The sequence below is a fragment of the Rana temporaria genome, chromosome 7, assembly GCF_905171775.1.
Source record: "Rana temporaria chromosome 7, aRanTem1.1, whole genome shotgun sequence".
Lineage (NCBI taxonomy): Eukaryota > Metazoa > Chordata > Amphibia > Anura > Ranidae > Rana > Rana temporaria.
Genome location: NC_053495.1, coordinates 210,042,320 through 210,106,963, shown reverse-complemented (window position 1 = coordinate 210,106,963; position 64,644 = coordinate 210,042,320). Strand labels below are relative to the sequence as shown.

General features: G+C 52.2%; 1 protein-coding gene across 2 annotated transcripts; it reads left to right on the top strand.

The window, feature by feature from the left end:
* The first annotated feature begins 10,274 nt into the window (after nt 1-10,274).
* Nucleotides 10,275-46,951, top strand: POMGNT1 (protein O-linked mannose N-acetylglucosaminyltransferase 1 (beta 1,2-)). 2 transcript variants are annotated; one of them, XM_040360944.1, is made up of 22 exons: nt 10,275-10,378; nt 12,903-13,110; nt 13,535-13,637; nt 13,737-13,852; nt 17,925-17,990; nt 18,070-18,183; nt 20,494-20,611; nt 20,695-20,793; nt 21,686-21,813; nt 22,686-22,756; nt 23,430-23,505; nt 23,967-24,050; nt 27,806-27,847; nt 30,855-30,913; nt 31,644-31,716; nt 34,260-34,388; nt 34,478-34,603; nt 36,544-36,608; nt 40,947-40,991; nt 41,103-41,238; nt 43,036-43,145; nt 46,142-46,951. In XM_040360944.1, exons 2-22 carry the CDS (start codon nt 12,937-12,939, stop codon nt 46,227-46,229), a joined length of 2,022 nt encoding a protein of 673 aa, XP_040216878.1. In that variant the 5' UTR covers nt 10,275-10,378; nt 12,903-12,936; the 3' UTR covers nt 46,230-46,951. The 2 variants fall into 2 exon arrangements, with proteins under 2 accessions (XP_040216878.1, XP_040216879.1); XM_040360945.1 differs by having other exon boundaries at nt 10,282-10,354.
* The last annotated feature ends 17,693 nt before the right edge of the window (nt 46,952-64,644 follow it).

The window sequence follows — 64,644 nt, the reverse complement described above, 5'->3', positions numbered from 1 at the left end:
GTCGTAGCGGCGGAATGCGTCGGCGGGGGAGGGAGTATTCTATTTTGGTATCGGGGGTATTTGCGGGAGTACGAGTACTCCCGCAAATACTCGGTATCGGTCCCGATACCAGTATCGGGACAACCCTAGTCGAGACGCATGAGCCCGAGTGTACTCAGCACAATGAACCTCAACACCCCGCTAATGTGTGTCACCACGCGTTGCGTCGCGGTGATGCGTCAGTGGGAATTGGGCCCTAAATATTTCAGCGCGTCTCTAGTCGCAGAGTCGCTAAATTCCTTTTCGATCCTCAATAACCAGAAACGTTTTCCGTAGGCGGGTCCATTCAGAGACTCGGGGGGCTCAGTTCGGTGATGTGAAGTCACAGCGGGTTCGGGGTCTTTCCCGCTGTGCGGTCAGCCCTGGCATGTCCGGGGAGAATTAGAGTGACTTTTGTGGCTGCACACTTGGAGGTAGCAGTGTGCGGGGAATGCCAGGCTGAGCGGCGCGCACAGCGCCAGGCAGACAGGAATAGCCCCCTCTGGGGGCAGCAATGACCTTTAAGGCTCGGTGATGCGAGAGAATTGCAGAGGATGATTTGCATTGCAGATTTCCCTTTCGATGCTCGGAGCCGACACCAGAAGTAGGTCAGCATTCCTCCTGCCCAGCCATTTATAAAACGCAGCGCAGGGCGGCATCGCTGCCATCTTGTCTGGATCAGAGCGACACAATGAGGCTGCTTGTCACTGGAAATAGAAATTCTCCCACAACATTCATTCCTACACACGGCTCCGCGTCACCCACCGCCCCACATACGGGTGCCAAGCGTCACACATTTGTCCCGTGTCTTCTCCTCTGTCCCGTATCTTCTCTCTGTCCCGTATCCTCTCCTCTGTCCCGTATCTTCTCTCTGTCCCGTGTCTTCTCCTCTATCCCGTATCTTCTCCTCTCTCCCGTGTCTTCTCCTCTCTCCCGTGTCTTCTCTCTGTCCCGTGTCTTCTCCTCTGTCCCGTGTCTTCTCCTCTGTCCCGTATCTTCTCCTCTGTCCAGTATCTTCTCCTCTGTCCTGTATCTTCTCCTCTGTCCCGTATCTTCTCCTCTATCCCGTATCTTCTCCTCTGTCCCGTGTCTTCTCCTCTCTCCCGTGTCTTCTCCTCTCTCCCGTGTCTTCTCCTCTGTCCCGTATCTTCTCCTCTATCCCGTGTCTTCTCCTCTATCCCGTGTCTTCTCCTCTATCCCGTATCCTCTCCTCTCTCCCGTGTCTTCTCCTCCGTCCCGTATCTTCTCCTCCGTCCCGTATCTTCTCCTCTATCCCGTGTCTTCTCCTCTCTCCCGTATCTTCTCCTCTCTCCCGTATCTTCTCCTCTCTCCCGTATCGTCTCCTCTCTCCCGTATCTTCTCCTCTGTCCCGTATCTTCTCCTCTGTCCCGTATATTCTCCTCTGTCCCGTATATTCTCCTCTATCCCGTATCTTCTCCTCTGTCCCGTATCTTCTCCTCTGTCCCGTATCTTCTCCTCTCTCCCGTGTCTTCTCCTCTCTCCCGTGTCTTCTCCTCTGTCCCGTATCTTCTCCTCTATCCCGTGTCTTCTCCTCTATCCCGTATCCTCTCCTCTCTCCCGTGTCTTCTCCTCCGTCCCGTATCTTCTCCTCCGTCCCGTATCTTCTCCTCTATCCCGTGTCTTCTCCTCTGTCCCGTATCTTCTCCTCTATCCCGTGTCTTCTCCTCTGTCCCGTATCTTCTCCTCTGTCCCGTGTCTTCTCCTCTGTCCCGTATCTTCTCCTCTGTCCCGTATCTTCTCCTCTCTCCCGTGTCTTCTCCTCTGTCCCGTATCTTCTCCTCTGTCCCGTATCTTCTCCTCTGTCCCGTATCTTCTCCTCTGTCCCGTATCTTCTCCTCTCTCCCATATCTTCTCCTCTGTCCCGTATCTCCTCCTCTGTCCCGTATCTTCTCCTCTCCCCTGTATCTCCTCCCCTGTTCCGTATCTTCTCCTCTCTCCCGTATCTTCTCCTCTCTCCCGTATCTTCTCCTCTGTCCCGTGTCTTCTCCTCTCTCCCGTATCTTCTCCTCTATCCCGTGTCTTCTCCTCTATCCCGTATCCTCTCCTCTCTCCCGTGTCTTCTCCTCCGTCCCGTATCTTCTCCTCCGTCCCGTATCTTCTCCTCTATCCCGTGTCTTCTCCTCTGTCCCGTATCTTCTCCTCTATCCCGTATTTCTTCTCCTCTGTCCCGTATCTTCTCCTCTATCCCGTGTCTTCTCCTCTATCCCGTGTCTTCTCCTCTGTCCCGTATCTTCTCCTCTGTCCCGTGTCTTCTCCTCTGTCCCGTATCTTCTCCTCTGTCCCGTATCTTCTCCTCTGTCCCGTATCTTCTCCTCTGTCCCGTATCTTCTCCTCTCTCCGGTATCTTCTCCTCTCTCCCGTATCTTCTCCTCTGTCCCGTATCTTCTCCTCTGTCCCGTATCTTCTCCTCTCTCCCGTATCTTCTCCTCTGTCCCGTATCTTCTCCTCTGTCCCGTATCTTCTCCTCTCAACTGTATCTTCTCCTCTCTCCCGTATCTTCTCCTCTGTCCCGTATCTCCTCCTCTGTCCCGTATCTTCTCCTCTCCCCTGTATCTCCTCCCCTGTTCCGTATCTTCTCCTCTCTCCCGTATCTTCTCCTCTCTCCCGTATCTTCTCCTCTGTCCCGTGTCTTCTCCTCTCTCCCGTATCTTCTCCTCTGTCCCGTATCTTCTCCTCTGTCCCGTATCTTCTCCTCTCTCCTGTATCTTCTCCTTTGTCCCGTGTCTTCTCCTCTGTCCCGTATCTTCTTCTCTCTCCCATATCTTCTCCTCTCTCCCGTATCTTCTCCTCTGTCCCGTGTCTTCTCCTCTGTCCCGTGTCTTCTCCTCTGTCCCGTATCTTCTCCTCTGTCCCGTGTCTTCTCCTCTGTCCCGTATCTTCTCCTCTGTCCCGTGTCTTCTCCTCTCTCCCATATCCTCTCCTCTCTCCCGTATCTTCTCCTCTCTCCTGTATCTTCTCCTCTCTCCCGTATCTTCTCCTCTGTCCCGTATCTTCTCCTCTCTCCTGTATCTTCTCCTCTGTCCCGTGTCTTCTCCTCTGTCCCGTATCTTCTCCTCTGTCCCGTGTCTTCTCCTCTCTCCCGTATCTTCTCCTCTCTCCCGTATCTTCTCCTCTCTCCCGTGTCTTCTCCTTTGTCCCGTATTCTCCTCTGTCCCGTATCTTCTCCTCTATCCCGTATCTTCCCCTCTGTCCCGTATCTTCCCCTCTGTCCCGTATCTTCTCCTCTGTCCCGTATCTTCCCCTCCGTCCCGTATCTTCCCCTCTGTCCCGTATCTTCTCCTCTGTCCCGTATCTTCTCCTCTATCCCGTGTCTTCCCCTCTCTCCCGTATCTTCTCCTCTCTCCCGTATCTTCTTCTCTCTCCCGTATCTTCTCCTCTCCCCCGTATCTTCTCCTCTGTCCCGTATCTTCTCCTCTGTCCCGTATCTTCTCCTCTGTCCCGTATCTTCTCCTCTGTCCCATATCTTCTCCTCTCTCCCGTGTCTTCTCCTCTGTCCCGTGTCTTCTCCTCTGTCCCGTATCTTCTCCTCTGTCCCGTATCTTCTCCTCTGTCCCGTGTCTTCTCCTCTGTCCCGTGTCTTCTCCTCTGTCTCGTGTCTTCTCCTCTCTCCCGTATCTTCTCCTCTGTCCCGTATCTTCTCCTCTGTCCCGTATCTTCTCCTCTGTCCCGTGTCTTCTCCTCTGTCCCGTGTCTTCTCCTCTCTCCCGTATCTTCTCCTCTGTCCCGTATCTTCTCCTCTGTCCCGTATCTTCCCCTCTGTCCCGTATCTTCTCCTCTCTCCCGTATCTTCTCTTCTGTCCCGTGTCTTCTCCTCTGTCCCGTATCTTCTCCTCTGTCCCGTATCTTCTCCTCTGTCCCGTGTCTTCTCCTCTCTCACGTGTCTTCTCTTCTGTCCCGTGTCTTCTCCTCTGTCCCGTATCTTCTCCTCTTCTCCTCTGTCCCGTGTCTTCCCCTCTGTCCCGTATCTTCTCCTCTGTCCCGTATCTTCTCCTCTGTCCCGTATCTTCTCCTCTCTCCCGTATCTTCTCCTCTGTCCCGTATCTTCTCCTCTGTCCCGTGTCTTCTCCTCTGTCCCGTATCTTCTGCTGTCCCGTGTCTTCTCCTCTGTCCCGTATCTTCTCCTCTCTCCCGTATCTTCTCCTGTGTCCCGTGTCTTCTCCTCTCTCCCGTATCTTCTCCTCTCCCCCGTATCTTCTCCTCTGTCCCGTATCTTCTCCTCTCTCCTGTATGTTCCCCTCTGTCCCGTGTCTTCTCCTCTGTCCCGTATCTTCTCCCCTCTGTCCTGTATCTTCTCCTCCGTCCCGTATCTTCTCCTCTGTCCCGTATCTTCTCCTCTGTCCCGTATCTTCTCCTCTGTCCCGTATCCTCTCCTCTGTCCCGTATCTTCTCCTCTCTCCCGTATCTTCTCCTCTCTCCCGTATCTTCTCCTCTGTCCCGTATCTTCTCCTCTCTTCTCCTCTGTCCCGTGTCTTCTCCTCTCTCCCGTATCTTCTCCTCTGTCCCGTATCTTCTCCTCTGTCCTGTGTCTTCTCCTCTGTCCCGGATCTTCTCCTCTCTCCCGTGTCTTCTCCTCTGTCCCGTATCTTCTCCTCTGTCCCGTATCTTCTCCTCTCTCCCGTATCTTCTCCTCTGTCCCGTGTCTTCTCCTCTGTCCCGTGTCTTCTCCTCTCTCCCGTATCTTCTCCTCTGTCCCGTATCTTCTCCTCTGTCCTGTATCTTCCCCTCTCTCCCGTATCTTCTCCTCTGTCCTGTATCTTGCCCTCTGTCCCGTATCTTCTCCTCTGTCCCGTATCTTCTCCTCTCTCCCGTATCTTCTCCTCTGTCCCGTATCTTCTCCTCTCTCCCGTATCTTCCCCTCTCTCCCGTATCTTCTCCTCTGTCCTGTATCTTGCCCTCTGTCCCGTATCTTCTCCTCTGTCCCGTATCTTCTCCTCTCTCCTGTATCTTCTCCTCTGTCCCGTGTCTTCTCCTCTATCCCGTGTCTTCTCCTCTGTCCCGTGTCTTCTCCTCTGTCCCGTATCTTCTCCTCTGTCCCGTGTCTTCTCCTCTGTCCCGTATTTTCTCCTCTGTCTCGTATCTTCTCCTCTGTCTCGTATCTTCTCCTCTCTCCCGTATCTTCTCCTCTGTCCCGTGTCTTCTCCTCTCTCCCGTGTCTTCTCCCCTGTCCCGTATCTTCTCCTCTCTCCCGTATCTTCTCCTCTGTCCCGTATCTTCTCCTCTCTCCCGTATCTTCTCCTCTCTCCCGTGTCTTCTCCTCTGTCCCGTATCTTCTCCTCTATCCCGTATCTTCTCCTCTGTCCCGTATCTTCTCCTCTGTCCCGTATCTTCTCCTCTGTCCCGTATCTTCTTCTCCTCTGTCCCGTGTCTTCTCCTCTCTCCCGTATCTTCTCCTCTGTCCCGTATCTTCTCCTCTCTCCCGTATCTTCTCCTCTGTCCCGTATCTTCTCCTCTGTCCCGTATCTTCTCCTCTGTCCCGTATCTTCTCCTCTGTCCCGTATCTTCTCCTCTCTCCCGTATCTTCTCCTCTGTCCCGTATCTTCTCCTCTGTCCCGTATCTTCTTCTCCTCTGTCCCGTGTCTTCTCCTCTCTCCCGTATCTTCTCCTCTGTCCCGTATCTTCTCCTCTGTCCCGTATCTTCTTCTCCTCTGTCCCGTGTCTTCTCCTCTCTCCCGTATCTTCTCCTCTGTCCCGTATCTTCTCCTCTCTCCCGTATCTTCTCCTCTGTCCCGTATCTTCTCCTCTGTCCCGTATCTTCTCCTCTGTCCCGTATCTTCTCCTCTCTCCCGTATCTTCCCCTCTCTCCCGTATCTTCTCCTCTATCCCGTGTCTTCTCCTCTCTCCCGTATCTTCTTCTCCTCTGTCCCGTGTCTTCTCCTCTCTCCCGTATCTTCTCCTCTGTCCCGTATCTTCTCCTCTCTCCCGTATCTTCTCCTCTGTCCCGTATCTTCTCCTCTGTCCCGTATCTTCTCCTCTGTCCCGTATCTTCTCCTCTCTCCCGTATCTTCTCCTCTGTCCCGTATCTTCTCCTCTGTCCCGTATCTTCTCCTCTGTCCCGTATCTTCCCCTCTCTCCCGTATCTTCCCCTCTCTCCCGTATCTTCTCCTCTGTCCCGTATCTTCCCCTCTCTCCCGTATCTTCCCCTCTCTCCCGTATCTTCTCCTCTATCCCGTGTCTTCTCCTCTGTCCCGTGTCTTCTCCTCTCTCCCGTATCTTCTTCTCCTCTGTCCCGTGTCTTCTCCTCTCTCCCGTATCTTCTCCTCTGTCCCGTATCTTCTCCTCTCTCCCGTATCTTCTCCTCTGTCCCGTATCTTCTCCTCTGTCCCGTATCTTCTCCTCTGTCCCGTATCTTCTCCTCTGTCCCGTATCTTCTCCTCTCTCCCGTATCTTCTCCTCTGTCCCGTATCTTCTCCTCTGTCCCGTATCTTCTCCTCTGTCCCGTATCTTCTCCTCTGTCCCGTATCTTCTCCTCTCTCCCGTATCTTCTCCTCTCTCCCGTATCTTCTCCTCTGTCCCGTATCTTCTCCTCTCTCTGTATCTTCTCCTCTCTCCCGTATCTTCTCCTCTCTCCCGTATCTTCTCCTCTCTCCCGTATCTTCTCCTCTCTCCCGTATCTTCTCCTCTGTCCCGTATCTTCTCCTCTGTCCCGTATCTTCTCCTCTCTCCCGTATCTTCTCCTCTCTCCCGTATCTTCTCCTCTGTCCCGTGTCTTCTCCTCTGTCCCGTATCTTCTCCTCTGTCCCGTGTCTTCTCCTCTGTCCCGTATCTTCTCCTCTGTCCCGTATCTTCTCCTCTGTCCCGTATCTTCTCCTCTGTCCCGTATCTTCTCCTCTGTCCCGTATCTTCTCCTCTGTCCCGTATCTTCTCCTCTGTCCCGTATCTTCTCCTCTGTCCCGTGTCTTCTCCTCCGTCCCGTGTCTTCTCCTCTGTCCCGTATCTTCCCCTCTGTCCCGTATCTTCTCCTCTGTCCCGTGTCTTCTCCTCTCTCCCGTATCTTCTTCTCCTCTGTCCCGTGTCTTCTCCTCTCTCCCGTATCTTCTCCTCTGTCCCGTATCTTCTCCTCTCTCCCGTATCTTCTCCTCTGTCCCGTATCTTCTCCTCTGTCCCGTATCTTCTCCTCTGTCCCGTATCTTCTCCTCTGTCCCGTATCTTCTCCTCTGTCCCGTATCTTCTCCTCTCTCCCGTATCTTCCCCTCTCTCCCGTATCTTCTCCTCTATCCCGTATCTTCTCCTCTGTCCCGTATCTTCTCCTCTCTCCCGTATCTTCTCCTCTCTCCCGTATCTTCTCCTCTGTCCCGTATCTTCTCCTCTGTCCCGTATCTTCTCCTCTGTCCCGTATCTTCTCCTCTGTCCCGTATCTTCTCCTCTCTCCCGTATCTTCCCCTCTCTCCCAGATCTTCTCCTCTATCCCGTGTCTTCTCCTCTGTCCCGTATCTTCTCCTCTGTCCCGTATCTTCTCCTCTGTCCCGTATCTTCTCCTCTGTCCCGTATCTTCTCCTCTCTCCCGTATCTTCCCCTCTCTCCCGTATCTTCTCCTCTATCCCGTGTCTTCTCCTCTGTCCCGTGTCTTCTCCTCTCTCCCGTATCTTCTTCTCCTCTGTCCCGTGTCTTCTCCTCTCTCCCGTATCTTCTCCTCTGTCCCGTATCTTCTCCTCTCTCCCGTATCTTCCCCTCTCTCCCGTATCTTCCCCTCTCTCCCGTGTCTTCTCCTCTGTCCCGTGTCTTCTCCTCTCTCCCGTATCTTCTTCTCCTCTGTCCCGTATCTTCTCCTCTGTCCCGTATCTTCTCCTCTCTCCCGTATCTTCCCCTCTCTCCCAGATCTTCTCCTCTATCCCGTATCTTCTCCTCTGTCCCGTATCTTCTCCTCTATCCCGTGTCTTCTCCTCTCTCCCGTATCTTCTCCTCTGTCCCGTATCTTCTCCTCTGTCCCGTATCTTCTCCTCTGTCCCGTATCTTCTCCTCTCTCCCGTATCTTCTCCTCTCTCCCGTATCTTCTCCTCTGTCCCGTATCTTCTCCTCTCTCCCGTATCTTCTCCTCTCTCCCGTATCTTCTCCTCTGTCCCGTATCTTCTCCTCTGTCCCGTGTCTTCTCCTCTCTCCCGTATCTTCTCCTCTGTCCCGTATCTTCTCCTCTCTCCCGTATCTTCTCCTCTGTCCCGTATCTTCTCCTCTCTCCCGTATCTTCTCCTCTGTCCATATCACAGGACAGGATGTGAGGAATTTGGGGGTCACAGGAAAGGAAGAGAGGGAGAATTGGGGGTACCAGGACAGGAGGTGAGGGGCATATGGGGGTCAAGGGACAGAGGCAAGGAAATGAAGGTGGCAAGACAGGAAATAAGGAACTATTGGGGGTCACAGGACTGGAAATTGGGGGTTACAGGAAGTGGAGGGGAATTAGAGCCACAGGAAAGGAGGCAAAGGGGAATTGATGGGCCACAAGACAGGAAGTGAAGAGGAATTGGAGGTCATAGGTCAGGAAGTGAAGTGGAATTGGAGGTCATAGGTCAGGAAGTGAAGAGGAATTGGAGGTCATAGGTCAGGAAGTGAAGGGGAATTGGAGGTCATAGGTCAGGAAGTGAAGAGGAATTGGGGCCACAAGACAGGGGTTAGGGGGATCTGGGGGTCTTAAGACACGAGGCGAGGAATTGGGGTCAAAGCACAAGAAGTGAATCATTTTTATTTCACAGGACAGGAAGTGATGGGGAATTGGGGTCACAGGACAGGAAGTTAAGGAGAATTGGGTCACAGGACAGGAAGTTAAGGAGAATTGGGGTCACAGGACAGGAAGTGAAGGGGAATTGTGTACATGGGACAGGAAGTGAGGGGGAATTGTGGTCACAGGACAGGAAGTGAGGGGGAATTGGGGTCACAGGACAGGAAGTGAAGGGGAATTGTGTACATGGGACAGGAAGTGAGGGGGAATTGTGGTCACAGGACAGGAAGTGAGGGGGAATTGTGGTCACAGGACAGGAAGTGAAGGGGAATTGTGGTCATGGGACAGGAAGTGAGGGGAATTGTGGTCACGGGATAGGAAGTGAGGGGGAATTGTGGTCACAGGACAGGAAGTGAGGGGGAATTGGGGTCACAGGACAGGAAGTGAAGGGGAATTGTGTACATGGGACAGGAAGTGAGGGGAATTGTGGTCATGGGATAGGAAGTGAGGGGGAATTGTGGTCACAGGACAGGAAGTGAGGGGGAATTGGGGTCACAGGACAGGAAGTGAAGGGGAATTGTGTACATGGGACAGGAAGTGAGGGGGAATTGTGGTCACAGGACAGGAAGTGAGGGGGAATTGTGGTGATGGGACAGGAAGTGAGGGGGAATTGTGGTCACAGGACAGGAAGTGAAGGGGAATTGTGGTCATGGGACAGGAAGTGAGGGGAATTGTGGTCACGGGATAGGAAGTGAGGGGGAATTGTGGTCACAGGACAGGAAGTGAGGGGGAATTGGGGTCACAGGACAGGAAGTGAAGGGGAATTGTGGTCACGGGACAGGAAGTGAGGAGGAATTGGGGTCACAGGACAGGAAGTGAAGGGGAATTGTGGTCACGGGACAGGAAGTGAGGGGAATTGTGGTCACGGGATAGGAAGTGAGGGGGAATTGTGGTCACAGGACAGGAAGTGAGGGGGAATTGTGGTGATGGGACAGGAAGTGAGGGGGAATTGTGGTCACAGGACAGGAAGTGAAGGGGAATTGTGTACATGGGACAGGAAGTGAGGGGGAATTGGGGTCACAGGACAGGAAGTGAAGGGGAATTGTGGTCACAGGACAGGAAGTGAAGGGGAATTGTGGTCACAGGACAGGAAGTGAAGGGGAATTGTGTACATGGGACAGGAAGTGAGGGGGAATTGGGGTCACAAGACAGGAAGTGAAGGGGAATTGGGGTCACAGGACAGGAAGTGAAGGGGAATTGTGGTCACGGGACAGGAAGTGAAGGGGAATTGTGGTCACAGGACAGGAAGTGAGGGGGAATTGTGGTCACGGGACAGGAAGTGAAGGGGAATTGGGGTCATGGGACAGGAAGTGAAGGGGAGTTGGGGTCACCGGAAATGAGTTGTAATGTTCTCGGTCGGGTCACATATAGAATAGCCACTCCCCTCCCCCATCACACACACGGAGAGATTGACCGGTCGGGTGGGCGGAGCTCGGATCTGATCCCGGAGAGTGGCCACGCCCTGCAGAGTATTCCCCTCGCCGGGGGCGGGGCTTCATTCCGCTCTTACTACGCCGTGCGTGCGGGTGCTCGAGGCGGATCACGCGTCTGCGTGCGCGCTCCCGCTTCCCTCATCCATCCGGGAAGAGATGAGGAGATCGGTCGGTGTGTGTCCGACAGTCCGAGCGGGTGAGACACCCGAGACACCCCTCCCCCATCACCCTCCATAACAACCCCTCCCCCCCGTCCCTGCCTTATATCACCCCTCCCCCTCTGTACTCATCACCGGGGGGAGGGGACAGTCAGGTGTGACATCACTGGGGGAGGGACATTCAGGTGTGACATCACCGGGGGAGGGACAGTCAGGTGTGACATCACTGGGGGAGGGACATTCAGGTGTGACATCACCGGGGGGGAGGGACAGTCAGGTGTGACATCACCGGGGGGAGGGGACAGTCAGGTGTGACATCACCGGGGGGAGGGGACAGTCAGGTGTGACATCACCGGGGGGAGGGACAGTCAGGTGTGACATCACCGGGGGAGGGACAGTCAGGTGTGACATCACCGGGGGAGGGGACAGTCGGGTGTGACATCACTGGGGGGAGGGGACAGTCAGGTGTGACATCACTGGGGGGAGGGGACAGTCAGGTGTGACATCACTGGGGGGAGGGACAGTCAGGTGTGACATCACCGGGGGAGGGGACAGTCAGGTGTGACATCACTGGGGGAGGGACAGTCAGGTGTGACATCACCGGGGGAGGGGACCGTAGGGTGTGACATCACCGGGGGAGGGACAGTCAGGTGTGACATCACTGGGGGAGGGACAGTCAGGTGTGACATCACCGGGGGAGGGGACAGTCAGGTGTGACATCACTGGGGGGAGGGACAGTCAGGTGTGACATCACTGGGGGGAGGGGACAGTCAGGTGTGACATCACTGGGGGAGGGGACAGTCAGGTGTGACATCACCGGGGGAGGGGACAGTCAGGTGTGACATCACTGGGGGGAGGGACAGTCAGGTGTGACATCACTGGGGGGAGGGGACAGTCAGGTGTGACATCACCGGGGGAGGGGACAGTCAGGTGTGACATCACCGGGGGAGGGGACAGTCAGGTGTGACATCACTGGGGGAGGGGACAGTCAGGTGTGACATCACCGGGGGAGGGGACAGTCAGGTGTGACATCACCGGGGGAGGGGACAGTCAGGTGTGACATCACCGGGGGAGGGGACAGTCAGGTGTGACATCACCGGGGGAGGGGACAGTCAGGTGTGACATCACTGGGGGAGGGGACAGTCAGGTGTGACATCACCGGGGGAGGGGACAGTCAGGTGTGACATCACTGGGGGAGGGACAGTCAGGTGTGACATCACTGGGGGAGGGACAGTCAGGTGTGACATCACCGGGGGAGGGGACAGTCAGGTGTGACATCACCGGGGGAGGGACAGTCAGGTGTGACATCACTGGGGGAGGGACAGTCAGGTGTGACATCACCGGGGGAGGGACAGTCAGGTGTGACATCACTGGGGGAGGGACAGTCAGGTGTGACATCACCGGGGGAGGGACAGTCAGGTGTGACATCACTGGGGGAGGGACAGTCAGGTGTGACATCACCGGGGAGGGGACAGTCAGGTGTGACATCACTGGGGGAGGGACAGTCAGGTGTGACATCACCGGGGGAGGGACAGTCAGGTGTGACATCACTGGGGGAGGGACAGTCAGGTGTGACATCACCGGGGGAGGGGACAGTCAGGTGTGACATCACCGGGGGAGGGACAGTCAGGTGTGACATCACCGGGGGAGGGGACAGTCAGGTGTGACATCACCGGGGGAGGGACAGTCAGGTGTGACATCACCGGGGGAGGGACAGTCAGGTGTGACATCACTGGGGGGAGGGACAGTCAGGTGTGACATCACCGGGGGAGGGGACCGTAGGGTGTGACATCACCGGGGGAGGGACAGTCAGGTGTGAGATCACCGGGGGGAGGGGACAGTCAGGTGTGACATCACCGGGGGAGGGGACAGTCAGGTGTGACATCACCGGGGGGAGGGGAAAGTCAGGTGTGACATCACCGGGGGAGGGGACAGTCGGGTGTGACATCACCGGGGGAGGGACAGTCGGGTGTGACATCACTGGGGGGAGGGGACAGTCAGGTGTGACATCACCGGGGGAGGGACAGTCAGGTGTGACATCACCGGGTGGAGGGACAGTCAGGTGTGACATCACCGGGGGAGGGACAGTCGGGTGTGACATCACTGGGGGGAGGGGAAAGTCAGGTGTGACATCACTGGGGGAGGGGACAGTCAGGTGTGACATCACCGGGGGGAGGGGACAGTCAGGTGTGACATCCCCGGAGGAGGGGACAGTCAGGTGTGACATCACTGGGGGAGGGGACAGTCAGGTGTGACATCACTGGGGGAGGGGACAGTCAGGTGTGACATCACCGGGGGGAGGGACAGTCGGGTGTGACATCACCGGGGGGAGGGACAGTCAGGTGTGACATCACCGGGGGGAGGGACAGTCGGGTGTGACATCACCGGGGGGAAGGAACAGTTGGGTGTGACATCATCGGGGGAGGGGACAGTCAGGTGTGACATCATCGGGGGAGGGGATAGTCGGGTGTGACATCACCGGGGGGAGGGACAGTCGGGTGTGACATCACCGGGGGGGGAGGGAATATGATGACTGATGATATATTTTGCCCCTCCCCCCAGTGTGGATCTCCCTCCGGAGGGCGGGGCTCTGCGGATGACCAGAGGACACAGACAGATGGTCCCCAGTCCTCAGGGGCCCCGGCCCGGCCCAGAAGACATGGAGCACTGGGACCCCGGGAAGCCGCCCCTCCCCCAGAAGAAGCGGAGTTGGTACCTGGCCTGGAAATACAAGCTGACCAATCAGAGGGCGGTGCGGAGGATGTGCCAGGTAACTGTGGAGACCGGGGGAGGGGAGAGGGGAGGGGCGACCGTGGGGAGGAGTCTGAATATCAGGGCGCCCCATAGAATGTGACCCCGAGGAGAGTCCGGAACCTTCTACTGATAATCTTCACAGCGGACACGTATCGGGGCCCCAACCTCCTTCATCAGAGGAAAGGAGGAGTCCGGGATCAGCAGAGGGGCGCAGTCCTCCATCTGGAGCTCCGCATCCCCTTGCTTGCCCCTCCCACCAGCCACGATCTGCCTACATTGCATAGAGAAGCGCAGAGACCCGGTGATGACATCACACGTACATTTAATTGGTTTTATTTAATAACGTTATTGGGATGTTGATGGGGGAGGGGATTAGACCTCCATATTTCTCTGGAAGTGTTGGGTGGTCTGTGTGATGATGGTGTTGTCTCCTCCCACAGACAGGGGCCGTCCTCTTCCTCCTCGTCACCGTCATCGTCAACATCAAGCTGATCCTGGACACCCGGAGAGCCGCCAACGAGGAGGAGATCGACCAGGACTACGGTGAGTGTGAACGGCAGGGGGGCGGAGCTTATAACATCCCGCAGCTTCTCATTGGATGAATATCTCCGATAATCGCTCTCCGGGGTTCTCTCTCCTCAGAGGAAAACGTCCAGAATGTGGAATTTCCCCGACGAGCCGCCGGGGGGAAGAAGGTTCTGGATGTGGAGATTTATTCCAGCCGATCGAAGGTCTACATTGCCGTGGACGGGACGGCGGTGAGTGCCGGGGGGCAGTGCGGTCACAGTCCTCTCTGTGTGTCAGAGGTCCTCCCCCATCACATCAGAGGTCCACCCCTATGACATGAGAGGTCCTCCCCCCCCAATAACAGAGGTCCTCCCCCATGACATGAGAGGTCCTCCCCCATGACATGAGAGGTCCTCCCCCATGACATGAGAGGTCCTCCCCCATGACATGAGAGGTCCTCCCCCATGACATCTGAGGTCCACCCCTATGACATGAGAGGTCCTCCCCCATCACATCAGAGGTCCACCCCTATGACATGAGAGGTCCTCCCCCATGACATGAGAGGTCCTCCCCCATGACATGAGAGGTCCTCCCCCATGACATGAGAGGTCCTCCCCCATGACATGAGAGGTCCTCCCCCATGACATGAGAGGTCCACCCCTATGACATGAGAGGTCCTCCCCCATCACATCAGAGGTCCACCCCTATGACATGAGAGGTCCTCCCCCATGACATGAGAGGTCCTCCCCCATGACATGAGAGGTCCTCCCCCATGACATGAGAGGTCCTCCCCCATGACATGAGAGGTCCACCCCTATGACATGAGAGGTCCTCCCCCATGACAACAGAGGTCCTCCCCCATGACAACAGAGGTCCTCCCCTATGACATCAGATGTCCCCCCCCCATGACATCAGAGGTCCCCCCCCATGACATCAGAGGTCCTCCCCTATGACATCAGATGTCCCCCCCCATGACATCAGAGGTCCCCCCCATGACATCGGAGGTCCTCCCCCCCCCCCCCCATGACATCGGAGGTCCTCCCCCCATGACTTTAGAGGTCCCCCCCACCCATCACATCAGAGGTTCCCCTCATCTCCAGAGTCAGAGGTCCTCCATCACATCAGAGGTCCTCCATCACATCAGAGGTCCTCCATCACATCAGAGGTCCTCCATCACATCAGAGGTCCTCCATCACATCAGAGGTCCTCCATCACATTAGAGGTCCTCCATTACATCAGAGGTTCCCCTCATCTCCAGAGTCAGAGGTCCTCCATCACATCAGAGGTCCTCCATCACATCAGAGGTGCTCCGACACATCAGAGGTCCTCCATTACATCAGAGGTTCCCCTCATCTCCAGAGTCAGAGGTCCTCCATCACATCAGAGGTCCTCCATCACATCAGAGGTCCTCCATCACATCAGAGGTCCTCCATCACATCAGAGGTCCCCATTACATCAGAGGTTCCCCTCATCTCCAGAGTTAGAGGTCCTCCATCACATCAGAGGTCCTCCATCACATCAGAGGTTCCCCTCATCTCCAGAGTCAGAGGTCCTCCATCACATCAGAGGTCCTCCATCACATCAGAGGTCCTCCATCACATCAGAGGTTCCCCTCATCTCCAGAGTCAGAGGTCCCCCTATCACATCAGAGGTTCCCCTCATCTCCAGAGTCAGAGGTCCTCCATCACATCAGAGGTCCTCCATCACATCAGAGGTCCTCCATTACATCAGAGGTTCCCCTCATCTCCAGAGTCAGAGGTCCTCCATCACATCAGAGGTCCTCCATCACATCAGAGGTCCTCCATCACATCAGAGGTCCTCCATCACATCAGAGGTCCTCCATCACATCAGAGGTCCTCTCATCACATCAGAGGTTCCCCTCATCTCCAGAGTCAGAGGTCCCCCTATCACATCAGAGGTTCCCCTCATCTCCAGAGTCAGAGGTCCCCTATCACATTAGACTCCCCCAATCTCCACAGGATCCACCCCTAATCACAGAGTCTCTCATCCATCTCTGATCCGGGGAAAACTGGGTCTCATGTTTACAGCACCCCAGGGGGACCCAAAGGGCCCCCCAGCCTGCCATGTCCCCGTTGTTGAGGAACACTTAACTCTACTCCACAGAGGGAGCCGCTTGAGAGTCCCCAGGAAGGAATCACCATATAAACTTTCTGGCGGGACCAACAAGTGTTTTATTTGTTTTTACACTTGGAGGAGATTTCAGCAGAATGTAATCAGAAAAGATCATTGTTGGGTGTTTATACACTTTTTACATCTTTATCGAACCTTCAGTTTAAAAAAGCAAAATACATTTCAGATGCGTCAAAGCAAAAGCTGAGGAAAGCCCCACAGTCTGTTTTCCTGTCCTCTGCCAGCATGCTGCAGAGGAGGACCCTTGCTCCTGTGTGTGGAAGCAGCAGTCTCTCTACAGAGGTCCAACACGCCCCCCTGCTAAGTCAGAGCCAAAGCTCTCCAGTCACCAGGGAAAGTGGACTTTGCAAATGGCAAAGCTTTAAGTCTGACTCAACAGGTGGCATTGCAGACCTCTGCAGAGAGACTACTGCTTCCACGTGGAGAAATTCTGTAGCCCTGGGAAAAATACCAGGAAATTAACTCCTTCTCCTTTCTGCATATTTCCTTCTGAATAAAATATATATACATAAAAGAGAAGTGAGTAAACAAAATCCTGGCCTATCCTGAAAAATGCGTAAGAACAGACTATAGAAACAAATTGGGTATAAATAATAAGTAAGTTGTAGAATAATAAGATAGAAAGGTGGTATTGTCACATCTGAGTCATGTCCGACATCAAGACAGTGTGCCGGCGATAGAAGGACTTGTCCATAGAGGGACCTCCTGTGGTCTTCATGTCCTCTCCATAGAGGGACGTCCTGTGGTCTTCATGTCCTCTCCATAGAGGGATGTCCTGTGGTCTTGATGTGCTTGTCCATAGAGGGACCTCCTGTGGTCTTGATGTGCTTGTCCATAGAGGGATGTCCTGTGGTCTTGATGTGCTTGTCCATAGAGGGACCTCCTGTGGTCTTGATGTGCTTGTCCATAGAGGGATGTCCTGTGGTCTTGATGTGCTTGTCCATAGAGGGACCTTCTGTGGTCTTGATGTGTTGTCCATAGAGGGATGTCCTGTGGTCTTGATGTATTGTTCATAGAGAGATGTCCCGTGGCCGAGGGTTGTCCTGTGGTCTTCATGTGCTTGTCCATAGAGGGTTGTCCTGTGGTCTTCATGTGCTTGTCTATAGAGGGACCTTCTGTGGTCTTCATGTGCTCTTGATAAAGGGTTGTCCTGTGGTCTTAATGTATTGTTTATAGAGAGATGTCACGTGGCCTTCATGTTCTGCCGATAGAGGGTTGTCCTGTGGTCTTCTTGTGCTCTCCATAGAGGGATGTCCTGTGGTCTTGATGTGTCATCCATAGAGGGATGTTCTGTGGTCTTGATGTGTTGTCCATAGAGGGACCTCCTGCGGTCTTCATGTGCTCTCTATAGAGGGACCTTCTGTGGTCTTCATGTGCTCTCCATAGAGGGACCTTCTGTGGTCTTCATGTGCTCTCCATAGAGGGATGTTCTGTGGTCTTGATGTGTTGTCCATAGAGGGACCTCCTGCGGTCTTCATGTGCTCTCCATAGAGGGATGTCCTGTGGTCTTGATGTGCTCTCCATAAAAGGAAGTCCTTTGGTCTTGATGTATTGTTCATAGTGAGATGTCCCGTGGCCTTGATGTTCTGCCGATAGAGGGAAGTCCTGTGGTCTTGATATGCCGTCTATAAAGGGTTGTCCTGTGGTCTTGATGTGTCTGTCATCCATAGAGGGTTGTCCTGTGGTCTTGATGTGTTGTCTATAAAGGGTTCTCCTGTGGTCTTCATGTGCTCTCCATAGAGGAATGTCCTGTGGTCTTGATGTATTGTTCATAGAGAGATGTCCTGTGGCCTTCATGTTCTGCCAATAGAGGGTTGTCCTGTGGTCTTCATGTGCTCTCCATAGATGGATGGTCTGTGGTCTTAATGTGCTTGTCTATAGAGGGACCTCCTGTTGTTGTCTTGATGTGCTCTCTATAGAGGGACCTCCTGTGGTCTTGATGTGCTCTCTATAGAGGGTTGTCTTGTGGTCTTCATGCTGCTTGTCCATAGAGGGGCCTCCTGTGGTCTTGATGTGCTCTCCATTGTTTTGTGATCTTGATCTGCTGTTCATAGAGGGACATCTTGTGTTCCTGATGTTCTGGCCACAAGGGGAAGTCTTGCAGCGTTGATGTGCTGTTCTGCATTCTCAGTGCGGATAAGCTGTGTCTTTACATTTCCGTGTGTTTTTCAGGTGTTGGAGGACGAGGCCCGGGAACAGGGAAGAGGAATTCACGTCATCGTACTGAACCAGGCCTCGGTATGTTGCAGTCACGTGGTACCTCCACCAGTTTGATCATATTGTGACTTTCCCAAGTGATGTGACTTTTTTCCTGCAGGGTCATGTGATGGCGAAGAGAGTTTTTGACACATATTCCCCACATGAAGATGAAGCGATGGTTCTGTTCTTGAACATGGTGGCCCGTGGTCGTATCCTCATCTTTACTGTCAAGGTCAGTTCTGGGTGGGGGGCTTCCTTATTGAGAGAATGGAAACCGCTACTTATGGGGGCATCCTATTTTGGAGACTGTTAACCATTGCTTGTGGGGGTTTCCTTATTGGGGTACTGGAAACCAGTAGCTTCCTTTTTCATGAGACTGTAAACCAGTGCTTGGGGGGATTTTTTTACTGGGATCCTACAAATCTGTTTTTGAAAAGTGCTGTCTTATTGAGGAGTGCTTCTTATTGGGGGGGGGGGGGGGTGGAAACCTTCACTTGGGGGGGATACCTTACAAACCATTGCTTGAAGGGTGCTTTCTTATTGAGAGACTGGAAATCATTGCTTGGGGTGGGCTTCCTTATTGGGGACTGCAAACCATTGCTTGTGGATCTTCCTTATTGGGGGGACTGGAAACCATTACTTGGCGCTTCCGTATTGGGAGGACTGGAAACCATTACTTGGGTAGGCTTCCTTATTAGGAGGACTGGAAATCTTTCCTTGGGGGACATCCTTATTGGGAGGACTGAAAACCATTACTTGGGTAGGCTTCCTTATTAGGGATACTGAAAACCATTACTTGGGGGCTTCCTTATTGGAAGGACTGGAAGCCATTAATTGGGTCTTCCTTATGGGGAGAATGGAAACCATTACTTGGGGTCTTCCTCATTGGTAGGACTGGAAACCCTTACTTTGGTAGGCTTCATATTGGGGGGAATGGAAACCATTACTTGGGTAGGTTTCCTTATGGGGCAGACTGAAAACCATTGCTTGGGGGCTTTTTTATTGGGAATACTAGAAATCTTTGCTTGGGGGGGCTTTCTTATTGTGAGGACTGAAAACCATTACTTGGGTAGACTTTCTTATTGGTGAGACTGAAAACCATCACTTGGTGGCTTCCTTATGGGGATATTGGAAACCATTACTTGGGGAATTCCTTATTGGGAGGACTGGAAACCATTACTTGGGGTCTTCCTCATTGGGAGGACTGGAAACCATTACTTGGGGGCTTCCGTATTGGTGAAACTGGAAACCCTTAATTGAGTAGACTTCTTTATTGGGAGGACTGGAAACCATTACTTGGTTAGGCTTCCTTATGGGGCAGACTGAAAACCATTGCTTGGGGGCTTCCTTATTGGGGAGACTGGAAACCATTACTTGGGGGCTTCCTTATTGGGAGGACTGGAAATCATTACTTGGGGGCTTCCTTATTGGGAGGACTGGAAATCATTACTTCAGTATTGGTGAAACTGGAAACCCTTATGCCGCATACACACGGTCGTTTTTTTTGTGATGAAATAAAACAACGTTTTTAAAAACGTCATTTAAAATGATCGTGTGTGGGCTTCACATCGTTTTTTGTCTTCTAAAAAACGACAAAAAAAAATTCGAACATGCTTCAATTTTTTTATGTCGTTTTTCAAAATGTCGTTTTTTGTCATAAAAAATGACCGTGTGTGGGCTAAAACGACGTTTTAAACCCGCGCATGCTCAGAAGCAAGTTATGAGATGGGAGCTTGAATGGAACAGAGTGCCGTCGTACGTGTTTTACGTAACCGCGCTTTGCTAGAGCATTTTCAGAAAACGATGGTGTGTGGGCAACGTCGTTTTTTATGATGAAGTTCATGATGAAAAACGTTGCTTTATTTCATCACAAAAAACAACCGTGTGTACGCGGCATTACTTGAGTAGGCTTCCTTATTGGGAGGACTGGAAACCATTACTTGGGGTCTTCCTCATTGGGAGGACTGGAAACCATTACTTGGGGTCTTCCTCATTGGGAGGACTGGAAACCATTACTTGGGGTCTTCCTCATTGGGAGGACTGGAAACCATTACTTGGGGTCGTCCTCATTGTGAGGACTGGAAACCATTACTTGAGGTCTTCCTCATTGGGAGGACTGGAAACCATTACTTGGGGGCTTCCGTATTGGTGAAACTGGAAACCCTTACTTGAGTAGGCTTCCTTTTTGGGAGGACTGGAAACAATTCCTTGGTTAGGCTTCCTTATGGGGGAGACTGAAAACCATTGCTTGGGGTCTTCTTTATTGGGAGGACTGGAAACCATTACTTGAGTAGGCTGTCTTAGTGGGGAGACTGGAAACCATTGTATGGGGGGAATTCCTTCTTGGTAGACTGCAAGCCATCGCTTGAAAGATGCTTCCTTAGTGGGGAGACTGGAAATCATCGCTTGTGGGGGGGTTATTTCTTAGAAGACTGGATGGAAGCCCCTGATTGGTACATGGGACAACCATCGGGTGCATAGAAAAGAACTGATGTGGGATTTGGTGGTTTTCTTTGCGTCACGTATTTTTTCCGTGTTGCAGGACGAAGGATCCTTCCATCTTAAAGACACAGCGAAGAACCTGCTGAAGAGTCTGGGCAGTCAGGTGGCTCTGACATTGGGCTGGAGGGACATGTGGACATTCGTGGTGAAGAAAGGAGGTGAATTGTTTGTGTGTCCCGCACTCCATGTCATAGCGCCTGCAGTGTCCTGTGTGTTGTACAATTTATCTTCATTCCTTCAGGGCAAATCTATGGAGAAAAACACTCAAAGTCACCGGCATTGTCCACCTGGGGAGATCCGGTTCTGCTGAAGACCGACATTCAACTTGTTCCCCCAGAAGGTGAGCTGTGTGTGGTATGCCCCTCCCCCAGAGAGTAAGCTGTGTGCGGGTTGCCCCTCCCCCGGGGAGTGAGCTGTGTGCCCCTCCCCCGGGGAGTGAGCTGTGTGTGGTGTGCCCCTCCCTCAGGGAGTGAGCTGTGTGTGGTGTGCCCCTCCCCCAGAGAGTAAGCTGTGTGCTGGTTGCCCCTCCCCCAGGGAGTGAGCTGAGTGCCCCTCCCATGGGGAGTGAGCTGTCTGTGGTGTGCCCCTCCCCCAGGGAGTGAGCTGTGTGCCCCTCCCCCCGAGCGTGAGCTGTGTGGGGTGTGCCCCTCCCCCAGAGAGTGAGCTGTGTGCGGGATGCCCCTCCCCCGGGGAGTGAGCTGTGTGCCCCTCCCCCAGGGAGTGGGGTGTGTTTGCCCCTCCCCACAGAGAGTGAGCTGTGTGCCCCTCCCCCAGGGAGTGGGGTGTGCCCATCCCCAGGGAGTGAGCTGCGTGGGGTGTGCCCCTCCCCCAGGGAGTGAGCTGCGTGGGGTGTGCCCCTCCCCCCAGAGAATGAGCTGCGTGGGGTGTGCCCCTCCCCCCAGGGAGTGAGCTGTGTGTGGTGTGCCCCTCCCCCCAGGGAGTGAGCTGTGTGTGGTGTGCCCCTCCCCCAGGGAGTGAGCTGTGTGTGGTGTGCCCCTCCCCCAGAGAATGAAGTGGGTGGAGTCTTCCCCTCCTCCAGATGGTGAGCGGTGTGTGAATCTTGTGATTGGTGATCATGTGCTTCTTGGTGTCTGGTCCTCCCCAGAGCTTCCATCATGGAAGAACCCAATCAGCAGCCTGGGAGGGACAATCTCACAGTAATCCTATAGAAGGATCTCTGTGCTCCACCTATAACCGGCTCTGAACGTGTGAAATGTCTCCGCCCTCTACAGACGCTGAATGTCATTGGCCGGACACCGAGCTGAACAGACGGAGGAAACACTTCTGCAGCAAAGTGGAGGGGTACGGCAGTGTGTGCAGCTGCAAGGACCCCACCCCCATCGAGTTCAACCATGTCCCTGTGAGTATGGAAGGCGGCCATTTTTCTGAAGACCAAATTCTCTGCTCTAGATTTCGCACTCTCCAGTTATTAGTAAACACCCCCCCCCTCCCCCATACTGTCGGGTTATGCTGCCCGTATACAGGAGGATCGGACACTAGCAAACAAAATCCCCTCTAGGCCAGCCCCACTATAACCCCGCCTCTACTAGGGTTGCCACCTTCTCTTTAAGCCAAACGGGACCACTTAAGTGGTGCAAATTTTTTTTTTTTTTTAGGGGTAATGCTGTGGACTCTGGTGTAATGAGGAAATCTGATGTGGGGGGGTTTCTGCTCACCAAGGCCCCCACTTACATCAGAGTTCCCAGCATTCCCCTTTAAATCAGGGTTCCCAATGCCCCCCTTGGGTCTGAGTCTGCAGGGCCCCCCCTTGGGTCTGAGTCTGCAGTGGCCCCCCTTGGGTCTGAGTCTGCAGTGGCCCCCCCTTGGGTCTGAGTCTGCAGTGGCCCCCCCTTGGGTCTGAGTCTGCAGTGGCCCCCCTTGGGTCTGAGTCTGCAGTGGCCCCCCTTGGGTCTTAATCCGGAAGGCCCCCCCTCAGATCGAGTCTGCAGGGCCCCCCCCTTACATCAGAGTCTGCAGGCCCCCCCCCCCCTTACATCAGAGTCTGCAGAGCCCCCCTGGTACCGGGGGGAAGGAGGTTATCCTAGGCTGGCCTGCAAGGTTTTTGTTTGTTCTTGTCCAGTCCTCTTGTAGGCAGCAATATAACCCAAAGGTGAAAGACTTCCTGTGTCCTCTGAGTTTTCTGCAGGTAACCCTGAAATGTGACCTAAAAGTGAAGGTAGTCGGTATAAGACCACAGAAAATCGCTTACTCTGTGCTTTTCCTTTACAACAGCTAAAAGACAACAAGGTGTGGAACGTTCCGGTGGCAGTGATTGCGGGGAACAGACCGAATTACTTGTACAGGTGAGCTGTATGTGGAAGGGGGGTGTTACCTGTACAGGTGAGCTGTATGTGGGGGATGTTATTGCCTGTAGAGGTGAGCTGTATATAGGGGGGTGTTATTACTGTATAGGTGAGCTGTATATGAGGGGTGTTATTACCAGTACAGGTGAGCTGTATGTAGAGGGGCGTTATTACCTGTACAGGTGAGCTGTATGTGGAGCGGCGTTATTACCTGTACAGGTGAGCTGTTTATGGGGGATGTTATTGTCTGTATAGGTGAGCTGTATATGGGGGGTGTTATTACCTGTACAGGTAAGCTGTATGTAGAGGGGTGTTATTACCTGTACAGGTGAGCTGTATGTGGAGGGGGGTGTTACCTGTACAGGTAAGCTGTATATGGGGGGGGTGTTATTACCTGTACAGGTGAGCTGTATATGGGGGATGTTATTACCAGTACAGGTGAGCTGTATGTAGAGGGGTGTTATTACCTGTACAGGTGAGCCGTATATGGGGGGTGTTATTACCTGTACAGGTGAGCTTTATGTGGAGGGGGGGTGTTACCTGTATAGGTGAGCCGTATATGGGGAGGTGTTATTACCAGTACAGGTGAGCTGTATGTAGGGGGGGGGGTTGTTATTAGCATTACATGATTTCATGCTGTGAATGTTCTGTGACCTCTCTGTCTGTCTCTCAGGATGCTGCGCTCTCTGCTCTCCGCTCAGGGTGTGAACCCCCAGATGATCACCGTCTTTATCGATGGATATTATGAGGTAATGCCAGTGTACCCCGACACCTTCACTTATACTTTATTGTGGGAATTCAACGTGTGACCAGAGCGACGGGGGGGGGTCAGATCTGTAATATTTTAGTCTCCCTGCAATCTGCCCCGTGTAATCCCCTCCCTGAACTTTTAGTTTTTGATGGAGTCGGGAAAAGATAAAACCCGTCATTGGGGGGGGGGGGGGGGGGGGGACTTTCCTTCACTTCAAGGAAACATAAATTGATAGAACTCAGGGGAAGTTGTTTCTTATACAGTTGTCACCAGAAGACGTGTCACCATTGGTAGATTCCTCCTCTCTTCCTGGTCTGGTGACAACTGAAACATTTTAGATTCCTCATCACTTCCTGTTTTAGTGGCGCCATGAGACACAGACAGCCGTATAATTCAGGGGTCCATTGAAACCCAACAAAGATAATAAATTCTTCCTCCGGTGTTTCCCGTGTGTGTCAGGAGCCAATGGATGTGGTGGAATTGTACGGCCTGAAGGGCATCCAGCACACGCCAATCAGCATCAAGAACGCCCGCGTGGCCCAGGTAATGTGGTGACCCTTCCCATCATCCTCCTCTCCCCACCCTTCCCATCATCCTTCTCTCCGCACCTCTCCCATCATCCTCCTCTCTGCACCTCTCCCGTCATCCTCCTCTCTGCACCTCTCCCGTCATCCTCCTCTCTGCACCCTTCCCGTCATCCTCCTCTCTGCACCCTTCCCATCATCCTCCTCCTCCCCACCCTTCCCATCATCCTCCTCTCTGCACCCTTCCCATCATCCTCCTCTCTGCACCCTTCCCATCATCCTCCTCTCTGCACCCTTCCCATCATCCTCCTCTCTGCACCCTTCCCATCATCCTCCTCTCTGCACCCTTCCCATCATCCTCCTCTCTGCACCCTTCCCATCATCCTCCTCTCCCCACCCTTCCCATCATCCTTCTCTCCGCACCTCTCCCATCATCCTCCTCTCTGCACCTCTCCCGTCATCCTCCTCTCTGCACCTCTCCCGTCATCCTCCTCTCTGCACCCTTCCCGTCATCCTCCTCTCTGCACCCTTCCCATCATCCTCCTCCTCCCCACCCTTCCCATCATCCTCCTCTCTGCACCCTTCCCATCATCCTCCTCTCTGCACCCTTCCCATCATCCTCCTCTCTGCACCCTTCCCATCATCCTCCTCTCTGCACCCTTCCCATCATCCTCCTCTCTGCACCCTTCCCATCATCCTCCTCTCTGCACCTCTCCCGTCATCCTCCTCTCCCCACCCTTCCCATCATCCTCCTCTCCCCACCCTTCCCATCATCCTCCTCTCTGCACCCTTCCCATCATCCTCCTCCTCCCCACCCTTCCCATCATCCTCCTCTCTGCACCCTTCCCATCATCCTCCTCTCCGCACCCTTCCCGTCATCCTCCTCTCTGCACCCTTCCCATCATCCTCCTCTCTGCACCCTTCCCGTCATCCTCCTCTCTGCACCCTTCCTGTCATCCTCCTCTCTCCACCCTTTCCGTCATCCTCCTCTCTGCACCCTTCCCGTCATCCTCCTCTCTGCACCCTTCCCATCGTCCTCCTCTCCACCCTTCCCATCATCCTCCTCTCTACACCCTTCCCATCATCCTTCTCTATACACTATTCCCATCATCCTCCTCTCCCCACCCTTCCCGTCATCCTCCTCTCTGCACCTTTCCCATCATCCTCCTCTCTGCACCTCTCCCGTCATCCTCCTCTCTGCACCCTTCCCATCATCCTCCTCTCTGCACCTTTCCCATCATCCTCCTCTCTGCACCTCTCCCGTCATCCTCCTCTCTGCACCTCTCCCGTCATCCTCCTCTCTGCACCTCTCCCGTCATCCTCCTCTCTGCACCCTTCCCATCATCCTCCTCTCCGCACCCTTCCCGTCATCCTCCTCTCTGCACCCTTCCCATCATCCTCCTCTCCGCACCCTTCCCGTCATCCTCCTCTCTGCACCCTTCCTGTCATCCTCCTCTCTGCACCCTTCCCGTCATCCTCCTCTCTGCACCCTTCCCATCGTCCTCCTCTCCACCCTTCCCATCATCCTCCTCTCTGCACCCTTCCCATCATCCTTCTCTATACACTATTCCCATCATCCTCCTCTCCCCACCCTTCCCGTCATCCTCCTCTCTGCACCTTTCCCATCATCCTCCTCTCTGCACCTCTCCCGTCATCCTCCTCTCTGCACCCTTCCCATCATCCTCCTCTCCCCACCCTTCCCGTCATCCTCCTCTCCCCACCCTTCCCGTCATCCTCCTCTCTGCACCCTTCCCATCATCCTCCTCTCCGCACCCTTCCCATCATCCTCCTCCTCCCCACCCTTCCCATCATCCTCCTCTCTGCACCTCTCCCGTCATCCTCCTCTCTGCACCCTTCCCATCATCATCCTCTCTGCACCCTTCCCATCATCCTCCTCTCTGCACCTCTCCCGTCATCCTCCTCTCCCCACCCTTCCCATCATCCTCCTCTCTGCACCTCTCCCGTCATCCTCCTCTCTGCACCCTTCCCGTCATCCTCCTCTCTGCACCCTTCCCATCATCCTCCTCTGCACCCTTCCCATCATCCTCCTCTCTGCACCCTTCCCATCATCCTCCTCTCTGCACCCTTCCCATCATCCTCCTCTCTGCACCCTTCCTGTCATCCTCCTCTCTGCACCCTTCCTGTCATCCTCCTCTCTGCACCCTTCCCGTCATCCTCCTCTCTGCACCCTTCCCATCGTCCTCCTCTCCACCCTTCCCATCATCCTCCTCTCTACACCCTTCCCATCATCCTTCTCTATACACTATTCCCATCATCCTCCTCTCCCCACCCTTCCCGTCATCCTCCTCTCTGCACCTTTCCCATCATCCTCCTCTCTGCACCTCTCCCGTCATCCTCCTCTCTGCACCCTTCCCATCATCCTCCTCTCTGCACCTTTCCCATCATCCTCCTCTCTGCACCTCTCCCGTCATCCTCCTCTCTGCACCTCTCCCGTCATCCTCCTCTCTGCACCTCTCCCGTCATCCTCCTCTCTGCACCCTTCCCATCATCCTCCTCTCCGCATCCTTCCCGTCATCCTCCTCTCTGCACCCTTCCCGTCATCCTCCTCTCTGCACCCTTCCCGTCATCCTCCTCTCTGCACCCTTCCCATCATCCTCCTCTCTGCACCCTTCCTGTCATCCTCCTCTCTGCACCTCTCCCGTCATCCTCCTCTCTGCACCCTTCCCATCATCCTCCTCTCTGCACCCTTCCCATCATCCTCCTCTCTGCACCCTTCCTGTCATCCTCCTCTCCCCACCCTTCCCGTCATCCTCCTCTTCCCACCCTTCCCATAATCCTCCTCTCTGCACCCTTCCCATAATCCTCCTCTCTGCACCCTTCCCGTCATCCTCCTCTCTGCACCCTTCCCGTCATCCTCCTCTCTGCACCCTTCCCGTCATCCTCCTCTCTGCACCCTTCCCGTCATCCTCCTCTCTGCACCCTTCCCGTCATCCTCCTCTCTGCACCTCTCTCGTCATCCTCCTCTCTGCACCCTTCCCATCATCCTCCTCTCTGCACCCTTCCCATCATCCTCCTCTCTGCACCCTTCCCATCATCCTCCTCTCTCCACCCTTTCCGTCATCCTCCTCTCTGCACCCTTCCCGTCATCCTCCTCTCTGCACCCTTCCCGTCATCCTCCTCTCTGCACCCTTCCCGTCATCCTCCTCTCCGCACCCTTCCCGTCATCCTCCTCTCTGCCCCTCTCCCGTCATCCTCCTCTCTGCACCCTTCCCATCATCCTCCTCTCTGCACCCTTCCCATCATCCTCCTCTTCCCACCCTTCCCGTCATCCTCCTCTCTGCACCTCTCCTGTCATCCTCCCCTCCGCACCCTTCCCATCATCCTCCTCTCCCCACTATTCCCATCCTCCTCCTCTCCCCACCCTTCCCGTCATCCTCCTCTCTGCACCTCTCCCGTCATCCTCCTCTCTGCACCCTTCCCGTCATCCTCCTCTCCCCACCCTTCCCGTCATCCTCCTCTCCGCACCCTTCCCGTCATCCTCCTCTCTGCACCCTTCCCGTCATCCTCCTCTCCCCACCCTTCCCGTCATCCTCCTCTCCGCACCCTTCCCGTCATCCTCCTCTCCCCACCCTTCCCGTCATCCTCCTCTCCCCACCCTTCCCGTCATCCTCCTCTCCGCACCCTTCCCGTCATCCTCCTCTCCCCACCCTTCCCGTCATCCTCCTCTCCCCACCCTTCCCATCATCCTCCCCTCTGCACCATTCCCATCATGGGAAGGCTGTAGAGCTGACATTGTCCGTTCTTCTTTCCCAGCACTACAAAGCCAGCCTGACAGCCTCCTTCAACCTCCATCCGGTGAGAATTGTTTTTTGTAGTTATTCTAATCAAGAAGTGATGGTTAGAAGGGCAGCTGGGAGAAAGGCGGGGATGGAGGAGGACGGGTGGGAGGTATGCGGCTGGGAGAAGGGCGGGAGGGAGAAGGGAGGGAGAAGGGCGGGTGGGAGAAGGGAGGGAGAAGGGCGGGTGGGAGAAGGGAGGGAGAAGGGCGGGTGGGAGAAGGGAGAAGGGCGGGTGGGAGAAGGGTGGGAGAAGGGCGGGTGGGAGAAGGGAGGGAGAAGGGCGGGTGGGAGAAGGGAGGGAGAAGGGCGGGTGGGAGAAGGGAGGGAGAAGGGCGGGTGGGAGAAGGGCGGGAGGGAGAAGGGAGGGAGAAGGGCGGGTGGGAGAAGGGAGGGAGAAGGGCGGGTGGGAGAAGGGAGGGAGAAGGGCGGGTGGGAGAAGGGAGAAGGGCGGGTGGGAGAAGGGTGGGAGAAGGGCGGGTGGGAGAAGGGAGGGAGAAGGGCGGGTGGGAGAAGGGAGGGAGAAGGGCGGGTGGGAGAAGGGAGAAGGGCGGGTGGGAGAAGGGAGGGAGAAGGGCGGGTGGGAGAAGGGCGGGTGGGAGAAGGGCGGGTGGGAGGAAGGCGGGAGGGAGAAGGGCGGGTGGGAGAAGGGAGAAGGGCGGGTGGGAGAAGGGTGGGAGGAAGGCGGGAGGGAGAAGGGCGGGTGGGAGGTGTGCGGCTGGGAGAAGGGCGGGAAGGAGGAAGGCGGGAGGGAGAAGGGCGGGTGGAAGAAAGGCGGGAGGGAGAAGGGCCGGTGGGAGAAGGGAGGGAGGGAGAAGGGCGGGTGGGAGGAAGGCGGGAGGGAGAAGGGCGGGTGGAAGAAAGGCGGGAGGGAGAAGGGCCGGTGGGAGAAGGGAGGGAGAAGGGCGGGTGGGAGGACGGCGGGAGGGAGAAGGGCGAGAGGAAGACAAGAGGGAGAAGGGCAGGTGGGAGGTATGCGGCTGGGTGGGAGGAAGGCAGGTGGGAGAAAGGGAGGGAGAAGGGCGGGAGGGAGGAAAGCCGGTGGGAGAAGGGAGGGAGAAGGGCGGGTGGGAGGAAGGGCGAGGGAAAAGGGCGGGAGGAAGACAAGAGGGAGAAAGGGAGAAGAGCGGGTGGGAGGTATGCGGCTGGGAGAAGGGCGGGAGGGAGAAGGGCGGGAGGGAGAAGGGCAGGCAGGAGGGAGACAAGAGGGAGAAGGGCAGGCAGGAGGGAGACAAGAGGGAGAAGGGCGGGTGGGAGAAAGGGAGGGAGAAGGGCGGATGGGAGGGAGAAGGGCGGATGGGAGGAAGGCAGGAGGGAGAAGGGTGGAAGGGAGATGAGAGGGAGAAGGGCCGGTGGGAGGTATGCGGCTGGGAGAAGGGCGGGAGGGAGAAGGGCGGGAGGGAGAAGGGCAGGCAGGAGGGAGACAAGAGGGAGAAGGGCAGGCAGGAGGGAGACAAGAGGGAGAAGGGCGGGTGGGAGAAAGGGAGGGAGAAGGGCGGATGGGAGGGAGAAGGGCGGATGGGAGGAAGGCAGGAGGGAGAAGGGTGGGAGGGAGATGAGAGGGAGAAGGGCCGGTGGGAGGTATGCGGCTGGGAGAAGGGCGGTCGGGAGGGAGAAGGGCGAGTGGGAGAAGGGCGGGCGGGAGAAAGACGGGAGGGAGAAGGGCGGGTGGGATGTAAGGCGGGAGGGAGAAGGGCGGGTGGGAGAAGGGAGGGAGAAGGGTGGGAGAAGGGCGGGTGGGAGAAGGGAGGGAGAAGGGTGGGAGAAGGGCGGGTGGGAGAAGGGAGAAGGGCGGGTGGGAGAAGGGAGGGAGAAGGGTGGGAGAAGGGCGGGTGGGAGGAAGGCGGGAGGGAGAAGGGCGGGTGGGAGGTATGCGGCTGGGAGAAGGGCGGGAAGGAGGAAGGCCGGTGGGAGAAGGGAGGGAGGGAGAAGGGCGGGTGGGAGGACGGCGGGAGGGAGAAGGGCGAGAGGAAGACAAGAGGGAGAAGGGCAGGTGGGAGGTATGCGGCTGGGTGGGAGGAAGGCAGGTGGGAGAAAGGGAGGGAGAAGGGCGGGAGGGAGGAAAGCCGGTGGGAGAAGGGAGGGAGAAGGGCGGGTGGGAGGAAGGGCGAGGGAAAAGGGCGGGAGGAAGACAAGAGGGAGAAAGGGAGAAGGGCGGGTGGGAGGTATGCGGCTGGGAGAAGGGCGGGAGGGAGAAGGGCAGGCAGGAGGGAGACAAGAGGGAGAAGGGCAGGCAGGAGGGAGACAAGAGGGAGAAGGGCGGGTGGGAGAAAGGGAGGGAGAAGGGCGGATGGGAGGAAGGCAGGAGGGAGAAGGGTGGGAGGGAGATGAGAGGGAGAAGGGCCGGTGGGAGGTATGCGGCTGGGAGAAGGGCGGTCGGGAGGGAGAAGGGCGAGTGGGAGAAGGGCGGGCGGGAGAAAGACGGGAGGGAGAAGGGCGGGTGGGATGTAAGGCGGGAGGGAGAAGGGCGGTCGGGAGGGAGAAGGGCGGGAAGAAGGCAAGAGGGAGAAGGGCGGGTGGAAGGAAGGCGGGAGGGAGAAGGGCAGGTGGGAGGGAGAAGGGCAGGTGGGAGGAAGGCGGGAGAAGGGCAGGTGGAAGGCAGAAGGCGGGTGGGAGTAAGGCGGGTGGCAGGAAGGCGAGTGGGAGAAGGACGGGTGGGAGAAGGGCGGGAGGGAGAAGGGCAGGTGGGAGGGAGAAGGGCAGGTGGAAGGAAGGCGGGAGGGAGAAGGGCAGGTGGAAGGAAGGCGGGAGTGAGAAGGGCGGGTGGGAGAAGGGCGGGAGGGAGAAGGGCAGGTGGAAGGAAGGCGGGAGGGAGAAGGGCAGGTGGGAGGGAGAAGGGCGGGAGGGAGAAGGGCGGGTGGGAGGTTTGAAGGGCGAGAGGGGCAGGTAGGAGGGAGAAGGGCGGCAGGGAGATCAGTGAGATTACCCAGATATGAGATCCTATTATTGGAGTGAAATTCGGGGTCCCCGGAGGGAGATCTGGGAACGTTCTATGACAGCTCTCTGATTTCTTATTCTACATTTAGGACGCCAAGTTTGTCATCGTTCTGGAGGAAGATCTGGACATCTCGGTGGATTTCTTCAGGTAGGTGAAATCTTCTCTGTAGAATTTTTGGGTCGCTCAATACACGGCTCCAGAACAGATGGCGGATTCAGCCTGAAAGATGGAGCGCGGCATGGGAGAACAAGGAGCGATGGAAGCTTTCTGAGGTTTACAGACATCTTTTCCTTCCTTTCATCGTGTCATGTATGGTGGTGATTTTTTTGGTAGATCTTTTGCCAATTGTAACTGTATGTGGCCCCCGTGTGTGGTGTCATTTCAATCTCTCCATCTAGGCCCCAGGATCTGATCACTTCTCCATCCAGGCCCTGGGACCTTAGCACCCCTACTGCAGATCCCAGAGCCTTGTTATTGGCTAAACCCCCTTCATCTAGCCCTCTAGGTGTCAATTTCTCCTATTTCAGCTTACTGGGGGCTAACTTCACCCCCTTATTGTCCTGCCCACGAGGGCTAAACCCCTCCCCTTCCAGCTCCCTAGGGGCTAACTTCCTGCCCACGAGGGCTAAACCCCTCCCCTTCCAGCTCTCTAGGGGCGAAACCCAAGTGTCTCATAGATGGTGGGATTGGTCACAGAAGAAAAGCATGGGTGGCTCACAGTGTAGGACCTCCCACCCTCAGCCTGATTTCAGTGTGGAGCATTATGAAAAGATAATAAATATATACTGAACGCTGCGTAGCGGATATTTTCTGTAAATATTGAGGGACTAGAAGGTGTTTGTTCTGCTTTATTTATGTTCCTGTCTTGTGTCTGCAGTTTTCTGAGTCAGACCATCCATCTCCTGGAGGAGGATGAGAGCTTGTACTGCATCTCCGCGTGGAATGATCAGGTAAGTGTCCCTCATTCTGTGTCCCTATCCCTGTGTCCCCCAGCCCTATATTTCATGTCTTGTGTCCCCATCTATATGTCCCCCATCCTGTCCTCCTTTATTTGTCCTTATCCCTGTGTCCCCATTCCTATGTCCCCCATCCTTTGTTAGCATCCCTGTGTCATCTGTCCTGTGTCCCCCATCCCTGCTTCCTCATCCTTATGTCCCCCACTCCTATGTCCCCTATTCTGGGTCCCTATCCTCCCTTCCCTGTGTCCCCATCCTAATGTCCCCCCATCCCTATGTCACCTATCCTGTGTCCTTCACCCCTGTGTCCTTCGTCCCTGTGTCCCCCATCCCTATGTCCTCTATCTTGTGTCCCCCATCCCTATGTCCTCTATCCTGTGTCCTACACCCCTATGTCCCCCATCCTTTGTTAGCATCCCTGTGTCATCTGTCCTGTGTCCCCCATCCCTGCTTCCTCATCCTTATGTCCCCCACTCCTATGTCCCCTATTCTGGGTCCCTATCCTCCCTTCCCTGTGTCCCCATCCTAATGTCCCCCCATCCCTATGTCACCTATCCTGTGTCCTTCACCCCTGTGTCCTTCGTCCCTGTGTCCCCCATCCCTATGTCCTCTATCTTGTGTCCCCCATCCCTATGTCCTCTATCCTGTGTCCTACACCCCTATGTCCCCCATCCTTTGTTAGCATCCCTGTGTCATCTGTCCTGCGTCCCCCATTCCTTTGTCCCCTATCCTGGGTCCCTATCCCTATGTTCCCTTCCCTTTGTCCCCATCCCTATGTGTCCCCCATCCCTATGTCACCTATCTTGTGTCCTTCACCCCTGTGTCATTCATCCCTGTGTCCCCATCCCTATGTCCCCATCCCTATATCTCCCTATCCTGTGTCCCCCATCCCTGTGTCCTTCATCCCTATGTCCCCCATGCCTGGGTCCTTTATCTCTATGTCCCCTATCCTGTGTCCTCTATCCTGTGTCCCCCATCCCTGTGTTCTTCATCCCTATGTCCCCTATCCTGTGTCCCCATCCCTATGCCCCCTATCCTGTGTCCCCATCTCTATGCCCCCTATCCTGTGTCCCCCATCCCTGGGTCCTTTATCTTTATGTCCCCTATCCTGTGTCCCCCATCTCTATGTTCCCTATCCTGTGTCCCCACCCCTATCCTGTGTCCCCAACCATATCCTATGTCCCCTATCCTGTGTCCCCATCCCTATGTTCCCTATCCTGTGTCCCCATCCCTATGTTCCCTATCCTGTGTCCCCATCCTTATGTCCCCTATCCTGTGTCCCCATCCCTATGTCCACTATCCTGTGTCCCCATCCCTATGTTCCCTATCCTGTGTCCCCATCCCTATGTTCCCTATCCTGTGTCCCCATCCCTATGTTCCCTATCCTGTGTCCCCATCCTTATGTCCCCTATCCTGTGTCCCCATCCCTATGTCCACTATCCTGTGTCCCCATCCCTATGTTCCCTATCCTGTGTCCCCATCCCTATGTTCCCTATCCTGTGTCCCCATCCTTATGTCCCCTATCCTGTGTCCCCATCCCTATGTCCACTATCCTGTGTCCCCATCCCTATGTTCCCTATCCTGTGTTCCCACCCCTATCCTGTGTCCCCATCCCTATGTCCCCTATCCTGTGTCCCCATCCCTATGTTCCCTATCCTGTGTCCCCATCCTTATGTCCCCTATCCTGTGTCCCCATCCCTATGTCCACTATCCTGTGTCCCCATCCCTATGTTCCCTATCCTGTGTTCCCACCCCTATCCTGTGTCCCCATCCCTATGTCCACTATCCTGTGTCCCCATCCCTATGTTCCCTATCCTGTGTTCCCACCCCTATCCTGTGTCCCCATCCCTATGTCCCCTATCCTGTGTCCCCATCCCATTGTCCCCTATCCTGTATCCCCCATCCCTATGTTCCCTATCCTGTGTCCCCATCCCTGTGTCTGATTTTGTGTCCCCATCCCTATGTGTCTGATTTTGTGTCCCCTATCCTGTGTCCCCATCATGTGTTTTCCTATCCTGTGTCCCCCATCTCTATGCCCCCTATCCTGTGTCCCCATCTCTATGCCCCCTATCCTGTGTCCCCATCTCTATGCCCCCTATCCTGTGTCCCCATCTCTATGCCCCCTATCCTGTGTCCCCATCTCTATGCCCCCTATCCTGTGTCCCCATCCCTATGTCACCTATGCTGTGTCCCTATCCTGTGTCCCCATCTCTATGCCCCCTATCCCTTGTCCCCATTCCTATGTCTCTGATTTTGTGTCACCATCCTTTGTCCCCCTCCCTATGTCCCCCTCCCTATGTCCCCCATCCTTTATCCCTATCCTCAGAGGTCCTCGGAGCCATACTCAGTCATCGTAGGTTTATTGGAAATGAAGGGGCGGACACATTGGTAACCTGACACGAGTCACACAATCCGATGCTTATCAATGATGATGATTATCATCTGATATTTCCAATAACCCTCCACTGATTGGCTCTGAGGACTCTCTTCTCTCTGTCAGTTCTGTGTCCTTCATCCTCCTGTCCCCCCCTGTGCAGGGCTATGAGCACACGGCGGAGGATCCCTCGCTCCTCTACAGGGTGGAGACCATGCCCGGCCTGGGGTGGGTTCTTCGCAGGACTCTTTACAAGGATGAACTGGAGCCAAAATGGCCGACTCCAGAGAAGGTAGGTGGCTGACGGTCACCATCCCGCTGCCGGTAAGTGACCCCCCCCGTTGTGCTGTGCTGACACCGTTCTCCCTCTCTGTGCTCCAGCTGTGGGACTGGGATATGTGGATGAGAATGCCGGAACAGAGGAAGGGGCGGGAGTGCCTGATCCCGGACGTGTCCCGGTCCTATCACTTCGGCATCGTGGGGCTCAACATGAACGGATATTTCCATGTAAGATATTTTATCCCTTTATTATATATATATATATCCCTCTAATAGTGATCTATGAGGCTGACGGGGGATGGTGCTGTGTGTGCGTATCTCTACTCCCATCGGCCATAACACTATGACCAACACGCCTTGTATTGAGTGGGTCCCTCTTTTGCTGTCCTGACCTGTCCAGGCACCATGGACCCCGACGGACCTCCGAAGGTACATTGTGCAGGCCCGGATTTCCCACAAGACCACCGAGGCCAGGCCACGGGGCGGCAGCAGCAGCATGGAATCCACTCGCTCGTTAACAAGTCATTGCGGCGATGTCGGGAAGGGTGCAGAGAGGAGAATGATGGGAAGGGTGCAGAAATATTTCCCTCATTTGCATATTTGAACAGCTAATCAATGGCAGCGCCACCATGCGGCCAGTGTAAATGTGCGCCCACCGTATGCCGGCGTAGGCAAGTTACGTCGGCGGGATTAAAAAGCCTGTTTTTAGGCGTATCTTAGTTTGTGGGTACGGCGCACAGATGCGACGGCGCATATTTTCACTTACGCTGCATATCTGGAGATAGGTCGGCGCAAGTGCTTTGTGAATTCGGGCCATAGTATACAGTCAGTGGTCATAATGTTCTGGCTGATCTATGTATACAGAGGGGGGATATACAGATATTGGGGGATAGATACAAAGTATATAGTCTGTATACACAGATCAGCCAGAACATTATGACCACTGACTATATGTTCTGTCTGATTGGTGTATACAGAAGGTGATATACATATATTTGGGGGATAGATACATTGACGACAGTCAGTGGTCATAATATTCTGGCTGATCTGTGTATATGGGGGGGATATACATATATTGGGGGGGATAGATACATTGTATACAGTCAGTGGTCTTAATATTCTGGCTGATCTGTGTATACAGAGGGGGGGGGATATACATATATTGGGGGGATAGATACATTGACGACGGTCAGTGGTCTTAATGTTCTGGCTTGTCGGTGTATACAGAGGGGGGATATACATATATTGGGGGGGATAGAGACTATGGCCCGGATTCTCAAAGCACTTACGCCAACGTATCTTTATATACGCCGCGTAAGTGCACAGATGAGCCGTCGTATCTCTGCGCCTGATTCCTAATGCTAGATACGCCTGAAATGTGGCTCCATCCGACCGACGTAAGTTCCCTACGCCGCCGGAGCCTGTGCGCATATTTACGCTGGCCGCAAGGGGAGCTTCGATTGATTTGCGCGTCGAATAAGCAAATGACCGAGATACGCCGATTCACGAACGTACTTGCGCCCGTCGCTGTAATCTACACCGTTTACGTAAGGCGTCCGACGTAAAGTTATTCCACCTATAGGAGGCGCATCCCATGCAAAGGTATGGACGACGGAACAGCCGTCGTATTTTACATTGTTTACGAAAGTCGTACGTGAATGGGGCTGGCCGTAGGTTACGTTCACGTCGTAGGCATTGAGCCGGCGTATCTTAGGGAGTAAATGCGACGTGATTGTGAGCATGCGCCGTTCGTTCGGCCCTTCATTTGCATGGGGTCACAATTCATTTGAATGGATCACGCCCACTTCCTTCCTACTTTGAATTAGGCGGGCTTACGCCGGACAATTTACGTTACGCCGGCGCCACGTTGGGGAGCAAGTGCTTTGTGAATACAGTTCTTGCCTCTCAATGTTACGTCGGCGTAGCGCATATGAGATGCGCTACGCCGGCATAAATGTACGCCGCTCTACGGGAATCCGGCTCATTGTATACACAGATCAGCCAGAACATTTTGACCACTGACTGTATACAGAGGGGGCATATACATATATTGGGGGGGGGGATAGATACGGTGTATATAGTCAGTGGTCACAATGTTCGGTGTCCATGTCTATCTGTCGGTGATTTCGGCAATTCAGAACCCTCATCACATCTTTTGTATTCTGCAGGAAGCTTACTTCAAAAAACACAAATTCAACACGGTTCCCAATGTGCAGATATCCAACGTGGAGAGGTGAGGGGGTGCCGGGGTTGTCCATTGATAGGTGGGGGGGGGGAATGTTCATACATTTATATACCTCCTCCCAACTGCAACCTCAGTCTACGCGTTTCGCAGGGTTGTCGCTTCTTCAGCACTGTTAAACAAGTTTTCATGTGCAGCTGAAATGACCATAATCAGTCTACAAAGAAAAAATACAATAAATGTAATACATATATCTCTGATCTCTGGAGTCCCGGGATCTCTGGGTCACACGCTGTCTGAGTCACTGGATCTCTGCTCAAGCCACTGGATAGCTGATGGACAGTTTAAAGAGGAGTTCCACCTAAAAATGGAACTTCCTCTTAACCCACTCCTCGCCCCCTTACATGCCACATTTGGCATGTAATTTTTTTTGGGGGGGTGAGTGGGGGCTTCTGGAGAAGGGGACTTCCTGTCCCACTTCCTCCTTCTGCGGAGGGGCTGGAAAGGCGATTAGCTTAATCGCCTTTTCACAGCCCCTCCCTGTAGGCGAGCCCCTGTCCAATCGGACGGCGTCGCGCATGCGCAGTGGGTGCCCGGCCGTGAAGCCGAAAGCTGTCACGGCCGGGTGCCCACACTAAGAATGAAGACGCCGGCCGGCGAGGGGGGGCGAGGAACGGAGCCCCGGCCGGCGCGTCGCTGGAGCCGTGGAGCAGGTAAGTGTCTGTTTATTAAAAGCCAGCAGCTACACTTTTTGTAGCTGCTGACTTTTAATAAACTTAAAAAAAAGGTGGAAAACCCCTTTAATAAATACATATATTTATTCATTGTGTTTTTTCTAGATGGATTGTGGTGATTTCAGCTACAAACTACACGACGCGAGAGAAACAGCGATAGGAATAAGGACCTTGCCTGTTTTTCAGACTCAGTGGGCCGGATTCAGATACGAGATACGCCTTTGTATCTCTGAGTTGCGGGGTCGTATCTATGCGCCCGATTCAGAGAATCAGTTACGCATAGATTTCCCTAAGATCCGACCGGCGTAAGTGTCTTACACCGTTTGTATCTTAGGCTGCATATTTTACTCTGGCCGCTAGGTGGCGCTTCCGTATATTTACGCAAGGAATATGCTAATTAGGTATATACGCCGATTCAGAAACGTACGTCCCGCCGGCGTATAGTTACCCCTGCTATATGAGGCGTAGCTAATGTTAAGTATGGACGTCGTTCCCGCGCCGAGTTTTGAAAATTTTACGTCGTTTGCGTAAGTCGTTCGCGAATAGGGCTGGACGTCATTTACGTTCACGTCGAAACCAATACGTCCTTGCGGCGTACTTTGGAGCAGCGCACATTGGGATATTCGGACGGCGCATGCCGTCAAATACGTGGGGTCACAGTTAATATACATAAAACACGCCCACATCATCGCCCACATCATCCCCATTTGAATTAGGCGGGCTTACGCCGGACCAAACACGTTACGCCGCCGTAACTAAGGGCGCAAGTTCTTTCTGAATACGGAACTTGCGCCCAAATTTACGGCGGCGTAACGTATCCGAGATACGTTACGCCGGCACATAGATAGACCATTCTATCTGAATCTAGCCCAGTGTTTACAAGATTAAAACAGTTATTTTTTTGCTAGAAAATGACTTAGAACCCCCAAACATTATATATTTTGTTTCTAACACCCTAGAGAATAAAATGACGGTCATTGCAATACTTTCTGTCACACGGTATTTGCGCAGCGGTCTTACAAGCGCACTTTTTTGAGGAAAATATCACTTTTTTTAATTCAAAAATAAGACAACAGTAAAGTTATCCCAATTTTTTATATATTGTGAACGATAATGTTACGCCGAGTAAAATGATACCCAACATGTCATGCTTCAAAATTGCGCCCGCACGTGGAATTTGGCGTCAAACTTTTACCCTTAAAAATCTCCATAAGCGACGTTTAAAAAATTCTACAGGTTGCATCTTTTAAATTACAGAGGAGGTCTAGAGCTAGAATTATTGCTCTCGCTCTAACGATCGCGGCGATACCTCACATGTGTGGTTTGAACACCGTTTTCATATGCGGGAGCTGCTCACGTATGTGTTCTGCACGCGAGCTCGTCGGGACAGGGCGCTTTAAAAAAAAAATATTTTAGTTTTCTTATTTATTTTTGGTTATTTTATTAATTTTTACACTAAAAATAAATAAAAAATGTGTCACTTTTATTCCTATTACAAGAAATGTAAACATCCCTTGTAATAGGAAAAAAGCATGACAGGTCCTCTTATATATGAGATCCGGGGGAGGGGTCAAAAAGACGTCACATCTCATATTTACACTAAAATGCAAAAAAAATAAAGTAAAATTGTCATTTGAAAAAATGACAACAAGAAAATGTCCCTTTAACCCCTAGCTTCCTGGTCACATATACCCTCTTCCTGCCCAGGCGAAATTTCAGCTTTCGGCACTGCGTCGCTTTGAATGACAATTGCGCAGTAATGCGTCGTGGCTCCCAAACAAAATTGGCGTCCTTTTCCCCCCACAAATAGAGCTTTCTTATGGTGGTATTTGATCACCTCTGCGGGTTTTATTTTTTTTGCGCTATAAACAAAAATAGAGCGACAATTTTGAAAAAAAAAAACACAATTTTTTACTTTTTGCTATAATAAATATCCAATAAAAAAAATAATAATAATAATTTTTCCTCCGTTTAGGCCGATACGTATTCTTCTACATATTTTTGGTAAAAATAAAAATCACAATAAGCGTTTATCGATTGGTTTGCGCAAACGTTATAGCGTCTACAAAATAGGGGATAGAATTATGACTTTTTTTTTTTTTTTCTATTATTATTTTTTTTTTTTTTTTTTACTAGTAATGGCGGCGATCTTCGATTTTTGTCAGGACTGCGATATTGCGGCGGACACATCGGACACTTTTGACACATTTTTGGGACCATTCACCTTTATACAGCGATCAGTGCTATAAAAATGTACTAATTACTGTATAAATGTGACTGGCAGGGAAGGGGTTAACTCTAGGGTGCGAGGAAGGGGTTAATGTATTCCCTAATTAGTGATTCTTACTGTGGGGGAAGGGGGGTGACTGGGGGAGGTGTCCTGATCGGTGTCCCTATATACAAGGGACACCATCGGTCTCCTCTCCCTGACAGGACGTGGATCTCTGTGTTTACACCCCATCATTACACACAGAGCTCCACGTCCCTGCTGTCACCGCCGATCGCGGACATCGCGGCCTCCAGGCACGCGCATCGGCTTCCCAGTGATGCCCCGGGCACAGTGTTTCCCCGCTGCGCGCCCCCAGTGGCGCGCACGTGGAATGTAAACAACAGGACGTCCACCCGGCACTTGAGAGCCGCGCTGTGGACGTCTTTCGTCTACAGCGCGGGTCTCAAGTGGTTAAGACGCATGGGCGGAAGTGACGTTCTGATGTCGCTTCCGCCCTGCTATGCTATGGTGACGGGTGGAGGGACATCTTGCCCTTCACTCGTATCCCAGCCGAGCAGGACGCGATCGCCTCCGCCGCTGCCGACGGCTCCGGTAAGCGGCGGAGGGCGTGGGAGAGAGGGGGGAGCCCTCTCCCGCCGCCGATAACGGTGATCTTGCGGCGAATCCGCTGCGGAGACAACTGTTATCGTTAACAGGACTGCTCACAGGAAAGATGGATATCTGGGTTGTGGCAGCGGCTGCCGCCGTTACCGAGATATCAATCTTTAAAATGCCGACGTATATGTACGTGAGCGGATCCTTAAGTGGTTAAAAAAATAAATACAATTTTAACCACTTACCAACCCGCCCCCAGGAATTTTAATGCAGGAGGGGGGTATGTAAAGACACAATCGCCTACCTGTACATCAGGAGGTGCGCTCCTTCTGCGACTTGAGACTGTAAAGTCACATGACAAGTCGTACCCCATGATTTCCAATGAGTACCGTTCATATCTGTGCCACTTCTTCAGAGTAGTCCCTGCAGTACTTTGGTCCGACTTTGATGCAACTTGCGGTCCGTAGACCTCAACATTACACAGATCATTGCTTCAAGTCGCGTCAAAGTCGCCAAGTTTTACCAAAGTCGTGTAGCAGAATACAGCTTGGCCTAAATATATGAAGAAATTCGTTTTTTTTTTTTTATATGTTTTGTAACAGAAAGTAGAAATTATTGTTTTTTTTTTTTTGTTTTTTTTTTTTCAAAATGTTTTATTTATTTTTTAGAATAAATAATATAAAACCCAGAGGTGATCAAATCAGATGAATATAGAGCGCTCCATAAAACATCAAAATTGATTTAAAAAAATTAAAAGATTTTACATTCCTGCTGATTGTTTGTATTTCTTCCTCTCTTGGTGCCTCTTCTCTCCTCCCCCGCGGAGCGCAGTCTGAGGAAGGACGCCTACGAGGTGGAGATCCATCGGATCCTCCGGTAAGTTCTGTTTGGACGCTCAGCGTTGCAGCGATCGGCAGAGGGTTTTCCCCGGCTGCAGTGATTGGTTGGTTGTGGGCGATGCAGTTGAGCGTGTTTCTTCTCTTGCAGAGAGGCGGAGGTTCTGGATCACAGTAAGGACCCCTGCGAGGATTCCTTCGTCCCCGACACGGAGGGGAAAACCTACGTCATGTTCATCCGCATGGAGCAGGAAGCCGATTTCACCACCTGGACACAGCTGGCGAAGGTGCCCAATGTTCATAAATCTCGCCCAGCATGTGAGCGTGACCTCCCCAGCATGTGAGCGTGACCTCCCCAGTATGTGAGCGTGACCTCCCCAGTATGTGAGCCTGACCTCCCCAGTATGTGAGCGTGACCTCCCCAGCATGTGAGCGTGACCTCCCCAGTATGTGAGCGTGACCTCCCCAGTATGTGAGCGTGACCTCCCCAGTATGTGAGCGTGACCTCCCCAGCATGTGAGCGTGACCTCCCCAGCATGTGAGCGTGACCTCCCCAGCATGTGAGCGTGACCTCCCCAGTATGTGAGCGTGACCTCCCCAGTATGTGAGCCTGACCTCCCCAGTATGTGAGCCTGACCTCCCCAGTATGTGAGCGTGACCTCCCCAGCGTGACCTCCCCAGCATGTGAGAGCGTGACCTCCCCAGCATGTGAGCGTGACCTCCCCAGCATGTGAGCGTGACCTCCCCAGCATGTGAGCGTGACCTCCCCAGTATGTGAGCGTGACCTCCCCAGTATGTGAGCGTGACCTCCCCAGCATGTGAGCGTGACCTCCCCAGCATGTGAGCGTGACCTCCCCAGCATGTGAGCGTGACCTCCCCAGTATGTGAGCGTGACCTCCCCAGCATGTGAGCGTGACCTCCCCAGTATGTGAGCGTGACCTCCCCAGTATGTGAGCCTGACCTCCCCAGTATGTGAGCCTGACCTCCCCAGTATGTGAGCGTGACCTCCCCAGCGTGACCTCCCCAGCGTGACCTCCCCAGCATGTGAGAGCGTGACCTCCCCAGCATGTGAGAGCGTGACCTCCCCAGCATGTGAGCGTGACCTCCCCAGCATGTGAGCGTGACCTCCCCAGTATGTGAGCGTGACCTCCCCAGTATGTGAGCGTGACCTCCCCAGTATGTGAGCGTGACCTCCCCAGTATGTGAGCGTGACCTCCCCAGCATGTGAGCGTGACCTCCCCAGCATGTGAGCGTGACCTCCCCAGCATGTGAGCGTGACCTCCCCAGCATGTGAGCGTGACCTCCCCAGCATGTGAGCGTGACCTCCCCAGTATGTGAGCGTGACCTCCCCAGTATGTGAGCGTGACCTCCCCAGTATGTGAGCCTGACCTCCCCAGTATGTGAGCCTGACCTCCCCAGTATGTGAGCCTGACCTCCCCAGCATGTGAGCGTGACCTCCACAGCATGTGAGCGTGACCTCCCCAGCATGTGAGCGTGACCTCCCCAGCATGTGAGCGTGACCTCCCCAGCATGTGAGCGTGACCTCCCCAGTATGTGAGCGTGACCTCCCCAGTATGTGAGCGTGACCTCCCCAGTATGTGAGCGTGACCTCCCCAGTATGTGAGCCTGACCTCCCCAGTATGTGAGCCTGACCTCCCCAGTATGTGAGCGTGACCTCCCCAGCGTGACCTCCCCAGTATGTGAGCGTGACCTCCCCAGCGTGACCTCCCCAGCGTGACCTCCCCAGTATGTGAGCGTGACCTCCCCAGCATGTGAGCGTGACCTCCCCAGCATGTGAGCGTGACCTCCCCAGTATGTGAGCCTGACCTCCCCAGTATGTGAGCCTGACCTCCCCAGTATGTGAGCGTGACCTCCCCAGCATGTCACATAGTTAGGTTGAAAAAAAGACAAGTTCAACCAATAAAAAAATAAAATGTGAGCGTGACCTCTCCTGATATCGGGAACGTTGTAGCTGATCTGTGTTTGGTGTAAATAGAGAATAGAATTCCTCTTTGTATGATCAGCGGGTTTTCTGTACAAGGACTTCATATACACAGACAATAGAATTGTCTTTTTTTGTACAGTGCCTCCATGTCTGGGATCTGGACGTTCGGGGAAACCACAATGGTCTGTGGCGTCTATTCCGAAAGAAGAATCATTTCCTGGTGGTGGGAGTCCCGTTTTCTCCATATTCGTAAGTAAAACTCATTCCTCTCATTGGACATTGCCATCTCATTCTTTCTGTCTCCTTCCTCTCATGGGACGTTGCCCGTCTCCTTCCTCTCATGTGACGTTGCCCGTCTCCTTCCTCTCGTGGGACGTTGCCCGTCTCCTTCCTCTCATGGGACGTTGCCCGTCTCCTTCCTCTCATGGGACGTTGGCCGTCTCCTTCCTCTCATGGGACGTTGGCCGTCTCCTTCCTCTCGTGGGACGTTGCCCGTCTCCTTCCTCTCGTGGGACGTTGCCCGTCTCCTTCCTCTCGTGGGACGTTGGCCGTCTCCTTCCTCTCGTGGGACGTTGGCCGTCTCCTTCCTCTCGTGGGACGTTGGCCGTCTCCTTCCTCTCGTGGGACGTTGGCCGTCTCCTTCCTCTCGTGGGACGTTGGCCGTCTCCTTCCTCTCGTGGGACGTTGGCCGTCTCCTTCCTCTCGTGGGACGTTGGCCGTCTCCTTCCTCTCGTGGGACGTTGGCCGTCTCCTTCCTCTCGTGGGACGTTGGCCGTCTCCTTCCTCTCGTGGGACGTTGGCCGTCTCCTTCCTCTCGTGGGACGTTGGCCGTCTCCTTCCTCTCGTGGGACGTTGGCCGTCTCCTTCCTCTCGTGGGACGTTGGCCGTCTCCTTCCTCTCGTGGGACGTTGGCCGTCTCCTTCCTCTCGTGGGACGTTGGCCGTCTCCTTCCTCTCGTGGGACGTTGGCCGTCTCCTTCCTCTCGTGGGACGTTGGCCGTCTCCTTCCTCTCGTGGGACGTTGGCCGTCTCCTTCCTCTCGTGGGACGTTGGCCGTCTCCTTCCTCTCGTGGGACGTTGGCCGTCTCCTTCCTCTCGTGGGACGTTGGCCGTCTCCTTCCTCTCGTGGGACGTTGGCCGTCTCCTTCCTCTCGTGGGACGTTGGCCGTCTCCTTCCTCTCGTGGGACGTTGGCCGTCTCCTTCCTCTCGTGGGACGTTGGCCGTCTCCTTCCTCTCGTGGGACGTTGGCCGTCTCCTTCCTCTCGTGGGACGTTGGCCGTCTCCTTCCTCTCGTGGGACGTTGGCCGTCTCCTTCCTCTCGTGGGACGTTGGCCGTCTCCTTCCTCTCGTGGGACGTTGGCCGTCTCCTTCCTCTCGTGGGACGTTGGCCGTCTCCTTCCTCCTGTCTCCTTCCTCTCATGGGACGTTGCCCGTCTCCTTCCTCCTGTCTCCTTCCTCTCATGGGACGTTGCCCGTCTCCTTCCTCCTGTCTCCTTCCTCTCATGGGACGTTGCCCGTCTCCTTCCTCCTGTCTCCTTCCTCTCATGGGACGTTGCCCGTCTCCTTTCTCTCATTGCCACCTTGTGTTATAATTGGAATGTATTCATGCAGGGAATGTAGGTGTAGGGGTTGTATTGATGGCCCTATATCACACTCAGTGTAGGCAAAATCCCCTGAAATAAAGCAGACCCCCCTACCCCCTCCCCCTCCTTCTGTAGAAGAGCAGAATTCCCCCCTCCTGTAAAAAATCGGGCTTTTGTCATCACACAAGTCACATGTACAATAATGATCTAGACTAGAGAGTTCACATTTTCCACTGACAGTTCTGCAGATGTCCACCAGGAGGAGCTCCAGATCCATCATTTACATTCAGGGATATTGGAGGAGAGTCACTGCGGGTTTCCCATTCATGTCTCCTCTGCAGCAATTCCATTGTAGCCGAGTGTATCCCCTTTATAGTGATGTCATACCCCAAAACTCTCCATAGCTATATAATTAATGGAGGTTTTACTCCATTAGAGAAGACCGGTGCTGTGTCTGTGCACGGAACACTCCCCCCCCCCCCCATGTAGTATATAATCGCTTCCTCCGGATTCAGCGCTACTATTTGTAGTCTTCACTGCTGTGGGGTGGTGGGGGGGGACATATTACAATACAGCTGGGTGACAGAACGTTGTCACCCATAATAGGGAGCGCCCAACCGAGGACCTTCATGGCAGGATCAGCGAGGATTATTCTAATACAACTGCCTATCCGCAGCCCTCATCCCGGACTGTGCACCCCTCCGCTCCTAACTTTTCCCTGACCTTCTTCGGGACAGTGCAGCTCCCAACCCTCTTCCCTAATCTTATTCTGGACTGTTCGGCTCCTGGCCCTCATCTCCAACTTTATTCTGGACAATTTGTCCCCTGGCCCTCATCCTGACCTTATTCTAGAATTTCTAGCTACTGGTCCTCTTCTCCGACCTTATTCTCGAATGCTCGGCTCCTGGCCCCCATCCCTGACCTTATTGTGGACTGTTTTGCTCCTGGCCCTTATCCCCAACTTTATTCTGGACTGCTCGGCTCCTGGCCCCCATCCCTGACCTTATTGTGGACTGTTTTGCTCCTGGCCCTTATCCCCAACTTTATTCTGGACTGCTCGGCTCCTGGCCCCCATCCCTGACCTTATTGTGGACTGTTTTGCTCCTGGCCCTTATCCCCAACTTTATTCTGGACTGCTCGGCTCCTGGCCCCCATCCCTGACCTTATTGTGGACTGTTTGGCTCCTGGCCCTCTTCTGGACTTTTCGGCTCCTGGCCCCATCCCTGACCTTATTCTGGACTGTTCGGCTCCTGGCCCTTATCCCCGACCTTATTCTTGAATGTCCCACTCCTGGCCCTCTTTCCCGACCTTATTCTCGAATGTTCGGCTCCTGGCCCTCTTCCCTGACCTTATTGTGGACTGTTTGGTCCCTGACCATGTTCTGGAATTTTTAGCTCCTGGCCCTCATCCCTGACCTTATTTTGGAATGCTTGGCTCCTGGCCCTCATCCCTGACCTTATTCTGGACAGTTTGGTCCCTGGCCCTCTTCACTGACCTTATTCTGGACTGTTTGGCCCCTGGCCCTAATCCCTGACCTTATTTTGGAATGCTTGGCTCCTGGCCCTCATCTCTGACCGTATTCAGACCCTTGCCCTCATCCCTGACTTTTTTCTTGACTCTTTGACTCGCCACTAACCTTCTGCCCCTCTCTTTCTGACGCAGGAATAAGAAGCCTATATCCGTGAATCCCATCTACCTGGAACCGCCCCCCAAGGAGGAAGCCGCTGCAGCTGGAGTGGACCAGTCCTGACCCCGGGGGGGGGGGAGAAGATATCTCACAGACCGTCCGCTTGCCCTTTGTGAAACGCGTAGGACTGCACGGCTCCATCTGTATTTGGAGAACTGTTAAAGGGGTGGAGCCACTGACATCACACTGACTTCTCCAGTGTAGAAGCAGTGACCTCATACTGAACACTAATCCCGCCCCCTGCCGCTGGTCACATGACAAGACTTGTGACATAACCGAGAGAGATGTGTGATGCGGCCAGTACCTGCAGGGGGCGCCATTTCTGGGACATATCGGTGTCGTGTCTCTTTGTTTTATTTATTGATGAACCTTCTGAATGTTTTTTTATTTGAGATCGTGGTGTGAGAATTGCTGCTGCGGGGTGTCCGGGATCTCGGAAGCGTCTGACCTCCTACACAGTGCCTTATATCTGTCTTTACATCCGCGCTTCTGACGATCTGCTTCCATTGGTCGGGGGGACAGACAGGACCCGGAGTGATGCTCTGCAGACGAGCAGAAAACCCTCCAATCAGAAGCCTCAGATGGAAGCTGCCGCTCCATCACAGGCTGTGTACTCGGACCTGCCTTTATTTTTCATGACAGGTTCCCTTTAACGTGACTTTAGTATCCAAGAAGCAGCCAATCCCCTGCGTGTCTGAGGAGGAAGTGCGGCTCCTGTGGGGTCATTCTGTGTGTGACGCCGTCCCGTCTTGTGTGTAGAAATAATAAATAAAATGATAACTCTGGATGGTCGGCTGGTTCATATCTACGGGAAGTGGGCTGTGTGCTGGAATATCCCCTCCCCCTCCTCACACTACAATCATTAGGGATGCGCCGATATATCGGCCGCCGAAAAAATAGGGTTAGTAACGTTTTGCCGATAGAAAAAGATGCTGATAATGGCACACGGCGTCCTATTGACTTCAATGCAAAATTTCCTCCCATTGACTTTAACCACTTCCCGCCCGGCCTATGGCCGATTTACGTCCGGGAAGTGGTTATGAAATCCTGACAGGACGTTCTAGAACGTCCTGCAGGATTTCATGCCGCGCGCGCCCGTGGGGGCGCGCATCGCGGCGATCGGTGATGCGGGGTGTCAGTCTGACACCCTGCATCTCCGATCTCGGTAAAGAGCCTCCGGCGGAGACTCTTTACCACGTGATCAGCCGTGTCCAACCACGGCTGATCACGATGTAAACAGGAAGAGCCGTCGATGGCTCTTCCTCACTCGCGTCTGACAGACGCGAGGAGAGGATAGCCGATCGGCGGCTCTCCTGACAGGGGGGGTTAGCGCTGATTGTTTATCAGCGCAGCCCCCCCTCGGATCGCCACACTGGACCACCAGGGTGCCCACCCTGGAGCACCAGGGTGGGCAAAAAAAAAAAAAAGCTACAAAAAAAAAAAAAAGTCAAAAAAATAAATAAAAAATAAAACATAAAGAAAAAAGATGCCAGTCAGTGCCCACAAATGGGCACTGACTGGCAACAATCAGTGCTGCCACCCCAGTGTCCATCAGCGCCACCCCAGTGTCCATCAGCGCCACCCCAGTGTCCATCAGCGCCACCCCAGTGTCCATCAGTGCCACCCCACAGTGCCCATCCATGCCCAGTGCCCACCTAGCAGTGCCCATCTGTGCCACCCATGAGTGCCCATCTGTGCCGCCCATGAGTGCCCATCTGTGCCGCCTATGAGTGCCCAGTGCCGCCCATGAGTGCCCATCAGTGCCGCCTATGTGTGCCCATCAGTGCCGCCTATGTGTGCCCATCAGTGCCGCCTATGTGTGCCCATCAGTGTCGCATACCAGCGCCGCCAATCAGTGCCACCTCATCTGTGCCCGTCAGTACTACCTCATCGATGTCCATCAGTGCCATCTCATCGGTGCCCATTAGTGCCGCCATATCAGTGCCCGTAATTGAAAGAGAAAACTTATTTACAAAAAAATTAACAGAAAAAAATAAAAACGTAATTTTTTTTCCAAATTTTCAGCCTTTTTTTAGTTGTTGCGCAAAAAAAAAAAATCGCAGAGGTGATCAAATACCACCAAAAGAAAGCTCTATTTGTGGGGAAAAAAGGACGCCAATTTTGTTTGGGTACAGTGTAGCATGACCGCGCAATTGCCATTCAAATTGCGACAGTGCTGAAAGCTGAAAATTGGCTTGGGCGGGAAGCTGCGTAAGTACCTGGTATGGAAGTGGTTAACCACTTAAGGACCGAGCCTGTTTTTCAGACTCTGGGCCAGATTCAGGTAGATCCGCGCAATATTTGCGTGGGCAAAGGGCAACGATTTTTGCTCTGCGCCCACGCAAATATTTTGATATGCCCGCGATTCACAGAGCAGTAGCTCCGTAAATTGCGCGGGCGCTATGCTAAATAGCCCGGCGTAAGGGCGCCTAATGTAAATGATCCCGCTGGGGGCGGGAATCATTTATATTAGGCGCGCTCCCGCGCCGAGCGAACAGCGCATGCTCCGTCGTGAAACTTTCCCGACGTGCATTGCGGCAAATGACGTCGCAAGGACGTCATTTGCTTCTAAGTGAACGTGAATGGCGTCCAGCGCCATTCACGAATCACTTACGTAAACGACGTGAAATTTAAATTTCACAAGCGGGAAGGGCGGCTATACTTTAGCATTGGCTGCGCCTACTATGAGTAGCCTTACGCTAAAGTCGCCGTACGGAAACTCTGTACCTTGCGTGCGCAGGGCCCGCGCAACTTTTGTGAATCGGTGGTAGTATGCAATTTGCATACTATACGCCGATCACAATGGCCGCGGCCCCCGCAAGAATGCAGCCTGAGATATGAAGGCATAAGGAGGCTTATGCCTGTCATATCCTAGGCTGCAGTCCGCGTAGCGATGTTCCTGAATCAGGGGCATTCGCTACGCGGGAGCAAAACAGCTATGGTTGCGCGGGCGCAATAGCTTCTTGAATCTGGGCCTCTGTGTTTACAAGTTTAAAACAGGTTTTATTTTTGCCAGAAAATTACTTAAAACCCCCAAACATTATATATATATTAGAGGTCGACCGATATATCGGCCGTTTTGGAGAAATCGGCATCGGCCGATTTTTATCCAAATTAGGCCGATATTTAACATGGCCGCTAGCGGTGCCACGGATCCGGAGCTAGGCCGAAGCCGCGGCCTTTCCTGATGCTGTGACCTCGGCGGCAATCCGCGGATTGCCGCCGTGGTCACAGCATCAGGAAAGGCCGCGGCTGACGCCCACGTGATTGGATTTGATTGACAGAAGCGGGAGCCAATGGCTGCACTGCTATCAATCTATCCAATCAGGACATGAGACACCAGCCATAGCTGGTGTGCTTGTCCCCGAGGAGAAGGAATTAGGGCTCAGGGGAGTAAAACTGGGGGGGCCCAGTGACTGCGAGAAGTTTTTTCACCTTAATGCATAGGAGTTTACGTCCCTTTAAGAGAGCGGCCCCGATCCTCCTCTTCTGGGGTCCCTCTTCTCGAGTGCCCCATTGGAGAGTCAAGTTCCTCCACCCCAAACTCGCTCATCAATGCCTTTATGGACCTTGCTTTGTCCACTGGTGGGAAGTCATGTTGGAACAGGAAGGGGCCGTCCCCCAAACTCCTCCCACAAAGTTGGGAGCATGAAATTGTCCAAAATGTCTTGGTGTGCCGACGCCTTAAGAGTTCCCTTCACTGGAACTAAGGGGCCAAACCCTGAGAGACCAACCCCCCACCATAATCCCCCCCCCCCCCCCCCCCCCCCTCCACCAAATGGTTTGGACCAGTGCACAAAGCAAGGTCCATAAAGACATGGATGAGTGAGTTTGGGGTGGAGGAGCTTGACTGTCCTGCACAGAGTCCTGACCTCAACCCGATAGAACACCTTTGGGATGAGTTAGAGTGGAGACTGCGAGCCAGGCCTTCTCATCCAACACAAACGCTCTTCTGGAAGAATGGTCAAACATTCCCATAGACACACTCCTAAACCTTGTGGACGGCCTTCCCAGAAGAGGTGAAGCTGTTATAGCGGCAAAGGGCGGAGCCAACTCAATATTGAACCCTCCGGACTAAGACTGGGAGGTCATTAACCACTTGACGTCCGCCGCACGACGATGTACGTCGAAAACAATGGCACTGGCAGGCAAAAGGGCATACCTGTACGTCCCTTTAAATTTGCCGCCTAGCTCGTGCCTCGTGAGTGCGCTCGCGGGAACTCGATGTTCCCGGGCGGCCCGCGATTGCGGTCAGTAAAGGCAGAACAGGGGGGGGGGGGGTCTTTTGTAAACAAGGCATTCCCCTATTCTGCCTAGTGACATGTCACTGATCTACTGTTCCCTGTCATCGGGAGCGGTGATCAGTGACGTGTCACTGGTAGCTCCTCCCCCTAACAGAATCACTCCCTAGGACACACTTAACCCCTTCAGCGCCCCCTAGTGGTTAACCCGTTCACTGCCAGTGACATTTACACAGTGATCAGTGCATTTTTATAGCACTGATCGCTGTAAAAATGACAATGGTCCCAAAAATGTGTCAAAAGTGTCCGCCATAATGTCGCAGTCATGATAAAAATTGCAGATCGCCGCCATTACTAGTAAAAAAATATATAATAAAAATGCCATAAAACTATCCCCTATTTTGTAGACGCAATAACTTTTGCGCAAACCGATCGATAAACGCTTATTGCGTGTTTTTTTTTTTTGTTTTTTACAAAAATATGTAGAATACGTATCGGCCTAAACTGAGAAAAAATGTTCTTTTTTTAAAAAAAAGAAATTGGGATATTTATTATAGAAAAAATTTACAAAATATTGCTATTTTTTTTTTCAAAATTGTCGCTCTATTTTTGTTTATAGCGCAAAAAAATTAAAACCGCAGAGGTGATCAAATACCACCAAAAGAAAGCTCTATTTGTGGGGGGAAAAAAAGGACGTCAATTTTGTTTGGGAGCCACGTCGCACGACCGCGCAATTGTCAGTTAAACACTTAAGACACGGACCAATATGCAGGTTAAGGACCTGGCCCCTTTTTGCGATTCAGCACTGCGTCGGCTTTAACCAACGATTGCGCGGTCGTGCGACGCGGCTCCCAAACAAAATTGGCGTCCTTTTTTTTCCCCACAGATAGAGCTTTCTTTTGGTGGTATTTGATCACCTCTGCGGTTTTAATTTTTTTGCGCTATATAACTGGTGCGGTGTCATCCTATATCTGGTGCGGCGTCATCCTATAACTGGTGCGGTGTCATCCTATAACTGGTGCGCAGTCATCCTATAACTGGTGCGCAGTCATCCTATAACTGGTGCGGCGTCATCCTATAACTGGTGCGCAGTCATCCTATAACTGGTGCGGTGTCATCCTATAACTGGTGCGCAGTCATCCTATAACTGGTGCGGTGTCATCCTATAACTGGTGCAGAGTCATCCTATAACTGGTACGGAGTCATCCTATAACTGGTGCGCAGTCATCCTATAACTGGTGCGCAGTCATCCTATAACTGGTGCGGCGTCATCCTATAACTGGTGCGCAGTCATCCTATAACTGGTGCGCAGTCATCCTATAACTGGTGCGGTGTCATCCTATAACTGGTACGGTGTCATCCTATAACTGGTGCGGCGTCATCCTATAACTGGTGCGGCGTCATCCTATAACTGGTGCGCAGTCATCCTATAACTGGTGCGGTGTCATCCTATAACTGGTGCGGTGTCATCCTATAACTGGTACGGTGTCATCCTATAACTGGTGCGCAGTCATCCTATAACTGGTACGGTGTCATCCTATAACTGGTACGGTGTCATCCTATAACTGGTACGGTGTCATCCTATAACTGGTACGGCGTCATCCTATAACTGGTGCGCAGTCATCCTATAACTGGTGAGGTGTCATCCTATAACTGGTGCGGTGTCATCCTATAACTGGTGCGCAGTCATCCTATAACTGGTGCGGTGTCATCCTATAACTGGTACGGTGTCATCCTATAACTGGTGCGCAGTCATCCTATAACTGGTACGGTGTCATCCTATAACTGGTGCGGCGTCATCCTATAACTGGTGAGGTGTCATCCTATAACTGGTGCGGTGTCATCCTATAACTGGTGCGGCGTCATCCTATAACTGGTGCGGTGTCATCCTATAACTGGTACGGTGTCATCCTATAACTGGTGCGGTGTCATCCTATAACTGGTGCGCAGTCATCCTATAACTGGTGCGGTGTCATCCTATAACTGGTACGGTGTCATCCTATAACTGGTGCGCAGTCATCCTATAACTGGTGCGGCGTCATCCTATAACTGGTGCGGCGTCATCCTATAACTGGTGCGCAGTCATCCTATAACTGGTGCGCAGTCATCCTATAACTGGTGCGGCGTCATCCTATAACTGGTGCGGCGTCATCCTATAACTGGTGCGCAGTCATCCTATAACTGGAAGGGAGTCATCCTATAACTGGTGCGGCGTCATCCTATAACTGGTGCGGCGTCATCCTATAACTGGTGCGCAGTCATCCTATAACTGGTGCGCAGTCATCCTATAACTGGTACGGAGTCATCCTATAACTGGTGCGCAGTCATCCTATAACTGGTGCGCAGTCATCCTATAACTGGTGCGCAGTCATCCTATAACTGGTACGGAGTCATCCTATAACTGGTGCGCAGTCATCCTATAACTGGTGCGCAGTCATCCTATAACTGGTGCGCAGTCATCCTATAACTGGTGCGGCGTCATCCTATAACTGGTGCGCAGTCATCCTATAACTGGTGCGCAGTCATCCTATAACTGGTGCGCAGTCATCCTATAACTGGTACGGCGTCATCCTATAACTGGTGCGGCGTCATCCTATAACTGGTGCGGCGTCATCCTATAACTGGTGCGGCGTCATCCTATAACTGGTGCGCAGTCATCCTATAACTGGTGCGCAGTCATCCTATAACTGGTGCGGCGTTATCCTATAACTGGTGCGCAGTCATCCTATAACTGGTGCGCAGTCATCCTTTAACTGGTACGGTGTCATCCTATAACTGGTGCGCAGTCATCCTATAACTGGTGCGGCGTCATCCTATAACTGGTGCGGCGTCATCCTATAACTGGTGCGGCGTCATCCTATAACTGGTGCGCAGTCATCCTATAACTGGTGCGCAGTCATCCTATAACTGGTACGGCGTCATCCTATAACTGGTGCGGCGTCATCCTATAACTGGTGCGGCTTCATCCTATAACTGGTGCGGCGTCATCCTATAACTGGTGCGCAGTCATCCTATAACTGGTGCGCAGTCATCCTATAACTGGTACGGTGTCATCCTATAACTGGTGCGGCGTCATCCTATAACTGGTGCGGCATCATCCTATAACTGGTGCGGCGTCATCCTATAACTGGTGCGCAGTCATCCTTTAACTGGTACGGTGTCATCCTATAACTGGTGCGGCGTCATCCTATAACTGGTGCGGCGTCATCCTATAACTGGTGCGGCGTCATCCTATAACTGGTGCGGAGTCATCCTATAACTGGTGCGGCGTCATCCTATAACTGGTGCGGCGTCATCCTATAACTGGTGCGGAGTCATCCTATAACTGGTGCGGAGTCATCCTATAACTGGTGCGGCGTCATCCTATAACTGGTGCGCAGTCATCCTATAACTGGTGCGCAGTCATCCTATAACTGGTACGGTGTCATCCTATAACTGGTGCGGCGTCATCCTATAACTGGTGCGGAGTCATCCTATAACTGGTGCGGCGTCATCCTATAACTGGTGCGGCGTCATCCTATAACTGGTGCGCAGTCATCCTATAACTGGTGCGCAGTCATCCTATAACTGGTACGGCGTCATCCTATAACTGGTGCGGCGTCATCCTATAACTGGTGCGGCTTCATCCTATAACTGGTGCGGCGTCATCCTATAACTGGTGCGCAGTCATCCTATAACTGGTGCGCAGTCATCCTATAACTGGTACGGTGTCATCCTATAACTGGTGCGGCGTCATCCTATAACTGGTGCGGCGTCATCCTATAACTGGTGCGGCGTCATCCTATAACTGGTGCGCAGTCATCCTTTAACTGGTACGGTGTCATCCTATAACTGGTGCGGCGTCATCCTATAACTGGTGCGGCGTCATCCTATAACTGGTGCGGCGTCATCCTATAACTGGTGCGGAGTCATCCTATAACTGGTGCGGCGTCATCCTATAACTGGTGCGGCGTCATCCTATAACTGGTGCGGAGTCATCCTATAACTGGTGCGGCGTCATCCTATAACTGGTGCGCAGTCATCCTATAACTGGTGCGCAGTCATCCTATAACTGGTACGGTGTCATCCTATAACTGGTGCGGCGTCATCCTATAACTGGTGCGGCGTCATCCTATAACTGGTGCGGCGTCATCCTATAACTGGTGCGGCGTCATCCTATAACTGGTGCGGCGTCATCCTATAACTGGTGACAGGATGTAAACAAAAAGAAAAATGAAAAGTCAATTTTTTTTGTTGATTTATTTTCTTTCCTTTGCATACTGTAACCATAGTAACCATAGTAACACCATACTACTCTGTGGAGATGATCGGGATCTTTTTATTTTTAATTGACACCTTATGATTATCTAATAAAAATAACAAAATATAACATTAATATATATTTACAAGTCATTACATCCACGTTGTATATAGACAAAGAAAACGTCAGACCTATAACATCTGCATCTAGTAAACAATCAATCTGGGAAATATATATCCTTTTATTTTATTTATTTTATTATATTTTGTTATTTTTATTAGATAATCATAAGGTTTTTAAAAAAAAAAAAAAAATCCGGATCACCTACTGAGAGTAGTATGGTGTTACTATGGTAACGCTGTATTAAATACAGTGTGCAAAAAAAAAAAAGGTAATAAAGAAAAACAAATATTGAATTTTTTTTAATCACCGTCATTATTTTTACCATTATTAGTTAATAATTACAATGATATTATTGTTTCTTTTTTTTAATTATTATTTTTAATATTGTCATCAATATGTGCTTTTTTTTTTGGTGCTACAATTATTATAAATCATTATTTAATTAATAATCTTATTTTTATTGGTAATATTCTTCTTATCATTACTAATATTATTAGTGTATTCATATTTACAATAATAATAACATCATTCATATTAAATTATAATAAAACAAATCAGAATTATTACATTTTATAATATTACACGAATATAAAATACGGGATTATCTCTGAATAACGATAAGGAATTTATTGAGATAAAATAATATCTAATAATAAAAGGAATTGATCGGATTGATCGGCTGCAAGGGAGAACCAATGATTGTTTACAGACACAGACACAATTTTCTCAGTGCCGGTCATGTGACCTGCAGTGTAAAAATAGAAGCACACAGAGAGAAAACAAACATTCTGTTACCATGGTGACCTGCACTGTGAACATAGAGCTATGTGATGTCACAGCTGCCACAGCAAATAAATAGCCGGCAGGGGGAGGAGCTGTCAGTTGACAATAGGTCTTCACAGCAGAAGCATCTCTCTTGCAGAGCTCCTGACTGATTGATTTGTATTTCATCACATTATCTCCAGTGATTGGAATTCAGAGTCTATTGATTGATTGGCATTAATTGTCTAATCGTCTATTACTAGTACTTGGCATTTCCTGCCAGTTATTTTCTACAAGCAAAAATGAGGAACCAAATCCTCGTTATGATTGTTTCACTGTTGCTCTCTTTGGGAGGACAGAGATATACCATCATCCAATCCCCAGAGGTCCACGTGGATCTGGAGGGGCCCTCAAATGTCATCCGAGGGCCCCCAGAGGAGGGGATTGTGCAAACACAGCAGCCAGCGAAGATTCCGCTGATTTTTAAAATTCTTTATCCATGGGCTGTCCCCAGAGATGTCATCAGTGGGGCCCCAGAGATCCCAATGGAGGAGGAGAAGGGGCCAACAAATGTCATCAGAGGGCCCCCAGAGGAGCTGATTGTGGAAACTCCACAACAGCCAGCAAAGATTCCGCTGATTTTTAGGATCCTGTATCCATGGGCTGTCCCCAGAGATGTCATCAGAAGGGACCCAGAGACCCGCATGGAGCAGGAGGGGCCCACAAATGTCATCAGAGGGACCCCAGAGGAGCTGATTGTGGAAACTCCACAACAGCCAGCGAAGATTCCGCTGATTTTTAGGATCCTGTATCCATGGGCTGTCCCCAGAGATGTCATCAGAAGGGCCCCAGAGACCCCAATGGAGCAGGAGGAGCCCACAAATGTCATCAGAGGGACCCCAGAGGAGGAGATTGTGGAAACTCCACAACAGCCAGCGAAGATTCCGCTGACTTTTAGGATCCTGTATCCATGGGCTGTCCCCAGAGATGTCATCAGAAGGGCCCCAGAGACCCCAATGGAGCAGGAGGAGCCCACAAATGTCATCAGAGGGCCCCCAGAGGAGCTGATTGTGGAAACTCCACAACAGCCAGCGAAGATTCCGCAGATTTTTAGGATCCTGTATCCATGGGCTGTCCCCAGAGATGTCATCAGAGGGACCCCAGAGACCCGCATGGAGCAGGAGGGGCCCACAAATGTCATCAGAGGGACCCCAGAGACCCGCATGGAGGAGGAGAACATGAAGAGGACGGAGCAGCCAGTGGAGGAAACAGTCGAAGGAAATGAAAATGACCCTCTAGAACCCATCAGCTGGTTTTTATTCCTGACCCGTCCTCCAGTCTGGTTTAGCTTGGCAGTCCTGATAACGTTTCTGATTCTGAAATACATCCTGCGCCAATATCACCTGGCCAGAATATTAGGACGTTTTATGATGTTCCAGGAGCTGATTGGATTGATTTATTTACTGATCGATATCTGGAACAGACGGGGGCCAGTCTTTGAGAACATAATCCTACCCCTCTATATAAATGCAGGTGATTGGGACCAGTGGGTGGTCACTGGGCTCTGGTCAGTCTGGTCTAAGGGGTGGGTGGCCCTAGACAACACAGTCCCACCCGTCCTTATTAATATTGTTACTGAGCACCGGTCAGAATGCTGTCTGGGGGTTATCACCATGCTGGTGGTGCTGCTCCTAATATGTTTCAAGCCATTCTACCGACTGCGCCGACCAACAAGTAGCAACATCACCCCACCACCGAGTGACGCCATTTCCCCAACAAGTGACGTCATCTTACCAGAAAGCGATGACACCATTCCACCAACAAGTGACGTCATTATACCAGAAAATGATGACACCATTCCACCAACAAGTGACGTCATTATACCAGAAAATGATGACACCATTTCACCAACAAGTGACGTCATTATACCAGAAAATGATGACACCATTCCACCAACAAGTGACGTCATTATACCAGCAAGTGATGACACCATTCCACCAACAAGTGACGTCATTGTACCAGCAAGTGATGACACCATTTCACCAACAAGTGACGTCATTATACCAGCAAGTGATGACACCATTCCACCAACAAGTGACGTCATTGTACCAGAAAGTGATGACACCATTCCACCAACAAGTGACGTCATTATACCAGCAAGTGATGACACCATTTCACCAACAAGTGACGTCATTATACCAGCAAGTGATGACACCATTTCACCAACAAGTGACGTCATTGTACCAGCAAGTGATGACACCATTCCACCAACAAGTGACGTCATTATACCAGCAAGTGATGACACCATTCCACCAACAAGTGACGTCATTATACCAGCAAGTGATGACACCATTTCACCAACAAGTGACGTCATTATACCAGCAAGTGATGACACCATTCCACCAACAAGTGACGTCATTATACCAGAAAGTGATGACACCATTCCACCAACAAGTGACGTCATTATACCAGAAAGTGATGACACCATTTCACCAACAAGTGACGTCATTATACCAGAAAGTGATGACACCATTCCACCAACAAGTGACGTCATTATACCAGCAAGTGATGACACCATTCCACCAACAAGTGACGTCATTATACCAGAAAGTGATGACACCATTTCACCAACAAGTGAAAATGCAGCGAGCGCCATGGAGGAGACGGCCTTTCCCATTCAAGGCGTCGCACCTCCTCAGGATTACCTACGTGCCCCGCTACGCCGGCAAATGAAGAGATGTAGACACGCAATGGCTGCCATTCGCAAAACTTTTTTCCTAGGGATCACAGCAACGACATCCCACAGAATGGTGGTCTCCACTCACTACTGAGTTCCCTTATGTCACCAGTGACCGATGACATCTATATACTCAGAAATATCTTCCCACGAAAGAGTGACATCACCCCTCCGAGTGATGTCATCGTTCAACCACCAAGCAAAAATGCAGCGAGTGCCATGGAGGAGATGGTCTTTCCCATTCCCAGCGTCGCACATCGTAGGAAAAATGTGGACAGCTCTATGGAAGAGACTGACGTTCCCGTTTCCAAAGTCGCACCTCCTTGAGCTTCCCTTCGTGCTAGGCTAAGCCAGCGTATAGAGAAGCTCAAATCAAAAACGGTGGGCGGGCACAGGAATATCTTCCCACAAAAGAGTGACATCACCCCACCGCCTGATGTCATCATTCCACCAACAAGCGAAAATGCAGCGAGCGCCACAGAGGAGACTGACTTTGCATTTCACCGCGTCACATGGCGTAGGAAAAATGTGGACAGAGCTATGAAGGAGACGGCCTTTCCCATTCCCAGCGTCGCACCTCCTAGGGATCACAGCAACGACATCCCACAGAATGGTGGTCTCCTCCCACTACCGAGTTCCCTTATGTCACCAGTGACCGATGACATCAATATACTAATGGAATCTGGCATTGGCCAACAAAGGGCAACACTGGCTGTTGATCCCAATGTTGAAACTCGTAGTAATCAGACCCGTCTTCACCTACGGCAATTATTCCAGCTAGTGAAGAAGCGAAGGGCAACCAAGGAGGACCGCCATTAAACCGGATCTTTACTTTTCATAGCAGGCGTAGTTATTTTGTTATTGTAGTGCAGCCTGAGGGACCCTCCCAGGGACCGGCTGTACCAACACAGGTCCCTACACTGGTGGCGGCTGCCACTCCAGTAACCGGAGGCTCCTCCCATCAGCCCTCCATTTACCTTTCTGCAGCTTCTGCAGTAGCTTTAAGGTTAATCAAAAATACATTCTAAAGAGAAAGGTAGAACCAGGGGGAGGGGGAGCATGGAAGAGAGGGAGGAAAGGAGAGGGGTGGGAAAGGGGAGGTTGGAGGAAAGAAGGGGAGCGAGGGTTTGGGGGAACCCCCACACCCCTTCCTTTTCCCCAACCCCCCTTTCCCTCCCCTCCTCCTTTCCTCCCTCTCTTCCTCTTCCATACTCCCCCTCCCCCTTCATCTACCTTTCCCTTTAGAATGTGATATTTTTGATTAACCTTAAAGCTTAATGTCTACATTTCCACTCTTGGCAACTCTTGGATATGAGGCGGCTTTTGGAGGACTCGGTTCGGTTCCCCCCGGGCCTAGCAGGCCGTTTACCACCAACATCTCAGTCACTTTTTTACAGGTGATTGATTATGTTTGATCAATGTATTGGCTATGGCTATAAGGAGAGGTTGGAGGCCGGTATGTTTTTAAGGTGTGTGTTGGACCGGCTATGAGGAGGTTGGAGGCCGGTATGGGAGGAGTCTTTCCAGCTTTCTTTGCTGGAGAAATGAGAACTCTTCCCACCAGTGAGGTCCTTCATGGAGAAGTCCCAGGCCTCACTCACACGGGGTGTATGAATCTGTACCCTGTGTGGGGGCTGTGCTTACCCCAAAAAGGACATCCATGTGGGTGCAGTTGCGCGGGCGCACCCTGGGTGCGTTCGGGGCCGTGCACCGGCACCCACACAGATGTCACATTGGGAACAGCCGCTGCACCCCAGATGACAGCAATGGGACTGCCTACATGGGATGTTGGGAACACCTGTGCATCCCCGTTCCGGTAAACACGGCCCTCCATGGGGTGCGGATTATTACCCCCCCTGTGAATGAGGCCTAAGTGTGAATAGAATATTTACCTCCATTGTGTTGCTAATTTGGGGACCACTGTACCCCTCTTTATTGTCATTTGGGGTGTTTTATTGTAGGAGTGTTATATATTGTAGATTAGGATAAGTTTGGATTTCTTCTGGAGGAATTTTGAGTGGACATAACTGATGTACCCCGCTCAGCGGGGGCGGGCCTTAGAGAACAGAGGCCGCATATGGGCAGCACAGAGGCTTAGTGGTGAGCATTGCAGCACTGGGGTCCTTGGTTCAAATCCTGACCAGGACACTATCTGCATGGAGTTTGCATGTTCTCCCTGTGCTTGCGTGGGTTTCCTCCGGGTTCTCCGGTTTCCTCCAACACTATAAAAGACATGCTACTCTCTTTCTTTCCTTCACTTTCTCTCCCTTTCTTTCCTTCCTTCTTTCACTCTTTTTTTCTTTCCATCATCTCTATTGGACATCACTGATGACATCGTTCGAACGAGAGAAAATGCAGCGAGCGCCATGGAGGAGACGGTCTTTCCCATTCCCAGCGTCGCACATCGTAGGAAAAATGTGGACAGCTCTATGGAAGAGACTGACGTTCCCATTTCCAAAGTCGCACCTCCTCGAGCTTCCCTTCGTGCTAGGCTAAGCCAGCGTATAGAGAAGCTCAAATCAAAAACGGTGGGCGGGCACAGGAATATCTTCCCACGAAAGAGTGACATCACCCCACCGCGTGATGTCATCATTCCACCACCAAGCGAAAATGCAGCGAGCGCCACGGAGGAGACGGCCTTTCCATTTCACCGCGTCACATGGCGTAGAAAAAATGTGGACAGAGCTATGAAGGAGACGGCCTTTCCCATTCCCAGCGTCGCACCTCCTAGGGATCACAGCAACGACATCCCACAGAATGGTGGTCTCCTCCCACTACCGAGTTCCCTTATGTCACCAGTGACCGATGACATCAATATGCTATTGGATTCTGGCATTGGCCAACAAAGGGCAACACTGGCTGTTGATCCCAATGTTGAAACTCGTAGTAATCAGACCCGTCTTCACCTACGGAAATTATTCCAGCTAGTGAAGAAGCGAAGGGCAACCAAGGAGGACCGCCATTAAACCAGATCTTTACTTTTCATAGCAGGCGTAGTTATTTTGTTATTGTAGTGCAGTCTGAGGGACCCTCCCAGGGACCGGCTGTACCAACACAGGTCCCTACACTGGTGGCGGCTGCCACTCCAGTAACCGGAGGCTCCTCCCATCAGCCCTCCATTTACCTTTCTGCAGCTTCTGCAGTAGCTTTAAGGTTAATCAAAAATACATTCTAAAGAGAAAGGTAGAACCAGGGGGAGGGGGAGCATGGAAGAGAGGGAGGAAAGGAGAGGGGGTGGGAAAGGGGAGGTTGGAGGAAAGAAGGGGAGCGAGGGTTTGGGGGAACCCCCACACCTCTTCCTTTTCCCCAACCCCCCTTTCCCTCCCCTCCTCCATTCCTCCCTCTCTTCCTCTTCCATACTCCCCCTCCCCCTTGATCTACCTTTCCCTTTAGAATGTGATATTTTTGATTAACCTTAAAGCTTAATGTCTACATTTCCACTCTTGGCAACTCTTGGATATGAGGCGGCTTTTGGAGGACTCGGTTCCCCCCGGGCCTAGCAGGCCGTTTACCACCAACATCTCAGTCACTTTTTTACAGGTGATTGATTATGTTTGATCAATGTATTGGCTATGGCTATAAGGAGAGGTTGGAGGCCGATATGTTTTTAAGGTGTGTGTTGGACCGGCTATGGGGAGGTTGGAGGCCAGGGCCCCTGATAGAAATCATGGGACCCCCGTACAGCCTACCTGACGGGGCCCCCTTCAGCTCCACCCCTGGTCCCAACTTTAGCTCCACCCCTGGCCCCTGCCTTGAAACTGTCTCTGCAGCACGTTACGGGATTGGCGGCATTGGTAGGCACCTGGAGCAGAGAACCGGGGGGGGGGGGGGGGGGGGGCTGCCGTCTGAAATTGAAATTGAGAAGCGGGAGGGGGGGGCTGCTGCGAATTGAGAAGCGGAGGGGGGCCCTTTACAAATTATTAATAAAAATGTAAAATGAAAAAATAAAAATAAAAAAATATATAAAATAAATAAATAAACATTTATAAAAAAAAAAAAAGGGGGGGGGGGTTGTCATTCAGGGCCCTGGGGACCTCTGGGCCCTTTAATAAAAAAAAATAAAAAAACATTTATAAAGAAAAAAGGGGGGGGTTTGCCACATGGAGACCTCATGAGTCCTTTAATATATATATATATATATAAGGAATAAAAAAGAAAAAAAAATGAAATAAAATAATATGAAAAAAAAAAGAATTTATAAAAAAAGGGGGATTGCCATCAGGGCCCTGGGGACCTTCAATAATAATATATGAATATATATATATATATATATATATATATATATATATATATATATATATATATATATATGAAAAAAAATATATATAAAAATGTATTTATTTTTTTATAAAAAAAAGGGGTGTTTTCATCCCGGGCCCTGGGGACCCCCGTACCCCTAAGAAAAAAAATTGTCCCTTTAACAAAAAATAAAAAAATATTTATATTAGAAAAAATAAATAAAAAAAAGGGGGGTTGCCATCCGGACCCCTGGGGACCCCCGGACCTCTAAAAAAAAAATAAAAAAAAATGTCCCTTTAATAAAAATTAAAATAAAAATATATTAAAAAAAATATATATATTTTTTATAAAAAATAAATAAAAAAAAAGGGGAGTTGTCATCTGGGACCCTGGGGACCTCCGGACCCCGAAAAAAAAAAAAAAACATTTATAAAAAAAAAAAAGGGGGGTTTGCCACATGGAGACCTCATGAGCCCTTTAATATATATATATATATATATAAGGAATAAAAAGAAAAAAAAATTAAATAAAATAATATGAAAAAAAAAAGAATTTATAAAAAAAGGGGGATTGCCATCGGGGCCCTGGGGACCTTTAATAATAATAATATATATATATATATATATATATATATATATATATATATATATATATATATATATGAAATAAAAAAATATATAAAAATGTATTTATTTTTTTATAAAAAAAAGGGGTGTTTTCATCCCGGGCCCTGGGGACCCCCGTACCCCTAAGAAAAAAAATGGTCCCTTTAATAAAAAAAGAAATATATATATATATATATTAGAAAAAATTAATAAAAAAAAGGGGGGGGGTTGCCATCCGGACCCCTGGGGACCCCCGGACCTCTAAAAAAAAAAAAAAAAAAAAAATGTCCCTTTAATAAAAATTAAAATAAAAATATATTAAAAAATATATATATATTTTTTATAAAAAATAAATAAAAAAAAAGGGGAGTTGTCATCTGGGACCCTGGTGACCTCCGGACCCCTAAAAAAAAATAAAACATTTATTAAAAAAAAAAAAGGGGGTTTGCCACATGGAGACCTCATGAGCCCTTTAATATATATATATATATATAAGGAATAAAAAGAAAAACAAATGAAATAAAATAATATGAAAAAAAAAAGAATTTATAAAAAAAGGGGGGTTGCCATCCGGACCCCTGGGGACCCCCGGACCTCTAAAAAAAAAAAAAAAAAAAATGTCCCTTTAATAAAAATTAAAATAAAAATATATTAAAAAATATATATATATTTTTTATAAAAAATAAATAAAAAAAAAGGGGAATTGTCATCTGGGAACCTGTGGGCCTCCGGGCCCCTGGGGACCTCCGGACCCCTAAAAAAAAAAAAAAACACAGGGCCAGTTGTACTGGCTTATCAGCGGCCCTGTTGGAGGCCGATATGTTTTTAAGGTGTGTGTTGGACCGGCTATGGGGAGGTTGGAGGCCGGTATGTTTTTAAGGTGTGGTTTGGACCGGCTATGGGGAGGTTGGAGGCCGGTATGGGAGGAGTCTTTCCAGCTTTCTCTGCTGGAGAAATGAGAACTCTTCCCACCAGTGAGGTCCTTCATGGAGAAGTCCCAGGCCTCACTCACACGGGGTGTATGAATCTGTACCCTGTATGGGGGCTGTGCTTACCCCAAAAAGGACATCCATGTGGGTGCAGTTGCGCGGACGCATCCTGGGTGCGTTCGGGGCCGTGCACCGGCACCCACACAGATGTCACATTGGGAACAGCCGCTGCACCCCAGATGACAGCAATGGGACTGCCTACATGGGATGCTGGGAACACCTGTGCATCCCCATTGCGGTACACACGGCCCTCCCATGGGGTACGGATTATTACCCCCCCGTGAATGAGGCCTAAGTGTGAATAGAATATTTACCTCCATTGTGTTGCTAATTTGGGGAGCACTGTACCCCTCTTTATTGTTATTTGGGGTGTTTTATTATAGGAGTGTTATATATTGTAGATTAGGAGAAGTTTCAATTTCTTCTGGAGGAATTTTGAGTGGACATCACTGATATACCCCGCTCAGCGGGGGCGGGCCTTGGAGAACAGAGGCCGCATATGGGCAGCACAGAGGCTTAGTGGTGAGCCTTGCAGCACTGGG

Excerpts from the sequence above, each read along its gene's own strand:
- POMGNT1 (XM_040360944.1), top strand. The coding sequence starts at position 12,937 with ATGACCAGAGGACACAGACAGATGGTCCCCAGTCCTCAGGGGCCCCGG. Across the intron at positions 18,184-20,493 it reads TCCTCATCTTTACTGTCAAG|GACGAAGGATCCTTCCATCT; the intron begins GTCAGTTCTGGG and ends TCCGTGTTGCAG. Across the intron at positions 31,717-34,259 it reads TCTCCGCGTGGAATGATCAG|GGCTATGAGCACACGGCGGA; the intron begins GTAAGTGTCCCT and ends CCCCCTGTGCAG.